Raw genomic sequence first — 61,471 nt, 5'->3', positions numbered from 1 at the left:
AGGCGTTCTGATGTGGTTGAAGCTGCTTCATCCTTACAGCTGGCAATGAACAGCTGCAGTCTTGAAACACAAGTAAAAAATTAGAACATCAATGTTACTATATAGCCGCAACAGCATGGCCGCAAGTTGATACGGATACTTCCGCTGCTACGCTGAGTTTTGTATGCTGTTCAGCTTACATTATTGGTAAACAATGCTTGCCAAAATTCACATTAAAGGCTTTACTCTTACAACAAAAGCTGTTACCCAACTCATGCCCATATGCACTTAAGCCATGGAAAATGTTTACTGGATCAATAAACTGAATGGCTTCCAAGACAAATTATTTCGGTCAAGAGGATGCATAATAATGAGTGTCATGACATTGAATACCAAGGTAGTATCTCTTTTTACAATAGACAATGGCGGACCTAAAGACATTTTTGTCAGATTTGGGTTGATCAGCCAGCCATTCTTTTTTTTACCAGCAGCAGGAATTGAGTTATATATTACTCGGCACAGTACGATCCACTGTCAAGTGTGATAAGATCCTGAGTTTTGAAAGGGCGACATTGTATGAATTTGTATGTAGAAGTCAAAACTGAATATCTGTACGCAATGGTGCAGCAGCAAAACAAACATTAAACAAGTCAGGATCCAGTGCACAGAGCGGGCAGTCGAAATAATAAATTGTACAATCGCCGACTATATAGATATTGCATAGTGCTTGCATGGGAGGCGTAGTCACTGCATCAGCAATAACACAGCCACCGCGCTAACGTTCCCGTGATCTATCACCGCCAACGCTGTCGCTTAAATAATGTTTGGTCAAGCCAACCGCATCGTTGTCTGCTCGCGAAGGGTAGAAAGAGCGTATCCGGTAATGTGAACGGTAATCTAAAGACCAAAGTCGACGGGGCTGGCTCCCCAAGCTGCGCGGCTAGGCGCAGCAATCGCGCACTGCCTGCACAATCAGCGGCGTGGCGCAAGAGAAGGCGCCGGCCGGAGCGTGCCGGCGAGGCAGATCTACACAGTGCACGCTTAGTAAGAGACCTACTGCCACAACCGTACGCGGGGATTGGCGCCACGGCCGCGGAAGCTAGATACCGCGCACAAAGAAGTGCCGAACCCGCACACACGCGGTCGCAGTAAAGAGTTGACAAATTTTAAGGCCGCGGTTAGGCGGCGAAGCTGGCGCTTAGTCACCCGCACTGCACGGAACTTCTTGGTAGTGGCTTGCGCTTGGGGACTACAATCACGAACGCTCACAGCCCAACTATCAGTCACGAACCTCGAAGACATCGCAAAGTTCCTCATCATCTAAATCATGTTTTCTAACTACTCTCGCTCCACTCTAAGCACTCGCTTCGAATACGACAAAGCTCGCACAAACACGGTGATCGTGCAAGGCAGTTTGCAAATGGTTCGGGACGGCAACTGTTGCACTGAGGCCTCAATAACTCGTATCAGCGCTCTGAACACATAGTATACACAGAAACGTGCAGCGGTCGTTGAAAATCACTTACCGGGAGTCTGGTATTCGAAACTGCGGGAGGGAGACACCAACGACGGCAGAACATGCGCCGACGCTGGTGGTAATGGCTGCCGCTTGGTCGCTTCGAGCGCGCGCACTCCGAATACCCGTCGCGCGGCGTTTCGAAAGTTTCGGTACGGTGGCGTAGTTTCGGGTTGGCGCGGCATTCTCTGCAGCGCCTGCAGCGCTAGCGCGGCTACTCCAACAGAAAAACAACGCGGACGCACATTGCGCGGGATATTTCGAATCTGAGTGCAGAAATTCTACTGAAATTGTCGCTCGGGAAGCCATGTGGTCATGGCAGGCGGCACCTGGCGGCTGAGTTGTTCTTTAGCTGTTTGGGTTAGATATGGGCGTATTCAGCACTCCCTATCTACCCAACGCCAGTTATTTTTGAGAACCCCCATTTTACTACCGCAACATCCCTTAATGTTCATCTGAATGAGGTGGAGGGTAAAATAAAGGTTCTAGCGTTTTACTCCATCTCGTGGAGTAACTGTTTTGAGCTTGGGAGGAAAAGGGATGTCAGCTGTTTAAAACGCCCATATGGGCTAATTTGTGTTACAGTGCACGCACTTGAGACACATTTAGTAAGTCAGAACCGTGGAGCAGCCGGGCTTCAGGGAATGTGTGTCGTCTCGCACCGTGGAGGCCCGGGTTCCATCCCCACCCAACCTAAATGTACCAAAATTTTTTTTTTCATAGCCACTAATTTACTTTGTTTACAGGAATGTGACGTCAATTCGAGCATTTTTCGACGCATTTACTCAATGCGGGCGTCGGCCATTCCTGGTCACGGTGCAGTTTCGCCAAGGTCACCGCGAAGGGCACCGCCAACATAGACACCTAAGGATGATGGCTAAGGGTAAATAAAAGTAACTAAGGCTGGATATTGCTTCAAAAAATATGACACAGCAAAGGCAGACAGGATTACGAAAAATAGCGGGAAAGTGAAGGGAACTTTGGCAATGGAACACAGAAAAGCTGACGCTTGAAGCAAGCCTACAGCTGTCAGCAGGATATGTGCGTCAGAGGAAGCGCATTAACAAACTGGCAGTAACAACTTCAATGGATCAGTCAATCAACTCGAATAAATTTGAAATTGCATAACTGTAATCAAGCCTTCCAGCGAGAATAAACAGTAGGTGTAATTTCCAGGGCTAGCAGATGTAGTCACTCGTAAAAAAAACTATGCTGGTCCACGTTATACTCAAGACCCACCACTTTCTAGTTTACAGACGGTAGAGGCATCGATAGATTTTTTCCCGCCAGTGATGTGGCTGCAGTGTCAGTGAAATCAACCAGAAAGAAACGGCCACCAACAAATGAGACACAAGCTAAACGTCCTAAAAACAAGCGGTGTTTCTGTTAAATTATTTATGCGCAAGTTCTTCAGTGGATGACGTTTCTAGAGACGGAAAACATGTCATCCACCTGACACTGGTAGGGATCTACGAAGGAAGTTTAGCAGAAAAGTCAGTATCGTGCCTAAAGAAAAATGCACCCTGATTCATTGAACAAAGCCGTCACCGACACCTTTGTGGGGCAGTTGATCTACACTTTGATCTAACCAGCGTTTTGTAAGGCTAGCAGCCTGTTGTTCACTGAATACATTCTAAAAAAACGTGTAACCACGACCCCTAAAAATGTTAGCACCGCAGTGTCTTAAAGCCGCAACTTGGGCTGGAAGCTACGCTTTACCTGGAACATCATTGTTTCGGGAACGTGGAATGATCTGAATACTACTTGATGCTATAGATACTTATAAATGTACGCCACAATTATTGATTGGTCCAAAGTTACACTGCAAACGGTGACGTGCTGCATCCGGAAAACTGCTGTTTACACAACGATTGCCTCAAGGTGCCTTTGCCCTATGCTGGGATACAACTTTTTTGTGGATGACTCTTACGTACCTGACAGATGCACACTGGCAAGCAGTATGCTGTCTGGCCACGACGCTACTCCATGGTCGACGTTGAACTTCTCCATGTAGAGGACGTACAGGTACCCCTGCTGGACTCAACCAATGAAGCTGCAAATGTTACGCAAGCCGCTACAACTGGTAAAATCCAACATCGATCCGTCAAGTAGCTTGAATCTCGGCAGCCTGAAGACTCCATTGGTTCTCGACACAAGCCAGTGAGTACTTGCGAGTGTTACTGTGCACAAAGCACAATGCTCTGAACCATACATTAAACGCAATTACCCAAAAAAAATCGCGCTACGCTAACTTTAAAACATTTTCATCTCGCCTTTCGACTTTAGCTGCCACATACTTTCTATAACGGTGCGTTGAGATGGACAATACGAGAATAGTGCCTACAAGTGATGTGTTGGTAAAAAAAAAGTGCCGTTAAGCGAAGACTGCAAGCGCTATGGATAGCATCATGCACAGTTTCCTGGTTTTGGTGCCAACACATGCAGTAAGCTTTTGCGTGGCGCTGCAGCTGTTCCTATCTCGCCCAGTTTCCGTCCGACTGGCACAATATTTGCCATTTTAGCACTGAGCCTCACATGCTGAGTCTCATGGCGAGCCTTATCCGTCACACACCATAGGTTGAATAGCCCGCACAGAGAGAGCTCTCTCGAAGCACATTCCTGCTTGCAGATATACATGTGCAGTCCAAAAAATCAGATTTATAATCGAATTTGTTGTCATTGAGCAGATTTAAACGAAACAGTTTTCGAACAAATAAAGATGTACGTGTCTATATTTCCATCCAAGTGGTTACATGACGCAGCAAGAACGGGAAATTCTTACATCTGTCTCTTTCTTCGAAATATCATAAACGATTTGAGTCGTCAGATGACAAGTATTGCGATATCAGTGATATGGCAATTCACTGATATCGCAATAATATGTCATATGGCAATATGGCTCAGGGCAAATTTTCGCTCTCGGCGTTATCATGGCCTTGGTGTTCGGTGTATATTTATGAATATGTAATGTATGTACTTATCTATGCCTTATGCAAGTTACTTGCAGTATTCAACCACCAAAGTTGCTCAAACCAGGGGGTTTTGTGTACGAGTCCATCTGGACTGTCCACTGCGGCTGTGGCGACTGGCTCCATCAGTACGAGTGCGAAGGAGACTGACTGGCTCCTTCTCGCTCGTGGCTGGAGCCAATAGCAACAGCCGAAGTGGACAATCCACTAGGTGGACGCATACGAATACACCTCCAGTCCTTATGCTATGAATAAGCAATTGCTAAGAATGTTTGCGACTTACTTTGTGCAAGCAAAACTAGTTACACGTCTTATTCACAGCGCATGCCTTTTATCTTAAATCTTCTCAGGCTATTAAAAAGTGCGCGATGTAATTTCACTGGCACCGCTCTTTACAGGCTGCGCAGCGGGGCCTGTGCCAAAAAGTTTTGCCAGAAACTGCAGAAAATTTCAAAGCCACCTGTGAAAGTCAGCTCCGCGTATATAGTCGCCACACGCGGTATTTGTAACACCGTTCGAGGGGTTCACAAGCAACGGTGAACCCTGATACCACGGCCAGTGCTTCGCCGTTCGGGCGACACTGCTATTTTTTTGTATGGCCCCCAATTCACCTTATGCTGTCAGAATATCAAGGGAATAATGGATTTCAAGTGTAATCTATTCTTCTACATCACAAAAACACGCTAAGTTAGAAATATCTATTGAAAGAAACAAAAAAAGGACTGTGCTAGCAACCTGCGCAAATCCCGCACATCTCCATATACGACGGCCCGAGCACGTGCCACAGCTGTGTAAAAAAATGTTTTGCAGCTTTACGCACGACAACAAGCAGCAGTTTTCGCGAAGTGGCATTCACGGTGTGCGCTGCACGCGACGCAAAGCTTTTAACCGCAATTTAGGTATAAGTACAATGCCTAGAAATTGGAGAGGTAAAGTGGGCAAATATTCGCAAGGCTGCTTGAGCGCTATCGCGCAAGACAGTTGCTGGTAAGTCATGAAAGTAACGATATAATTATCAAGCAATACCTGCCAGAAAAACAGCTTCTTTTAAAGTGTATGCGGTTATATGTATGCGACGGGGAATTTATTCTTTTTTGAGGCTTTTAAATATATTTCTGAGACAAGGTTCGCCCTTAATATTCTAGTACAACGTTCTAGAACATTCATTCAAGTTACAGCACTACAACTCAAGAAACTACACGGCAGCGCCGTCTCATCAACTGAAGCTTTTACTGCACGTGGATGACTGATTCATGAAAGCAGATATTGTAACCAGAACGAATAAATGCAACTATCTGTTCCGTTACGACCAGAGCTGATTCAAAAGGCTCTACATTGTCGCGCGAGCCTCTACGCAGAATATTGCTACTAGGAAATGGCGGCAATACATGGTCAACTCGCAAAAACGGTGTAGCGCCTCAAACAGCGGCTACAGAAGAAGAGCAAGGGTAACTTGTACGCTGTGACTTTTTTAAACAATTATTGGTATGCGACACGACGCACGTGAAAAGAGCGGCAAGGTGACTGTTATTTGCGCATTTCATTTTCGCATTGCTGCCCCCGTCTGTGGCCCCAAAAAACATTGCTCGTGCTACGGGCGCAACAAGAAGCGTGCATAATATTGAAAATATTACCGCCTATACTGCGTCTCTTTCACTAACCGACAGTACTGGAACCTAGCAACGGCTGAGGTTTTGTATATTATTGCGATAGCAATTATATAGACACTCAAAAGCAGATTTCTGCCGTCGCCGTCACCGTCGCCGTCGCCGTGAGGTTCCGTATGACGTCAATGGAGATGAAATCGTCGCCGCGCGCCGAACGCTGTATGTGCGAGTGAAAGGGCGCGAGGGGCGCGCGCTTTCACGGGGAGTGAACGCACGGCGGAGAACAAACGCGCGTTCTGCGCCGTGCTCGCTTAAGGGCTGCAGAAGTAGGCGTCTCTTTCCTCCTTTACAATCATCATATATGTAGAGCAAACGCGCCTTCTCCCGACAGCGCGAGAGGCCGTGGGGGAGGGGGGGAGGGGAGGGAAGGGAGGCGACGTTTAGCTGCGGCACCAAGTGCCTATTTATATCAGAGGCGCCGGCAACAGTCACCAACGCCGCACGCGTTTTGTGCGAACGCGGGCAAAACGCCGACGGCGTCGACAACAGTTCTGCGTGTTGCCGGTGCTGCTGCATGTACAAGTTTACACAGCTGATAAAGCTAATATCATTTACTCCGTATAGCTCTCTACAAATTGCTATCGCAATTGATGCTTCACCTTTCCGGTGAAACTGCGACAACTTGTATATATTCTGCATTAAATGCAAGAACAGGCAATAAAAAATATTACTGACATTTCTGAACATGATGCTTCAGTTACGCCTTCGCCGCCACAAGATATCACCAAACACGTGCTGCCCATTTACCTTACAATCCCTGACATACACAAAAAGTCTGATATGCCTGTTTCGGCCATATTCCAATTGGCTCAGTCGCACATGTTCGAGAGTTTCTAGAGTACCTTCAAGTATTTACAGATGCATCTGTACACAGCGATGGTCAAGGCACCCTGCAGCTTTTTTCTGCCCTTCAACTCGAGTACGACATATATTTCATATACCCCATCCAGTCTCGTCAACAACTGCGAGCTAGCAGCAATTGATGTTGCACTGAAATACGTGCAAGAGCAGTTAACCACACCGAAGATTGTATTTACCGACTCCCGCGCTGCCCTTAGCAGATTACAACGCAGTCAGGTTGATTGCCCAATTGTGCGCAGCATTACTGACTCTGCCAACAAATTTCGCGTAATGCGACTCAAGTTCGCATTACGCGAGCCCTCGTTGCATCAGTAGCAGCTTCTCGGCGGCGTTGACGTTTCCTTTCGGCTTCGCGAGCCCGAAGTTCGGGATCGGCCTGACGCCGCTGCCGTTTCGTGGCAGCGGCTCGAGCCCTCTTCTCAACGCCGCATATCCACGAAGTGCATGATTATGAGAGGGCGAAGCACCAGGGGATCATTCGGGCAAAACGCCCGAAGCGTTCTCCGGAAGCGGTACTGGAAGTGGAACCGGAAGTGGAAGCCGGCTTCCGGTTAAGCCGGAGCTTGGCGTACATGCGCAGTAGGGGTGCGGACGCTGCACGGCGGAGGGAGGGAGTGACATAGCCCGAGGGAGAGAGAGCACGCGAGCGTAGGTAGCTCCGCTCTGCAGTGGGTGGTCCACTCAGTCCAGGAGTCCGGCGGCCTTAGCTTCTTCTCGCTCGGTTGACCAGGTTGAGCTAGTCCGACGAGGCGGAGCTCGACAGCGCTGCCTCCCATTGCCATGGGGTGGGGTGTGTTATGGGTGTGAGCTGTGGTGTGTTGCGCAAGCCCATACCATGTGGTAAGCGTTGCACATTGATCGCAGTGTGGACATTCATAGGAATACAGTGCAGGGTGTATGGCGTGGTAAAGACTGAAATGTGGATATGTGTTTGGAGTTTTCGCCATATTACGGCTTCCTCTCGCGTCAGAGCATTATGCGGGGGGGGCAGTGTTCTTCGTGAAAGGCGATAGGGTTGTAGGATGTGCGTGTAGGTTAATGGTATGGGCTCTGGTTGGAATGCTCTGCGCGGTCATCTCGCGGCTCCCGGTGTGCATGCGCTCGGGCGTAGGCATGTGCTGCTGATTGGCGCGTAAGGACTCATGCGGCGGAGTCCACACGATTTTTATGTATGGTGGCAGCTGGTGCGCTCATTCAGAATGCATTGTGCGACCCTGGAAATTTTGTCCCTGGAATAATTTCTGCATGCCGTCTGAGAGACCGTCAGAACTATGACGCATTCCCAGTGCGGTCTCGTCGTGATGGCTAGTTCCTCTGCCTCGGCAGCGCTCACTCTGGAAACCGACGACACATTTATTTCGTTGCTGTGATTATCGACTACGCTGGTGACGAATGCGGTGCTGGCCGCGTCTACGTACAAGACAATGGGGTGGTTTTCATACTTTCTCGCGAGCGCCTGCGCTCGGGTGTCTCCGTCTGATGTGGAAGTTTGGGTGCATGTTCCTGGGAATCGGTGAGACGTGCATAGTTTCCTGTATTCGCGTTGGGATTTTGGTCAGTGCGCTGGTCTTCCGTACGGAATATCCAAGACGATCCAAGACGCAGCGTCCCGCTATTGTGCGTAGTAGTCTTTCCTTCTGGCTTACCAGGTGGGCCTCTATGATTTCCCGTGCATTGTTGTACATCCCTGTCCTCGAGGCGAAAAGTAGCCGTCCGGGTGGGAGTCCCAGCGCTTGCTTATACGCCTTGCGTATCAGCCGGTCGAGTACCTCCACTTCCGCGTTACGGTGCCGAGTACGCAATGCGGCTCACAATCACAGCCTGCTCTAGTCGGATGAGGTCCTGTTCCTTGAGTTCCTCTTCCTGCTGGTAATTCGTTCAGTCACGCGCAAGAAAAGATCTGCGTGGTCGTGTGTTGTAGCTTCTGTATGGCATATCCTGCCCCCGTCCCGACCATAAGCTGCTTCGCATCTAAAAAGATTTGCATTTCATTTGAACATCCGGCTGCTGTGCACGGAGCCGAAGTTTCATCGTTCATGTACATTTAAGCGAAGCTTTATAGGCTCACAAGTGTGGGTGGGTGGTGGCTGCGGCGGTCTCACGCTGAAAAGTGGGCCGATCCAGGCGATTGTGCAGAAGGGGTCCAAGCTCAATGGCACAAACCAGGGACAAAAAGAAAGAGAGAAGGGAAGAGAGAAAGGAAAAAACAAAAAAAGAGTGAGAAAGAGAGAGAGAACGAAGGAGATGGAAAGAAAGTCACCACAAGGTCAGACAAATAAAGAGAGAAAGGGAGAGAAAGAAAGAAAGAGACGGGTAGCGGAAGAAAAAAATAAATAGAGAGAAGGAAATGTAGATAGACAGAGAGAAAGAAAAGTCACCACGAAGGTCAGAGAGAGAGAAAGAAAGAAAGAGGGAGAGAAAGGAACAAAGAGAAATAAAGAGAGAAAGCCACACGAAGAGAAAGGAACAGATACAAACAGAGAGAGAAGAAATACAATCACCACGAAGGCCAGATGCACACACGACAAGCTTCGGTTACCCCCATTTTCTCGACAGGTAAAGGGCTGGGTTTTTAAGCGAAGCTTTATAGGCACACAAGTGGTGGTGGTGGTGGTGGCGACGGCGGTGTGACGCTGAAAAGTGGGCTGGTCCTGGCGATAGTGCAGAAAAGGTCTAAACTCAATGGCACATACCAGGGACAAAAAGAAAGAGAGAAAGAAAGGAACACAGGAAAGAGAAAAAGAAAGAAATAAGGAGAGGAGGGAAAGACAGACAGAAAGAAACGAAGACAGAGTGAGAGAGAGGGAATAAAGAGAGAGATATATACAGAGAGAGAAAGAGAGAGGGAGGGAGAAAGAAAGAGTGAGAAAAAAGAGAAAGAGAAAATCACACGAAGGTCAGATACACACACGACAAGCTTCGCTTACCCTCATTTTCTCGACAAGGGAAGGGCTGGTGATTTGTTTTCATTCAAGAGTCTCGAACTGAGATGACCCACCGCAGCATTCCTCGTGTAAGGCAATGCTAGCTTCGTTTAAGAGACACAAACAATGAATAGCATCGCATCGAGATAATTACAACGAAGAGCCCCACTCTGTGCAATTACCTCTCGTGACTACGGGTCAGTGCAGTGTTGGAAGATGGGCTCTGGAGCAAGAAAATAGTTTTCAGTAAAAAGAGAACGTTTGGTACCCGCTGTCAGCTTGTTACATTGTTACCACGCGATTTATGGGTGAGTTATTGACCGAGCCATATACAGCGAAGCTGTAGTGGGCTATGTTCTGATCAAAGTGCGTGCGTGCGACAGGGTGTGAGAAAAAGCCGCGGCGAGAGAGAAAACAGTGGTTGATTCCGAAGATAGTGCAACACCGGGATGACATGCTGCTGAGGTAGTCTACCCACCAGTACACCAGTTAAGGTGGATGAAGAGGATTAAGGAGGATTAGGGTGGTTACATCATTGCATTCTATACCATTGCGAACATATGGGGCAAAAAACTTGGAGGGTTAACAAAGAAGCTTGAGAACAAGTTAAGGACAGCACAAAGAGCGATTGGAACGAAAAATCTTAGGACTAACGTTATGAGACCGGAATAGAGCGGTCTGGATCAGAGAACAAACGGGGATAGCCGATATTCTAGTTGACATTAAGCGGAAGAAATGGAACTGGGATGCCATGTAATGCGTAGGATGGATACTGGCGGACCATTAGGGTTACAGAATGGATACCAAGAGAAGGGAAAGCGCAGTCGAGGTCGGCAGAAAACCAGATGGGATGATGAGTTAGGAAAATTGCAGGCGCAAGTTGGAATACGCTAGCGCAAGACAGGGGGTAATTGGAGATCACAGGGAGAGGCCTTCGTCTGCAGTGGACATAAAATATAGGCTGATGAGGATTATGATGAGGGTGAGTTAAGGGGGATAAGGTCGGATTAAGGTCTATTGAAAGATTGGGGTTAAGGTGAATTAAAGTCGACTAAGGTGGATAAGGTAGAGAGCATGGATTAAGGATGACAAGGGTGGATTATGGTCGATTAAGGTGAATGAAGAAGGATTACGGTAGATTAAGTAGGATTAGGGTTAGCTTAGGTAGATTATGGTAGATGATGGAGAATTAAGGTAGATTTAGGCTCGTGCCAGTTTATCTACACTACACCACGCCAGTGGTGTAGTGTAGATTTAATTCACAGCTGACACGTGATCATAGAGGCAGATTTCATCGGATTTCAACAGGCGGCAACGCTGCCGCCTGTCCCGCGGCGTCGTCGGCGTCCGGCATCCGTCCGCACCTCTCCTCATTCTCTCCACGCCAGCTGTGCGATAACGCCTCTCCTCCTCCTCTCCCACGCCATCTGTTCGATAACGCGCTTCTCCCTCCGTGTCTTCATCCGCCACCTGTGCGATGGCGCGCGCAATGCGCGCCCCTCTCTCTCTCTCTGCTCCTCTCGCGCGCCAGCTGCTTATATAAACCCGGTGCATGCGCCGCTGCCCTCAGTTGCTGCTTCGGTTTAGTCACGCTGCGCCGTCCGATGCGCTGAATGGACGCCAACGAATCTGTCAACGAACTGTCTGGACACATCTTCAAACAGCAGCAGCCAGTTTCATTAACAGAACCGCGAGCTACTCTGAAGACAAGGCTGCGCAAAGAGAGCTCGCGACGCAGAACGTAAACGTCGGCGACGCGCAGCGGATCCAGATTCAGTTCGCCAACGCGAAGCCGCTTCGAAACGTCAGCGTCGAGCAGCGGATTCCACACTTCGAGAACGCGAAGCCGCTTCGAGACGTCAACGTCGAGCTGCGGATCCTGAGCTTCGAGAACAGGAAGCCGCGTTGATTCGTGAACGTCGAGCAGCAGAACCTGAGGTTCGGGACCGTGAAGTTCAACATAAACGTACGAAGCGAGCGGCGGAACCCGACCTTCGAGAACGGGAAGCCGCGTTGGTTCGTGAACGTCGAGCAGCAGAACCTGAGATTCGGGACCGTGAAGTTCAACGTAAACGTACGAAGCGAGCGGCGGAACCCGACCTTCGAGAACGTGAAGCCGCGTTGTTCGTGAACGTCGAGCAGCGGATCCTGAGCTTCGGCAACGTGAAGCAGCGTCGGTTTCGAGAACGTCGAGCAGCAGAACCTGAGGTTCGGGACCGTGAAGTTCAACGTAAACGTACGAAGCGAGCGGCGGAACCGGAAGTTCGAGAACGGGAAGCCGCGTGTAAACGTCAGCAACGATAGGCTGCTTTTGATGCTGCACGCGACCGCGAGCAGCGATGTGATGGTGACCAACGCAAGTAACACGTAATAAAAAACGTAATAACACCAAGTTAAGACGTTAATAACACCGTAATAACAACGTAATTAACGCCGTTATAACGCCGCGATGCTCCGCATCAGCCCATGGTTCCCCTCGGGACGATGGTGTAATTTTTATTTCCAACGAATCACCAACAGCCCAAGCTTCCACGCTAAGTCGCAAATTCCAGCTTGATAGTGACAACTTGCATTGTCACTGACAATGTTGTGGCGTGGAGCAGAGGTAGGACACCCGGCTTCTAATCTGGAGGTCGTAGGCTCGAATCCTCCTAAGGTCCACTACATTTTGAGGCATGTAGTGGCGCCTGACACCGGCCAAAAAAAATATCGCCGAGAGCTAGTGGGGCTATGCTAGTCCAGGTGCAACCAAATCAGGAAGGCCCACTAAGCTTTAACAAAGTCACTCCCTCACTAGAACAGGAATTGGCCACCCTGGTGCAGTATTCGGCCACTACCTCCCTCATAACTGAGGACAATTAACCCATGGCCCTCAGTCTCCAGTGGCTGCGGAGCGCCTGACCAAGGCGGCGGTCAGACCTGCTACGCGGCAGTGTGTGCAAAGAATGTCTGGGTCCGGATAGGTCGCCCCTGGAAAATCAACACGCGCACCCTATCGAGTGAGGCTAGCTTAGCAGGGTTATTTGAAGAATTATCAGATATTACCTAGGATATTATTGGCCTTAGTGAAGTTAGAAGAAATGGTGAGGCTAATACAGTGCTGACTAACGACCACATCCTCTGCTACAGAGGTCTTCCAGATAAGCGAGAGTCCGGGGTAGGATTATAGTCTATAACAACATAGCAGGCAACATTGATTAATTCTACTGCATTAATGAGAGGGTAGCAGTCGTCGTAAGAAAGCTGAATAGGAGGTACAAAATGAAGGTAGTACAAGCCTACGCCCCAACCTCTAGTCACGATGATGAAGAAATAGAACAGTTTTATGAAGATGTTGAATTAGCAATGAGAAAGGTGCAAACTCAGTATACTGTATTCATGGGCGACCTCAATGCAAAAGTGAGGGAAAAGCAGGCTGGTGAGCAACCAATTGGCAAATACGGCATCAATTCTAAGAACACTAAAGGAGTGATGTTGTTAGAATTCGCGGAAAGGAATAGGCTCCGAATAATGAATACCTTCTTAAGGAAGCGCAGCAACAGGAAGTCGACCTGGCAAAGCCCTAACAGAGGAAAAAGGAATAAAATATATTACATACTCTCTGCCGATCCCAGCATAGTGCAGGATGTAGAAGTGTTAGGTAGAGTAAAGTGCAGTGACCATAGGTTAGTAAGGTGTAAGATTTCGCTCAATTTGAAGAGAGAAAGAATAAAATTAGTCAAGAAGAAACCAGCCAACCTAGACGCAGTAAGGGTAAATAAAAGCAGACAAATTCAGGCTTGTGCTCGCAAACAAATTTGCAGTTTTAGAACAGGAAGATCAAGCCAACATAGAGGTAATGACTGAAACCTTAACTAGGCTGATTTTAGAAGCAGCAATTGAAGTGGCAGGTAGGGCACCAAGGCAAGCAGTAGGTAAGCTCTCCCAAGTAACAAAGGACCTAATAAAGAAACGAAAAACGCAATGAAAGTGCCAAACTCGAGAGATCAAATAGAATTCGTTGAAATGTCAAAACTGATGAACAAGAAGAAGGTAAGGGATATCCGAAATTATAACGTGGAGAAGATTGAGGGAGCAGTAAAATATGGATGCAGCATGAAATCAGTGAGGAGAAAACTTGGCATAGGACAAGGTAAAATGTATGCACTGAAAGATAAGCAGGGTGGTATCATAAGCAATTTCGATGACAGTAAAAGCAGCAGAAGAATTCTATGCTGACCTGTACAGCTACTTTCATTCGAAGTAGTAATGAACAGGATACAGACGCTCCTTCTATAACTAGCGATGAAGTTAGAAGTGCCTTGAAAGATGCTGGAGAAGATGGAATAAGAGTCGATTTAATTAAAGATGGAGGAGATATCTTGCTTGAAAAGCTTGCGGCCCTTTATACGCAATGCCTCACGAGTTCAAGTTTACCAGAAAGCAGGAAGAACGCCATCAGTATACTAATTCTTAAGAACGGAGACAAATAATTTGAGTTATAGACCCATTAGCTTGCTTTCAGTATTGTATAAAATATTGACCAAGATAATTTCAAATAGGCAGGGATAATCTACGATGCATCATATCCACCGGCTATCACCCGCTCTTCCTCTCACGCTACGCCAGATGCAAGCGGCGAATGCTTGCAACGGCACGTACACACTAGCGGCAAAATGCGCGCTGCGAAAGCAGCCGCGAAACAGGTTTTTCTTGCCGCGGGATGGATGAGTGTTGCGTTCGAGTGTTGCAACGCTGCGCTCCGCAACACCCCAACGACCGCCGCTTCGCGTCGGCGCCCGGCACCGTGGCTTCCGCCGCGGCACCAGAGCACAACCGACTGCACCGCCAAACACAGAGGAAAATAATCACAGCATATCCACGAAGTGAATGATGATGAGTGGGCGAAGCACCGGGGGATCATTCTGGTAATCCACAGCTACGGACGAGAGATAAAGAGAGCGCGCGTCGGGAACGAACGCCCTTGTGCAACGCAGCGCCCCTAGCTACGGACGAGAAAGAGAGCGCGCGTCGGGAACGAAAGCCCTTGTGCAGCGCAGCGCCCCTAGCTATGGACGAGAAAGAAAGAGAGCGCGGGGCAGGAACGAGAGAAAGAGAACGCGCGTCGGGAACGAACGCCCTTGTGCACCGCAGCGCACCTAGCTACGGACGAGAAAGAAAGAGAGCGCGCGTCGGGAACGAGAGAAAGAGAACGCGCGTCGGGAACGAACGCCCTTGTGCACCGCAGCGCACCTAGCTACGGACGAGAGATAAAAACGCCAGAAGCGTTCTCCGGAAGCCGGAAGCTGGCTTCCGGAAGCGGAAACGGAAGTGGAAACGGAAGCGGAAGTCGGCTTCCGGTTATACTATACATATATATGTATAATGCGTATACATACCTAGCAGTCTCCATGCCAACCAGAGCTACGGACTTACTCCATCTAGTGAACACTTCATAAAACTACAGGTGGCTACATACGGAGGAAGGACAGACCCACGCCCTAAGGAGCTTCGACCCTAAAAAGAAATCGGTGATACGTCATCGAGGCGAGGCCCCACCCCTGCACGGATTTGTTGTGAAAACAGCAGCAACCCCCTGCCGCAGCTGCGTGTAGCCGCCGGCGGCTCTCCGCGCGTGTTTTGCCTAATGTCCCCATATAGAAAAAGTACCGCCATCTACTCTTTCCTCCGCTGTCTCCTCTCCTAAAGCACTTGTTTTTTTCTTTACTCTTTGCTGGCGAAAGCAAGTCGACGGTGGCGCCCCTAGAAAGTCCACGTTGAAGCTTTCAGGCCGGGGCGCGCCGCCGCCGCCGGCGGCTACTGCGACTGCCGAGAGTGACTTTTAACAGGGCTCTGAGGCGAAAAAAAAAATATAAAGTGAAACCGCGCGCTATCATCGTTCACTTGGAGATGCAGGAGAGAGAGAAGCGGCGTTGATCATAGGATGGCGGTACTTTTTTTATATGGGATCTTTAGTTTTGCCGCTAGTGTGTACGTGCCATAACACAACTGCGGCGTGGTAACTCGAGCACACGACACCAGATGACGCGGCGAGCGGCGCTGCCACCTACGGCGGTTGCTAGGCAACGGCTCAGCTCGCGGTGCGGCCACCGGCCAGTGTTGCCAGGTTTGGCTATATATAGCTAAATTGGGCTACAGAAAAAATCTTGCTGCGACAACACGGCATCGTCTACCGCAGCTGAGTTGGGCTCCAGGCAGCCATTGAACAGAGAGAGAGAGAGAGAGAGACAAAACTTTATTTTGATGAGGCACGGAGAAGCGTCGATCTCCGTGGTGGGTGGAGCCTTCAGTCCAGGGCCCCAGCGGCGGTGGCAGCACTTTCGGCTCTGGCGATAAGCTTTCGCTGATCCTCCAGTGCCGAGCTGGTCAGCACCATCTCCCACTGCTCGTGCGTTGCGTTTAGATTTGGAGAGTTATTGGGGATATTTTGGCATGCCCATGTGGTGTGGTAGAGGGTAGCTCGCTCTGTACAAAAAGGACAAAGGGGCTGATAAAGGGTGGGGTACATCGCGTGAAGGAGCGTGAGGTGAGGATAGGTGTTGGTCTGGAGTTGCCTCCAGGTCGTGGCTTCAGCTCTGGTGAGGGATGGGTGGGGTGGCGGCATCGTTCTTCTCGAAAGGCGGTAGTGCTGCAGTATATCGTAGTAAGTTTGTAGTGTGTCTGGACTTGGGTCTTCTGGCGTCTCTTGCAGTGCCCGGTTGCAGTGACCTCGGGCTATCGTGTGTGCACGATGGTTTCCGCTGACGCCTTCATGTCCCGGTGTCCAAATTATCGTGGTGCGGGGTATTTCGTTGAGGCGATGTAGAATATCGCATGCGATTTTATGTAGATGGCCGTTCGCGTAGGCTCGACATGCTGATTGACAGTCTGTAAGAATATATAGTTCTTCGTTTTGTCTCGATGCCGAGATGGCGAGGGCAATAGCGGCCTCTTCGGCTGCGGCGACGTTCTGCGTACGAACGGAGGCGGATACCAGTTCTTGCTGTCTGTGTCCAGCCACGCTGATTACCATGCCCTCTCCATTCGGGTACATGGCCGCATCTGTCCAGCGAGCAGTGGAGAGAGTGCCGTATCTCCTTTCTATTGTTATCGCTCGTGCTTTTCTCCTGCCCAAGTGATATTCCGGGTGCATGTTACGCGGAACAGGCGCCACCATTATTTGCTCGTGTAGGGACTTGCGGAGTACTTCTTGATTGTTGGTTGTCGCCACGGGGTATTGCAACCTTCGAAGTGTTGCTCTGCCTGTTCTAGTGAGGTTGAGGCGCGTGATTTGCGCATGTCGGTGTGCTTCAATTAGTTCTTCTAAGGTGTTGTGGATGCCTAGGGATAGAAGTTTCGTTGTTCCGGTGCCTGGAGGAAGGCCGAGGGCTTGTTTGTACGCTTTCCGCAGTAACACATTTATTTGGGCTTTTTCTGTTGATGTTAAGTTCAAATAAGGTGTCGCATACGTGACTCTACTGACGATAAGGGCCTGAGTCAAGCGTAATAAGTCTTCTTCCTTCATGCCATGTCTGCGACTGGCAACTCTATTAATCATGCGAGCTACGCTGTAGGCAGTTTGTTTCAGTGCGTTTACAGTGTGGTTATTGCGACCACTATTTTGCATGGAGACACCTAATATGCGGAGTGTTTGGACTCTGGGTATAGGTTTTTGGTTTAGGTGTATTTCTATGGCCTCTCTCTCTGTGCTTTTTCTTCTTGATTTCTTTTTGGGAACGAGGAGCTCGGATTTGTCTGGGGAGCATTCCAGGTTGCACTCTTTGGCGTATTCGGTGACAGCGTCTGCCGCCGCTTGCAGGGCGTCCTGCTGTTCTCCATCCGAGCCTCGAGTTGTCCAAATGGTAATGTCATCCGCATATATTGCGTGACGAAGGTGCGGAATCTTCTCTAGATGCTCTGGGAGGTTTTTCATGGCGACGTTGAAGAGAAAAGGCGATAAGACTGATCCCTGAGGAGTGCCTCTATTTGGAACCTTTTTCTCTTTTGTTCTGAGGGTATCCACGCCTACCGTTGCTGTGCGGTCCGTTAAGAATGCTCGAATGTAGTTATAGATTCGTTCGCCGCAATTGAGTTGCGATAAGTTTTTTAGGATGGCCTCATGAGCTACGTTATCAAATGCGCCTTTAAGGTCCAGTGCGAGTATGCATTTTACATGTGTGGTGACATGGTCCAGTACTTCTTCTTTCAATTGAAGTAGTATGTTTTGAGTCGACAAATGCGGCCTGAAGCCGTACATCGTGTCAGGAAAGAAACCCGTGTCATCCACGTGAGGCTTCAGGCGATTGAGCACAGCGTTTTCGAAAAGCTTCCCCAGGCACGACGTCAGGGATATGGGTCGCATGTTGGTGAGACCTGGAGGCTTGCCCGGTTTCGGTATTAGTACTATGTGCGCGTGTTTCCATTCATTTGGTAGTGTTCCCGCTTCCCAATGGGTATTAAAGAAAGTCGTTAGGGCTTCTATTGAGTTGTCGTCCAGGTTTCTCAGCATTTTGTTTGTGAGCCCATCTTGTCCGGGTGTTGTGTTTCGAGTTAGGGAGTGAAGGGAATGGAGTGAAGTGAAGGGAGTGAAGCCATTGAACAGGAAAGAGAACACAGTGCGTCAGGCCTAGATGGATCTCTTATCAAGTTTGCAAGAACATCGATGGATCTGCGATACAGTGGTTTCTTGACTTGCTTAATTTCATTTTGACGACCGGAGCGCTACCTGAATCATGGAAGCATGCTGAAGTTGTACCAATACCGAAGCCAGGAAAGGCCTTGGACAAGCTGCCTAATCTTCGGCTTGTCAGCCTAACGTGTTCGTTGTGCAAGATCCTTGAACGCATCTTAGCATCACGCATCTGCTCGTGGCTGGAAAGGCATGCCTGGTACCATTTGGCCCAGATTGGCTTTCGACCGCACTTGGGCACGGAAGATAGCCTAGGTCATTTAACGTCCACGGCGCTTCAGGGAAGAAGAGCAAACAGCATTCGATGATGATCACGATGATGATTAGTGGGGTTTATTGGCGCAAGGGCCAGATGTGGCCAAAGAGCGCCAAGGCGATGATAATGGCGTGTCAGTGGTTCATGAATAGTGAATTATGAGGCGTGGTTAAAAAATTGGATGAGGCGTGGCTGTAAAAGGGCCTAAATATATTCGCTGTAAAGTGGGTAAAATCTACATGTAATAAGGTTATGACAATGATTAATCATGTGTACTATCAAAATGATGAATACATTGAAAAATAGTGATACATTATTGAAGATATTTCAGATGTAATAATTGGCAAAAACACTACTGCCTAAACAGAGCCCTTGAACCACAAGGGCCTGGTGGCAGGTGCTATACTGAACTACTGTCACAGCTGCATCCTCTGGAGAGAGGACGCGCAACGAATTTATTGGGCTTATGACATGTAGGACAACATGATTCAAGAAAGCGAGGACTGCTTTGGATGTAAAAAGTGGTTCTTTACCAAGAAATATGGAGGGATGGAGTGGGAGACAATAGCGGTATGCAAGAGGAAAATATTTTCGTCTCTTTGTTTGGGCTTCCCGACACTCCAGGAGGACATGGAGGACGGTCAGCATCTCACCACATCGACCACAGGTTCGAGGCTCGTTACCACTCAACAGAAAATTGTGAGTACCATATGCGTGTCCTATTCTGAGACGACAGAATAGGACATCAGTTCGTCGTGTTTTCGTTGCGCCGGGCCACATACCTAACTGTGGTTTAATCAAGTGGAGTTTATTATTTGTTTCGGCGTCCAAGCGTTGCCAGTGGTTTCGCAGTTTCGTTCGCAAAAAAGGCTTGAGATATGTGGCAGGAATAGCAGCGGTAAGATTAGTAGCTTGAGATGTAATGGATGTGGCCACTTGGTCTGCTAGCTCATTACCCTCAATGCCTCTATGGCCAGGAACCCCGCATATTGTCACATGTCTACCAGATGAATAAATATTGCACAAGCATGTGTAAAGCTAAATAAAAACAAGATTTTTATGTATTCTTATAGATATTAGTGCCTTTACGACACTTAAGAAATCCGTGAATATTATTGCATTGTGTAGCTTTAATTTCCTGTGTTTAACCGCAGACAGCACTGCATAGGCTTCTGCAGTAAAGATGCTTGTATAAGGGTTCAATACGTCCGATTCAGCGAAAGAGGGACCAATAGCCGCATAAGATACGTCAGCATGCGACTTTGATGCGTCGGTGTAGAATTAAGTACACGAGTACTTAGATTGGAGTTCACGAAAATGCATTCGAATTTCGAGGTCTGCTGCGTACTTTGTAACATTTACAAAATATATATCGCATTCAATTAGCTGCCACTCCCAAGGCGGTGGCAGCTTAGCTAGAGACATTATGCGATGGTCAAGGAGTGGGACATCCATTTCAACGCTAAGCTCCCTCACACGCAGTGAAAAAGGCTGTCTCAGAGAGGGTTGATTATGGAAAAGTGTAGTACACGTCAAATCGTTAACGATTTTAGAACGCGGATGTTCATGATTAGAGTGTACTTTGAGGAAATATGAGAAGCTGGTGTATGATCTCTGCAGATGCAGTGACCATTCATTCGATTCTACTTATTCTACATAACCTCTCAATAGGGCTTGTTCTGAAAGCGCCGGTGGCCAGGCGGATACCTAGATGGTGAACGGGATCTAGCATCTTCAGCGCGCTTAGGGCGGCAGAGTGATTTACTACAGCATCATAATCTAGTCGTGAACGAATCAGACTCTTATAAAGGTTCATTAGACACTTCCTGTCGCTTCCCCATGTTGTGTGGGAGATAATCTTCATTAAGTTCATGGTTTTAGGCATTCCGCCTTGAGATAATTTATCTGGGGAACGAAGGTAAGCTTAGAGTCAAGTATGATGCCTAAAAACTTGTGTTCTTTGTTCGCAGGTATTTGCTGTCCACACATGCCTACACAAGGATCTGGGGTCAGGCCTCTGTTTCTTGTGAAAAGAACACAATAACTTTTATGGGGGTTATCTTTGAACCCGTTTTAGTCTGCCCACTTACACACTTTGTTCAACCCCTGCTGTACCTGTCTCTCGCACACGACCAGGTTACAGGACTTGGAGCCAATTTGTATATCATCCACGTAGATGGAATAAAAAATAGCTGGTGGTAATGAGAGACGACGACGAAGTGGCTCTTGTGTGGAACCCTGAGTGCGCTCCGCAGGATTTTCATGAAATTAACGGAAATTCGCAAGGAACGTGTGAAACTTCTATGACAACGAACATCGAAACATCCCAGTACCACGTGGGGCCAAAATTTGGCAAGTGGATCACTTTTTTCAACGTTTTGTGCGACGTCCACGCCTGTGCCTGTTTCGGCTAAGTACGACCTCTGACCCCACCGGCCCCGGCGAGCGTCGAGGTTAGCCCCGGCGAGGCGACACCCCAGCACCCCAACCGCAGCTCGATATGGATGTCATAGAGGTGGAGGGCGAGGACATCACCCCCGAAGTAATGCAAGATCCAGGCTGGATAGCGGCTCACGAGAAGAGACACAGGAGTGGAAAACTCAACAATGAACAAGGCGAGAGACAAGTAAAAAATGGGTTGATCCCTCTTATATAGGAATCGGTATAGAACACGAAAGTGAAACGTGTCTTCACAGAAGTAGTGTAATGTTTATTGCACATTGATATATAATGTCTATTGTTGTTTTGTGGCTAAAGCGCCCTTAGGCGTTGATGCACCCACGCTGACGCCTGGTGGCACGTCTCCTCCATCACGACTACCAACGTCGATGACCATGAGCAACCGTCGTGCATATGGAAGCTGCACTACGCTGCACACGCTAGCACAACGCGAAAGACGAAGCACGTAACTGACACACTAATACAACGCGCAAGACAAAGCACGTAACTGAATCGTCACCGAGTCAAATCAGCGCGTACAGCGCGTCGTAATTGCAGCCTCCGCGATCAACTTCAGAAACATTTTCAGAGCTAATTGCGGAGGCCACGCTCCGCTGTGCTGAGTACGGTGAACGCCACCTAGGTGGCGTTGGTAGTGCTTCTTGATGCCAGCGTCCCTTCGAATGCTGGCATCGAGGCGTCGTAGTGTTGAGACCACCGAAGCGTTCACTGTCGGTGCGCGTTAGTGTCATAATGCAGTACTTCTCTTTTCTGCTCGTAGGCGGCGGCACCGCCCCGAGCAAGAGCGCGGGTACACGGAGGAGTGTTAGATATATAAGGCGCGTCTGTGTAGCTCTCTGCAAATGCGTTTGTGGCGCAATGGGTTAAACGCTCGGCGATCTATCGTCGCGGACCGAGAGGTCATGGGTTCGATTCCCAAATTTTGCATGTTTGTGGAACTTTTTCTTCTGGTTTCTTTCTTTGTATTATGTTCGTGTACATTGTAAGAACGTCACATCCGTGACGGAAATACGTCAGTGAAGTCTTGGTGGACCCCGGCATAAAACGCTTTCGTGTTAAAAAACCGGCCATCACGGCGCAATACAAGAGCGATGTGCACATACGCCAACCACCGACGGCGCCGAAGCAACCGCAACTGCCGCACGATGACTTTAAGATCGTCATCCTCCCGCGCGGCGGCTTCGATGCGGCGCGACTGCACGCCGTTGTCGTAAGGGACGGCGTGCTCCTTGGGGCCGACTTGACTCATGAAGCAGCGAGAGACGATACGCTTAGAATCAACGCACCACAGAATACACTAACGATGAGCACCCCAGTCAAGGACAACGCCATCAAGTACAGCAAACTTGAAGAAATACGGATCGGAAACCAGACCTATGCCGCAGCAGCGTACATAACGGCGCCGGAGGATACTTCGAAAGGGGTTATCCACGGAGTACCCGAGAATGAAAGCCAGGAAGTAATCGAGAAGAGCCTGGTCACCGACCGAAACCCTACGATACTACACGCGAGAAGAATGGGCCGCACAAACTCAATAGTTATAGTATTCGAAGGGACACACGTCCCCCACTACGTGTACTACCGTGGCGCTGAATACCGCTGCCTACTGCACAAGAAGAAACACGAAGTGTGCGAACAGTGCGGGCGCATCCGCCACGGGTTGGACGTGTGCCCCAATCCAAACAACAAGAAATGCCGCGGATGTGGCATACCGAACCCAACGGTAGAACACCAATGTACACCGAGCTGCAAATTATGCGGCAAGCAACACATCACGGGAGACAAGAAGTGCACGGAAATCTTCAGGACTCCATATCTACTAAATAAACGACAGTGGGAGAGAACCCGGCAAGAGCAGCAGAGACTCAGCGCCGAAGACCGGACGAGCCGTTCGAGAGAGCGGCCGAACCCCAACAGCACTGACGCCGGCGTAAAGGGCAGAGGCGGCGGCAGCAGCAGGAGCCGCTCCCGCTCCTACCCGAGGCTGCAACTGGATAGTGGTAGATCCACCCTAGAGCAATAATTAGCTCAAATTCAGGCAACGCTAGCTCAGGTACTACAGAAGAATAGAGGCCTTCGAGCTAAAATAGCACAGCTAGAAGCAGAAAAGACACGAGATCGGAGCCGTACTCCATCCGTCAGCGGTAGCGCAGTCACGACCAACCCCACACCTATGCAGGTAAGCGCTCCGGCACCGGCACCGGCCCCGGCGCCGGCCCCGCCGCATAAGCGGAAGGCGGAAGAACAGCACCAGACTAAGGACGAACCAATCTCGAGTCTAGCAGACTTAATGAAGAAACAATTCGAAATGCTCAATACGCAGATGGAACGACTAGGACAACGCATGGAAGCAATTGAAAACAGAATGGGAAGATTCGAAATCCGAACTACAGCATTAGAGAACACCCTGGCAGAAAATCGGCTCGCACCGGTGGGGCCTATAAAGACTGTGAAACCATACCAGAGACCCACCGTAGCGGACAGCAGTGTGGCCACCGGGGGGGGGGGGGGGGGGGCATCAATTAGCAACATGGCCCCGAATAAAAATAGCACTGAATATCTCATCTGGCAATGGAACTGCCGAGGGTTTCGCCGGAAACGGGGAAACCTGCAGCAGTTCCTCTTAGAAAAAGAAACCCCAGATGTCGTAGGCCTGCAAGAAACTATGGGACCGGCAAAATTATCAGGGTAAAAATCCTACGGAGCCTCTGACGAGAAAGCACGCGTTGTAACCCTAGTCAAAGGAACTTAGCAGTGATGCAACACGAAACCGCGATATCAAACGTAGAGCACGTCCTCTTAGAAATAATACCGGCATGCAAGAACGACGGCAGCCTCTTTGTCATAAACATCTATAGCTCTCCGAGACACACAAGTAGGTTCGGGCCCCTGTTCCGAAAAACCCCTGGCATAGCAAAGCGAAAGACGGTAGTAGTAATAGGGGACTTTAACGCACCGCACCCCACGTGGGGCTATCGAAGAGGAACCGTCAAAGGACGGAATCTCTGGAAAGACGTACAACAGGAGGGGCTCACACTTATTACGGATCCTCAACAACCCACGCGCACGGGTAACAGCGTAAGCGTGGACACCACACCTGACCTCACGTTCACAAAGAATACACAGGGCCCCAAGTGGGCAAACACACAAGACGATTTGGGCAGTGACCACTTCATTATAGCCACAACAATACACACGGGACCCACAAAAAAGAAGGGTAGGAAATTGACGATGGTGGATTGGGATATATTCAAACAGGCACAAGAACACAACAACACAATGGCAGACATCGATTGCGAAGAAATTATTATGGACATTGATAAATGGACACAACAGATACACAAGGCGGTAAAGCAGGCTACTCGAGAAATTCCCGAGGAAGCAGGGCTCGAAGCAGCCGACAGCAAACTCCTCCACCTGTGGGAGGCGCGCAGTAGCCTACAGAGACGGTGGAGGCGCCAGAGGCTGAATAGGACCCTGCGGCGGCGAATAGCGCGTTTAGACAAGGAGATTGAAGATCACGCGAACCGCTTGGACCGACAGCAATGGGAGTCTACATGCAACAGCATGAATGGCCAGCTCAGACTGGTCAAAACGTGGAACTTCCTCCGATGTCTCTTAGACCCAGAGGACAGGAAAACGACACAGAGACAGAACCTCAACAAGATCACCCACACTTACGCGGGAACCGACGACGAACTCATTCGCGACATACAGAACAGTTACATAGGAAGCATGACGCGAGAACCACAGAATGCGTACGCGGGCAGGGAAAACCCCGCATTGGATGAGGAGATCACGGAGGCCGAGGTGAGGGCCGAACTACTCAGACTGCGCACAAAGTCGGCACCGGGCCCGGATGGCATTACGAACAAGATTCTCCGAAACCTAAATGACGAATCCATCGCGGCAATAACAAAGTACATGAACGCGTGCTGGGAACAGGGTGCAATACCGCCGCAGTGGAAAACTGTGCACGTAGTGATGATCCCCAAACCCGAGAAGAAATTACTGATTGAGAACCTCAGGCCCATCTCTCTAACCTCGTGCGTGGGGAAGCTGATGGAGCACGTCATTATCACTAGATTAAGCAACTACATGGAGGATAGAAGTCTGTATCCGCTCACGATGATCGGGTCCAGGCCGAAACTGTCCACGCAAGACATACTGCTCCAAATCAAACATCAAATCCTCGACGCGCGGGGCAGAGGAACGGGACTAAAAGCCATCTTAGGGCTGGACCTCACCAAGGCCTTCGATAATATTACGCACAAAGGGGTCCAGGGAACCTCCAGGACCTGGGGGTATGTCGCAAGGCCTACACCTACGTTCGGGTTTTCCTCTCGAACCGCACAGCTCAAATCACGATAGGAGACATCAAGTTGCATGACATAAAACTGGGTAGTAGGGGAACGCCGCAAGGCTTGGTATTGTCCCCCTTCCTTTTCAACGTGACCATGATCGGCCTGCCGAAAATGCTCAGTAAGATCCGCGGCCTCAACCACAGCCTGTACGCCGACGACATAACGTTGTGGGTGACAGGCGGCAGCGAACGCCAAATCGAGGAAACCCTCCAACAGGCCACGGAGGCCATCGAACGCTACGCGACAGAGAAGGGGCTCAGTTGCTCCTCTCAAAAGTCCCAACTCCTGCTGGTGTACCCTACGACCAGGAAACAATACGGAGGAACACCGAATATTAACATCAAAGTGAACGGGGGCCCCATACCTATCGTAGACCAAATCAAAGTCCTAGGACTCAGGTTACATGCGGAAGGCAGAAACTTCTGTACCATCAAGGCGCTAGAAAACAGCGCACAGCAAACACTAAGGCTAATCAAACGGATTGCCAATAGACACTGCGGCATGATGGAGGTCAGCCTAATTCGTTTAGTGCAGGCCTTCGTGATAAGCCGCGTCGTCTATGTGGCACCGTACCTAACATTTTGTGTAGCAGAAAAAAACAAGATGGAATGCATCATCAGACGATCTTTAACAGGCAATTGGTGTCCCAGTCACAACACCCAACGACAAACTCTTAGAGTTGGGGCTACACAACACGCTTGACGAACTAATCGAGGCGCACACTACCGCCCAATACGAAAGACTCACACAAACCCCAACGGGGCGACACATTCTACAGAAACTCAAAATTTGATATGAAGCGCAACACGGCACCAAACTAAGCATTCCACTAGAGACGAGGAGGGAAATTAAAATTCCTCCACTGCCCAAGAACATGCACCTGGAGCACCACAAGGAGCGACGAGAGACAAGGGCACGCCACATTGAGCGCAAATACCATGACGTAGAGGGCGTGGCCTACGTAGACGCCGCGGAATACACAGAACGCAAAGGGATGTCCGTAGTAGCTGTAAACGCAGACGGAGAACCCTTCGCGAGCGGCACCGTGAGAACGGACAACGCCGAAGTTGCGGAGGAAGCCGCCATAGCATTAGCGGTGGCCTCCACAAAAGCAAGAGTTATCATAAGCGACTCAAAAATAGGAGTTCACAATTTCGCGAAAGGACGCATCTCGCCGGAGGCGCTCAAAATTTTAAATAGTAACAGCGACCGTCATCGTGGGACGATCCAAATTATTTGGGCACCCGCGCACTCCTCTCTCCCCGGCAACGAGGCGGCTCACAACGTAGCTCGAGGACTTACTCGCCGAGCAAGTGAGCCCGCCCAGCCGGGAACGAGAGGAGACCGTATGATCAGCTACAAAGCAATAACCGATTACTATCGGCTGGGAAGGGCCCGGTACCCACCAGCTCATCCCGCGCTAACCAGGAAACAGGCGGTGGCCTGGCGATTCCTGCAAACAAACATGTATCCAAACCCGGTTGCCTGCAGCAGATTCTATCCAGGGCAATACAACGATCAATGCAAATTATGTAAATGTAGGGCGGATCTGCCACATATTGTATGGGGATGCTCGAAGGCGGCTCCTTTCGAGGGCCGCAAAATTCAAAACCGGCAGCAGTGGGAGACCCTGCTGCTCAGCTCAGACCAGCAAGACCAGGTCTGGGCCGTCCAGCTAGCCGAGGCAGCCGCTGAGACCCAGGGGATCTCGGCCGTCTGCTAGGCGGAGGGAGGCTGCGTCCGCCCTCGTGAATTGCTGGCATCATTAAAGTTGAATCTCTCTCTCTCTCTGGTGGTAATGAAGCTCGAAGTGTGTTCATTTTGACGATAAAGAGCGTGCAACTAAGCACGCCTCCCTGGGGTACACCAGTTTCCTGTATAAATGGATGCCACAGTGCATTGCCTATTTTAACCCGGAATGTGCGGTTGTGTAGGTAGCTCTCAATAATGGTTAACATATTACCGCGGATGCCCATTGCCGACAGATCGCGTAGGATTCCGTAACGCCAGTTTGTATCGTACGCCTTTTCCATATCGAGAAACACAGATAAGAAGTATTGTCTATGTGTGAAGGCATCACAAATGTTTGCTTCGATGCGCACCAGATGGTCGGTTGTAGACCATCCTTCTCTGAAGCCGCACTGATATGGATGGAGAATTTTGTTTGACTCAAGGAAGTGTAAAAGGCGATCGTTCATCATTTTTTCAGAGTTTGCAAATACAACTTGTGAGGGCTATTGGGCGGTAACTTGTTACTAATGTGAGGTCTTTACCTTGTTTCAAAATCGGAACAAGGGATTCTTTCCATGTAGTAGGTAGGTACCCGGCAGCCCATATCTCATTGAAAAGTGCGAGTAGCGTTATTTGAGTATCACTGTGGATGTGTTTAATGATCCTGTCAGGTCCAGGTGCAGAGCTCCGACATGCAGTCAAGGAGGCTCTCAATTCGGCGATGTTAAAAGGCATGTTATAGGGTTAGTTCTGTCTGCATTTGCGGTCAATAGCCTTGCGTTCTGCAATTTCTTTGTGCTTTGGGAATGCCTCGGAATAATGATGCGAACTAGATACGCGTTCGAAGTGTTCGCCAAGAGCGTCAGCTTGGTCTTCCAAGCTGTTCGCTTCGTCGTTCACTAGGGCAACGGATGGATTTCTTTTCCCTTTCGCCTCATTAGCCTGTCCCATACTTTCGCCTCTTGAGTATAAGAATTGATACCTGAGAGAAACCTCTCCCAACTTGCCCTCTTAGGCTGTCTTCGCGTCTTTCTTCCCTGGGGTTTAACATGTTTAAATTCCACTAGATTTTCAGCCGTATGACAGTCACGTAGTTTGCCCCAAGCTTTATTTTGTCTCCTTCGTGCCTGCCTGCAATCGTCATTCCACCAGGGGACCCGTCTTTTGAATGAAGTGCCACTTGTTTGAGAAATGAACTTCTCTGCGGCGTCAATGATAATGGCAGTAAAATATGATACGGCATGATCTACACTAAAATTATTTATAAAATCTCGTGATAAGTACGTGGATTCTCTAAAGCATTCCCAGTCAGCTGAGGCCAGTTTCCTGCGGGGGACCCTCGGAAGGAAGTCATGTTCGGTTACTAAGTTTAGGGTTATTGGGAAATGATCACTTCCGAATGGATTTTTATTTTACACGCCATTTTATGCCAGGGAAAAGTGAGGCAGAGCCAATTGACAGGTGTATGAATGAATATGAACTATGATGGATATTGTAATATGTTGGTTCCTTCTTATTGAAGAGGCACGCACCGTATTTAACAAGGAAGTTTTCAATGAGTCGACCTCTCGCGTCGCATCGCGAGTCTCTCCAAAGAGTGTGATGAGCATTAAAATCACCCGTGATAATGCATGGTTCTGGGAGCTGGTCGACGAGGCTCTAAAATTCCGTTTTGCTGAGGTGATGGTTGGGTGGTATGTATATGGAGCAAATTGTTATAAGCTTGTTGAATAATACTGCTCACACAGATACAACCTCGAGGATCGTCTGAAGGTCAAACTGTTGGCAAGCACCATACTTACAAATATGGCTACACCTCCGGACGAGGCAGAAGCGTTGTCACGATCTTTACGGAAAGTGGCATATTGCTTGAGAAAGTTGGACTGTGTAGGCTTTAAGTGTGTTTCTTGGACACACAGCACCTTCGGATTAAATTTATGTATGAGTTCTCTGATGTCGTCGAGGTTACGAAGTAGTCCTCTTACGTTCCACTGTAGTATCTGTGTGTCCATGTTGCAGACTGTGTTTTTGCTGTGTGTCTCGCGTAAAAACACTAACTTAACTTACCGAGCCCTTGTCCAGCCCTGTGATACGGGCTGTTTCTTTTTTGGAGCGGTCGAGAGATTCTTGCCGCTCCTTAGGCGCTGGCTGCGCCGTCTGGCTAGAAGATGTGTCCATCGGCTCTCGCGGCACGTTGGACACCCGCTCTTGAGAGCGGTTTGTTCGCTGTGAGGGCCTCATGTCGAGGGACGAGACCCTTGAGGCCACCAGCCCGGAGGTCGACGGCCTCTTCTTCTGAGATGGCGGAGCAGCACTGGCTGCTGCAGCCGCGGGGGCTGATGGTGTCAGCGCCGGCTCACTACGTGTGTGCCAGACAGCCGCCGAAGGCCGTTATGGCGCAGCCCCCTGACGCACCACTTCGGAAAAGCTGGTTTTGGGCAGGTAGGACACCTGCCGACGTGCCTCTTTAAACGGAATGTTTTGTTTCACTTTAATCATGACAATTTCTTTTTCTTTTTTCCAGGATGGGCAGGACCGCGAGTATGCGCTGTGCTCCCCTTCACAGTTTACACAATGTGGAGTATTATTGCACGACTCAGATGTGTGTTCAGAAGCACTGCCTTTGGCACAAGTAGTTCGACCTCGACAGCTCTGTGAGCTATGGCCAAACCTCTGGCATTTGAAACATCGCAGGGGATTAGGGATATACGGCCTGACTCTGACCTTTACGTAGCCTGCCTCGATAGTCTCGGGCAGTACACTTGAGCCGAAGGTTAGAATCAGATGCTTGGTCAGAATTTCTTTTCCGTCACGCCTCATCTTGATTCTTTTGACATTCATGACATTTTGGTCACTCCATCCCTCTAATAGTTCTGTCTCACTTAGCTCCATCAAATCATCATCCAAAACTACACCACGACTGGTGTTCATAGTGCGGTGTGGTGTCACAGTGACAGGAAAGTCTCCAATTAATACGAGGTTCTGCAGTTTCTCATGTTGTTTGATATCTCGGAGTTCAAGAAGGTCGCCGCTAGCCAATTTCGTAGCTTTGTAGCCGGCCCCTACTGTCTCTGTCAGGCATTTTGAAACTAGAAAAGGTGAGATCGTTCTCACCGTTTTTTTTTTCGGGTTTTTCACAGTGGATTACGTGGAATCGGGAGGAATTTTCCGTTTTCCGGCCAAAAAAAATTTGAATACGTCTTCGGTGCGCCCCCGCTTAAGGGGGCGATCGGGTTATGCGGGGAAAGAAAAAGCCATCAAAAATAATAATCTTTCGGCAGGAACGCCAGCCACGCACCATGGAGCCCAACAAGGGGACGATGTAGCACCTGTAAACACAAGTCCCATAAACGCCAGCTGTACGTACCCGCTATAACCAAATACGTGTAACCAAGGGTGGTAATAACACACAAGGTTAACCCTCGCCGCCAGGAATGCTGGAAGTAAATGGAAGAGAAAAGAAAACAGGATAGATTGAAAGTGAGATAGAAAGACGAAGATTGAAGAGAATGACAGGAAAAGGCGACTACCGATTTCCCCCGGGTGGGTCAGTCCGGGGGTGCCGTCTACATGAAGCCGAGGCCAAAGAGGTGTGTTGCCTCCGCCGAGGGGCCTTAAAGGTCCAAACACTCAGCGTTGGCTCAACCCCCAGGATCCCCTTTTCCCCGGACATGGCTAAGCCGCCCACGGTTAGACGCGGGAGGGTCCAAGCCCCATGTGCTCGGGTCGGTGGTGTCGCCACACACCAAACGCCTGCTGACGCAGACGCCCCTGCGGGGCATTTGAACCCTCCTCAGCATGGATTTTCATAAAGCGTACGACCACGTTAGCCACTAATGCAATTGCTTCAACTTCCGCCGCGTGTCTGCGACATTGTGATGCCCTTTTTGTTACAACGCACCTTGTGTATCTGAGTTGGCAAAGAAAGAACAGCACATTACGTTTCGAAGGGGGTATAGCGACAATGCTCAGAGCTGGCTCCGGTACTATTTTACATTTTTATATTGTTCCTCGCGTGAGAACTCGACGGTATTGCAGATACCTTCTTTATTCTGCACGCGGACGGCTTGATAGTGTGGATAATACATGCAGACCTGCAACATCAGCAGAATGGTTTCCAGACTGCCCTAAACAAGACCTCAGACGGGTGAGACTCCATAGGACTGGCAATTTCTGCCACAATGACTGCATTAATGTCCATCCCCAATAGACCAGGTGATCATCGCCTTTGGCAGGCACCCATTTGTTTCAGCCTAACTGTCTAAGCACTCACCACTGTATCAACGATCCGTATGCTCGAAGTCGAACTGGATGCCTCTGGTTCTGTGACTACATGGGTTCGCTCCGCACGTTGGAAGAGTGCTAATACTCTTCACCTTATCCGTTGCATTTCTCGAAACAGGAGATGTTTTGGTGTTGGCCTAGAGCAGGGGTTCTTCCCTTCTTTTCGGCGTGTCTCGAACGTCATGGACATACGCAGATGGTGGGTTACCCTTCGACGCGGTTGATTTTACCCGCCGCATTCTGAATGTACCATGGCTACAGTAGCAGCCTTTTGTGCGAGTTTGTCTATGTTTCTTGGAAAGCAATATTGTGGTCTGCGTCTTCGAAATGTTCCGCGACGGCGCTGCGCATTCGCTTGAATGTTCTGTGGTCATTCTCATGTTGTCTGATTCTTTCTTTTAGATTTTTGGTTTCCCCAGTGTACGACGTCGGACGGTCGCAACAGTTGATTTTATGGACGACACCTGCAGCTTTTTATTTTGTTTGATGGTCTTTTGGCTTAGGAAGGAGGATATTGATAGTGCTCATTCGTTTGTGCGCAAGTTTGAGGAGGCCTTCTTTTAAAATTCTGCTGAGAGCTTCACTAGTACCGTGACGTATGGGATAGACACGGGTTTCTCTGGTAGGGTGAAGTGAACGGTTGGAGACCCAGTAGTCTGCTGCTTTTTTTTTTTTGTTGTTGTCGGATGGTGTTTTGAATGAAGTTATTTGTGTGGCCATTCCTTCTAAGTTCGTTGAGAACCTTCCTCCTTTCTTTCTTTTGGTCTGATTCCAATGAGCAATGAGCTTCGGCTCTTTTCAATTAGGAATTTACAAGAAACGCCTTGTGGTTTGCGGGATGGTTGGATTCGAAGTAAAGGTAGCGGCCCGGCTAGGTTGGTTTTCGGTAGACTGAGAATTTTAGAGTACCGTCGGTTCGTGTAACTTGTATGTCTAAGAATGGTAGTGGAGAATTGTAGTGGGTCTGCAGGTTTTCGACCTGCAGCGTCTTAGCGATGCAGAAGCAATCATCCACATGACTGAGGAAAACTTTTGGTTTCGGATAAAAAGTACTCGGAGCTCTTTCCTTGATATACATACTCCATAGTTATGTTAGCCATGGTAACGAAAATTGAGGCCCCGGTGGGAGTTCCTTTCACCTGCTTGTATTAGCTGCCTCGGAAGGTGAAGTAGGTATTTGATAGACACAACTCGAGAAGGCGGCAGATCTCGTCTACACTTAAGGAGGTTCTCTCGTCGAGTATATCGTCGCGTTCCAGGGCATCCCTAGTGAAAGATATAGCTAACTGAATGGGTACTCTGAACAGAGAGGTCAAATCGAAAGAGACCAGGCATTCATCATCTTCGAGACGTACCCTTGAAATTAGCTTGATGATATTCTCGGGGTTGCGCACGTGGGGTTCTGTCCTGTCGGTAAGGGGTGATATAATCTGGTGCAAGTGTGCAGATAGTGATCGCAGTGAGCAGCACGAAAAGTCTACGATTGGCCGTAAGGGGTTTCCGGGCTTATGGAGTTTTGGCAAGCCGTAAAAAGCTGGTGCGGATCCGTTCCTGCACATTATTTTGACAAAGATTTCGAGAATTTGGGTAGTTTCAGAATCCTCCGACCAGCGTCTTATTCAGTGCTGATTGGGTTTTTGCGGTGGGGTCCTACTTTGGCTTTTCGTAGTCTTGGCTGTTAAGTAGGGTCAACGCCTTTTCCTCGTAGTCCTGTATGTTCAACACAACGGTTGAGTTGCTCTTGTCCGCCAGTAGGATTAAATTGTCTTTTTTTTTCTTTTTCAGTATAGTCAGTGCTCTTATTTCGTCGGAAAACAAGTTTCGTTCGCTTCTACGGTGTGTCCTTGGACCTTATCATGACTCTTGCTTTCAGTGTGACCTGTTCTGGCACTTTGGAGTCCTGTTGGATGCCGATCTCGAAGGCGGCGACAATCATGGGGAGGGGCGGAGGGTTCTGTGGTAACATTGACTTTGTGACCTTTTGCCAGGATTGAAGTCTTTTCTGATGTCAGCTTCGTCGACGATAAATTGGCTACTGTGTGCCTGTCTAACAATCCTGATTTCTCAATTTGGTTGATAAACGAAGAGAGATTCTCCTACGTTTCACAGTGTTTGATTTCCTCTACGGATGCAGTCGCGTTTGCAAACGAATCAATTGACGAAAAGAGATGGGGTACCTGGTGTTCAAGCTGTCTTCTGGCGAAGAACGCGTTGACTTCTTTCTTCCCAATCACCATGTGGCACTTATCAATCCGCGCTATCACCAGTGCTTGCTAGGCCTTGGTGATGATGTCCCGGCCTTCTGCTGTGTAGATCGGCAGGTGTAGCTGGAGACTTCGCTGGAAACGAACCAGCCCACACAGGTGATTCCAACCGAATCCCAACCAGACAGGTAATTCTGTCGAAATGTTTACCTTCAAGCCTCAGACATGCATCGCATTACCGATTCGGGCCCCTGTCCTGTTCGGGTACTGTGGCCCCGGCAGTCTGCACCTACCGAACTGGACGCGGATGCCGCCTACCACCCAGCGGAAGTTCAAAACCCACTGCCTCTACTTCGTCTGTCCGTAAAGGACAGCTTGCTCTTGCACAAAGAATCACTCCGGCGTTCCACGCATGCACTCATCCCTCCGCGTCAATCGGACTTACCCGGAGGCTTAACTCGCTGAGAGGAGGTTACGCACAGGAGGATCGGTGTGGGTGCTGCCTTGACTCGCGCCATCCGGGCCACTTGGACGTTGGTTTACAACCTCCCCCATTGGTCTATTGCTTCTGCACTCCCCCATAAACCGAGCAAACGGAGTCCGGGCCTTCAAGAGGCCGTACCCGCCACCTGTGGGGCCCTGGCTACCGCCCAGGTCGACCAACTAACGCGCTGGATGCACAGACCTTTGCACAGGCTGTTCCTGGACTTCATCCAGGAAACAAAGCTACATTTCTTATTTATGTGCCGTAGGGCATACTGACGCCAATAAAAGAAGTACCGTAAAGATACCTTGTCTTGGAAAGATTAGTACTACTTGCATTCATTCTTTTACAATAGACGGAAAGCTGGCGGATGCTCACTGCGTGTAAGTATGCCAACTGTTTCAAAAGTCTGTCGCACGCGCTCTATGCGGTACTTTTCCCCTTTTTTGCATTTTTCATATTACCAATGCAAGCACAACTCTGTCAATATATAGCGAGAGAACTATGCGAGACCCTTTAGGTGAAGCTGCATGTTCTCGTAGGAGATCACTGGTACATGCTCCTCTTTTAATGGCGTAACACCGATTGCACGTAAGCGGAATCTCTTAAACAACTTTCGTGGGACCCTAAAAAAACCGACCAGCATACTTTCTTGAGCAGAGCTGTTTTAGGCTATGTTTTGTTCGGTTCTCATGCATAGGCCGAAAAACTTGTTCCAGTGCCAAAATAATGTAATATAGAGCCTTCGCTAAGACTTTTTTATGTTGTGGGCTTTAACATTAGGAGATAAATGTTCAAGCTTTCCCACGCATTACACCTAAAATCTCCCCGCTTGCACCAAATGCGAACTTGGTGTCATGCACATTACTTTTGTACTGGTATGAACCATTGCGGATAACGGCTTCATCACCTTTTCAATGTTGCTTAACAAATGTTTGGCGACCCGTACGTTGCCTCATGTCTGCCCACTGATAAGGCAATATGTCCCATATTGCTAAATGCCACCATTTGATTAACACCACGAATGTTTCGAAAATATGCTTTGAAAGTGCCGGAACCTTTATGTAAGTATATTTCTTCAATGACTGTATTTGACTTACACAGTTTAAACTTGTACCTTATAATACCGGCATCATACTTCCTATTCGAACAAAATTTAAACAAGGTCTCGTATTAAGTACACTGACAACGGCGGGAAAACTGTCTATGCGGCTAATGGAAACCACTACGCAGTCAGAATTTCAGAGGACATAACCTACGCCGTTCAAACATTCTGTCCACATACCTCAATACAATCGCCCCCCTCATTCATTTCTGATACGAAATCGCTGCCAATATTTGTTCTTCTATGGAAGTTGAAAATTATCGTGAGCGTTTGCTACAACGCCTCCAAACATGTCGTAAACGGTAGTTTGGCAACCTTCATTTATACCCTAATGGACTCACAGAATTGAAAAGGCGCCGGCAGATTACCCCTAGCATGCTCGCCATTTTTATGTGATATCATGATAGGTGTAACTCCCACACTGTATAGGTAAAAAAAATTTTTGTGCCATTCCACAGACCTCGATGTCCCCACGTGGGAGGCCTAGGCCCAGCCAACTAAACTGCTGGTTTAAATAAAAGTTTGTTCCTCCTCCTACTCCTCCACTCTTTCGCGATCATTCCACTTTCGCCATCAGCCATATTGCCTACGTGGCGGCTTTTCACAACTGGTCAACTAGCGAAAGAAACAAGTTACAGTGCTCATCCGAAGAACGTTTAAGCTTGCCCTCAGCGTCCCAGACTCCGCCAGTACGGAGCTCCTCCTCGAGCTAGGACTGCACAACACGCTCGAGGAGATCGCCGAGGCACAACGCATATCTCAGCTCGAAAGACTCACAGAGACTGACACGGGCCGATACATCCTCCATCGACAGGGCATCACGTACCACAAACATGGACACATAGCGCAAATACCCACGGAAATCCGAGAAACCATACACGTTGCAGCCATCTCCCGGAACGTCCACCCTGACTTCAACAAAGGTCGCAGACTAGCAAGAGGCAAAACCCTCCTCCAGTGGTACGGAAGGAAAACTGACGCGCGCTTCGCTGACGCAGGGGTTAGCCGCCGCTCTGTGCAGCTCCGACTTCGGCGACCAACTCTGGACTGTCCAGCATGCCCGCGAGGCGGCGCTGACACAAGATCTCGACGTCCCGTCTTGGGAGACCTGAGCCCGGGTCGTCAAAACTGCAGGACAACTCAATAAAGTTATTACATCCCATTCCACCCTGTGAAGGTGGATGACCAGCTAAGCTGTGTATGTCGTGATTGACCGTTGCTGGGTGAAACGTTCCAAGTTTGCAGATCGCCGCCACATGAACAGTTCGCATTTCTTTCGGCCTCGCGGTCTTGGCGGGCTGCACGCTTACGCTTGGCGTTCGCGGGCCGCTCGTCGTCGCTGGTATCCTTCCGCTGCCGCCGCGCCCATTCCCGTTTCGGTTCACGCCTTCGTTTTTGGTAGGTACGCTGTACTTCTTCAGACCCTACAACATGCGGGTTAGCCATTTAACAGTCACAGCAGATGTGAGGAAAGGAGCCTACGTAGAGCATGACGTCAGGAGACAGACTACAGATTGGTAGGCACTAGTTTGAGTACGCGGGACGGCGTATACGTGCATGGTGCGAACGTAGACATGGTCGACGCAGGACAAAATGTGGCATCTGTCCTTATCAGCATAATATCTGATACGGGTTGTATTTGGACGCAATATATTAAACTTATTCTTGAATGTTGGCTGAGTGCTTGAAGCCTGCTTCACCGCCGCCGCGCGTCGGCCAGGTACAGCACAATCTTCGGGATTTGGGGTTTACCGACCTGGATCCGCTGAGTACTAGCCGTATACAGCATCGCTATAAAAATGAGATCCAATGCCAGAGGCCAACAGTATAACACAGCATCCCAAATGGTGTTTGTCACGAGGGAATAATGTGAGAAACTGGCTCGTGAGGCACGCACCAAACATATCAAAGCGCGACTTGCTTTCAAAGAGAGGCATGCTTGCGAATGTGACCTAATGAATAGAGCATTGGCATTCTGTGCTACATGTTCGACTAGGATATGTTGTTCCTGCCTAATCAGTTCACGTGGTTCCAAAATATTCTATGTGCGACCTTATTTTTCTCACGCATATCTGGAAACCAACGTTCACTTTCACCTTTAATGTTTGCTTAAACCAGTACTAGAACCATAGATTATATCTCCGCATTATGTTTCCCATTTTCTATCTACTTCATCCAGCGGCAACTGCGCTTTTGTTGCCTCAATTTGTTCTCGTGATTCTTTCTGTATTCCATCGAGAGAAAGAAACATTTTCATCTAGTATTATCTATCACGTACCTCTCCTCCCGGTAACGTTTCTTGATGCAGAATGGTAGTCCTGTGCTCCTGTGTGACATTATGACGACGCGGGAAGGAGCCGAATTGCGCCTCCTGTATTCTTTCTCCGTGGTCCCGGCTCACTCGGGAAATCCCGGTAACGAGGAAGCGCATAAAGTGACCCGAGGGTTAACAAACCGGGTCGCGCTCTCTTTGGAACCGGACCCCCTGATGGGAGAGGTAGTGACTTCCTACAACGAACTTATCAACCTATATAAAAAGAACAGGAGAATGTACCCAATACCACACAGCAACCTTACGAGAGCGCAGGCCACTATCCTCCGCCGAATTCAAACTAACAGCCTTATCCCTCCTCATCGCTTAGCGATCTTCACAGATGGGGAGGTTGACCCAATATGCCAAAACTGCGACAAAAATGCCATAGCAAGCCAAAGACACATCCTCTGGGAATGCGAGGGTCTTCCCCCACCCAGAGAGCTTCTGCCAGCTCCCTCTGAGACGACATGGGAGACCCTAATACGGTCTCCTGAAGAAAAGCTACAAAAAGGAATCGTTGCCTGGGCGGAAGAGGTCGTCGCAGACAAGCGGCCACCTACAACGCCCTGAAAAAAAAATTTTTAATAAAGTTGTTTCTTCCTCCTCCTCCTTCTGCTGATATTGTTGTTACCGCGACGAATGGAAAATAACTTTTTTCCGTCCCCCGCGCGGTTGCGGCAACCCAAGGCACAGCAGCCCGGCATACTAGCATGTCACACTGCAAACGTTGATTTCAAACACATAATTCCTGCGTCCGCTCAAGCATCTGGCCGAGCATGGACTACCGAGCATGTACTGAGAGTTTTTAGGGATGGCAGCCCGACGTATCTCCGAGGAGTGACTTAAGCAGCTGTTTGGACTTCACATTAGTGTCGCATATATGTTAAGTTCAAAGGTTCAATGGTTCACAGACATTGAAACTCACGGCAGCGACCATTTTCCTGTGTACGTAACTACGAGAGGCCTTGACAACTTTATATCCCCTGAGCTCTTAAGACAGATAGACTGGCAAGCATACCGCAATTTCGATCGAGCACAAGTGCAGACATGAACATCGCGAGCCCTTTGAAGACATGATCACACAAACTCTGCAGGCTTCCACGCGGGCGTATACAAGATCTGCAAGACGCACAAGTTTCGACCATAAATTGGAATGATTTCGGGCGATCCACCGGCCGGCCGAGAGAATATATAGGCGTACTTAGCCCATTTATGACCTGAGGGAAGCCCGACGCATTCAGAAGATAGTTCAGTGTCGGAAGAACAACCTTCAGGACCAACGATAGAAGACCTTTTGCGAATCGCTGGACCCTCGCAGGACGTCATCCCCGGTGTGGATAACTCTCCAAGATCTTCCCTCACTTCCACAACAGCGTCGTCTGTTCACAGCGCTGGCTCTATATTGCCTCGCCACCTGCCCCGCTGTAGCCCCAGAACGAGGGCCATTTGTACCACCACGGGTCCTGGACTCTGCGACGGCTTCCGACACCGTACCATCACTGTCAGTGAAATGGTCAGTGAAACGGCTCTCAACCACATCAATGCCGGGGCGCATGGAGGCACCGACGTTACCACTCCGAGTGCCCGACCTGGCCGCGGATCGTGGCAGGGAGGTACTTCCCGGCTCATCGGAGCCACATAGTTGCATGTCTACGCAGCCGTTGGCCGAGTTTGTGGCCGTTCACACCGCACTGAGGGAGGCTTCGTTGGGGGGCATTATCATCAAAGACCTGCCCGCACGCGATAGATGCTCAAGCCGCGCGAGACAGCGGACGAGACGCGCGGAAGACCAGTCGCACATTGGTCGCGGTATTTCTTCGGCCGCGGCCACGCCGCGGCGAATTCGAGCGCAACGGCGAGCCTCGATCAGTTTGCGGCAGCATTGCGAGGGCGCACGCGACGGCTGGGCAGAGCGGCTGCTCATCGTGCAGGGCCTCCTGCCCTACGTGCCCAACTGCGACAGGGTGGTCGTCGACGAGACGTGCGACCAGAACACAACAGTCAGTGCCGACCCCCCGAGGAGCTGGTTGCGCTGGACGGTCTTGACGACTACTTCCGACGACGACTATGCAATGGCTTTCCAGCATCAGTGCGCCCTCACAACTGCCACAGCTCTCTTCAGCAGCGTGGCCGAGTGTAATGAAGATGAAGAGATGCACTGGAGCTCGGGCGTTAGGACACGGGGCGCTGGGGGCGAACGAGGGGAAAAGGAGGACGACGCAGAATGTAGAACAGCCGGTCCCGGAACGGGTGCTGTCTCTGTGTCTCTCCTTTACAATATATATATATATATATATATATATATATATATATATACTGCTTTTTATAAAAGAATACTTTATTCATAAAAACAAAAAAGCCTGCTTTATTTCCTGTGCTGTTTATTCTGGCGTCTGGCACTGTTTGGACATTCCGCGGATTGTGGGTTAATTTTCATACAATATATCTAAGAAATTTCAGACGTTCTTCAAATGTTAACTGTCAACTCATTCGGATTTTGAGGAGGCGAGAACTGAGCATGCAGCTGCGATGTTCACAGGGTCTGCTGAGTTCTTCAAATACACGCCTACTCTTTCAGTAAATCGCATTTTAACGAAATCAAACTTGTCGCGCACACCCCTGCTAAGCTTTTTCAACGATCACTGACGATGCGCAGTGCAGAGAAATGAAGGCTGCAGCCTGATAGAATCTGCGGAGATTTATTAGTGAGAAGGCACATATTGGACAAGGAATGAATGAAAACGTCAAACAAACGCGTTAACAAGGCTTCCAAAGAAAGAATCATCATCATTATCAGCCTATATTTATGTCCACTGCAGGACGACGGCCTGTCTCTGTGATCTCCAATTACCTCTGTCTTGCGCTAGCTGATTGCAGCTTCCGTCTGCAAATTTCTTAACTTCACCTAGTTTTCTGGCGTTCTCGACTGCGCTTCCCTTCTCTTGATATCCATTCTGTAGCTCTAATGGTCCACCGGTTATCCATCCTACGCATTACATGGCCTGCCCAGCTCCATTTTTTTTCATTTAATGTGAACTAGAATATCGGTTATCCCCGTTTGTTCTCTGATCCGCACTGCTCTCTTCCCGTCTCTTAACGATAGGCCGAACATTTTTCGTTCCATCGCTCTTTGTGCGGTCCTTAACTTGCTTTCGAGCTTCTTTGTTGACCTCCAAGTTTCATCCCCATATGTTAGTGCCGGTAGAATGCAATGCTCGTACACTTTTCTTTTCAACGACAGTGGTAAGCTTCCAATCAGGATTTGGCAATACGTGCCGTATGCACTCCAACCCAATTTCTTTCTCATGATCAGGGTCTGCTGAGAGTAAATGACCTACATAAACGTACTCCTTTACAGACACTAGAGGCTGACTTGCGATCCTGAGTTCTTGTTCTCTTGCCAAGCTATTTAACATTAGCTTTGTCTTCTGCATGTTAATCTTCAACCCCACTCTTACACTTTATCGGTTAAAGTCCTCAATCGTCTGCTGTAAATCGTCTCCATCGTTGCTGAATAGGACAATGTCATCTGCAAACCGAAGGTTGTTGAGATATTCGCCGTTGATCCTCACTCGTAAGCCTTCCCAGTCTAAGAGCTTGAATACTTCTTCTAATCATGCAGTGAATAGCATTGGAGAGATTGTGTCTCCTTGCCTGACAACTTTCTTGATAGATATCTGTCTACATTTTTTGTGGAGAACCAAGGTTGCTGTGCAATCCTTGTAGATATTTGCCAAGATATTTACGTATGCCTGCTGTACTCCTTGATTTCGCAGTACCTCATGACTGCAGGTATCTCTACCGAATCAAATGCGTTTTCATAATCTATGAAAGCCATATAGAGTTTGATTGTACTCTGCAGATTTCTCTATGACCTGATTGATGACATGGACATGATCCATCGTAGAATACCCCTACCTGAAGCCAGCCTGTTCTCTTGGTTGGCTGACGTGTTGCCCTGATTCTGTTCGATCTTATCTTGATGAATATTTGATACAATACTGAAAGCAAGCTAATGTGTATATATTTCTTCGCTTCTTTAACGTCGCCCTTCTTATGGATGACTATAATGTTGGCGTTCTTCCAGCTTTCTGGTACACTTGAAGTCGTGAGGCATTGTGTATAAAGGGTCGCAAGCGTTTCAAGCATGATATATCCTACATCTTTGAATGAATCAACTGTTATTGCATCTTCTCCGGCAGCTTTTTTCCTGGTCATGTCTTTCAAGGCCCTTCTAACTTCATCTATAGTTATAGAGGAGCCTCTGTATCCTGTTTGTGATAACAGTGACGTGACTGAATTCGCTATCTTGTGCGCATGTCTGCCGTGTTGAAACCCATCGCACGTGTGCTGATAAGCGATGCACCGTACCTTCATAAACCCTTGTTTTCTGTGCAATAAAGCAATCTTGCAAAAGCTGCTACTGCGTCCACATCGGTTGTTACAGTGGCGACGAGGCACGGTTGTGCCCGTGCGGGGAGGGCGTTGCCGGCAAGATGGCCTTCGGTGTTCGTATCGGCGAATTTCACCTAAATGGTAACTCTTCATGGGAGGATTACGTCGAGCGTATAGAACTATGCTGCGCTGCTAACAAGGTCACGGAAGACGCCGACAAGAGGGCAGTATTGCTGAGCTGCTGTGGGGAGGATACCTACTCCCTGATAGCTACCCTCGTAAAGCCTCTCCTGACCACCGAACGCTGACTACCAGTCCATCGTAAAAGCCGTGAAGAACCACATCAACCCGAAGCCATCTGAGCTGTATTCAAGGTACGTGTTCTCGAAGTGAGATCAGCACGACGGCGAATCTGTCGCAGACTACGTTACAGCTTTACGCAAGCTAGCCGATAACTGCGGGTTCAACGACAGCCAGCTTCCTCTTGACCCCAGTGAACCATTAATGTACCATAGATGTCCATAGAACATCATGTTTGAGACATTGCACACATCCTATAGATATCTATATTTCTCCAAACAACGTTACAAATATGTACCATGGATAATCTAAGTCCCATCCAGATCACGTTGCTCTAACGTTGAAAGGATGTCGCAGCTGGACATAAGTAACCTCTAATAGATGTTCTTTTTGGGGATGCAGGAGGTCCATAGAACATCTAGTGGATCTTTCCTGTTGACGCTATAATGAGCTGTATACCTGCGAGTGCCACAGTAGATGTACTATTGAATACAATGAAATGCGAACAGCAGAGTGTGTGGCCAAAACATAACTAAAAGCACAGTGTGTGGCGTCGGCCAGCGATGATTGTACACATGCATGTGGTTTCGATGCGGAGTGCGGGGCTGCTTGTCCTAGTGCGTATTATGTCACCTGTATTTTGTTGGAAGCTTGTATTCTCACCCCGCCATTGCAGTGCCATTCCCATCTGTGATTACTTTTAAGGTGGCTATAGCACTGTTGTTGCGCATCCAATGCAATACATTTTTCGTGCTATTCAAATTACGATTAGACACTGGCAGCTTTGATGGTGGCAACAAAAGCAAAGCATGCACGTTAGCAAGCTGGGTGCATGCCAGCTATATCACGCTACAGATGTAGCGATGGTGCTAGTCACCATAACACTGTACTGCCAGGTGGGTATGGCACTGCCCGAGGAGAGATGAGAAAACAACTTTCGGACAAAATACAGGTGACGTTTATCGCAATAGGGTGAGCAGCGCTGCACTCTTCCTCGAGAACTACATCCCCACGCACGTGCACGACTGGCCAACGACATGCACAGTATACCTTTAGTTATGCTTCAGCCACACACTCCGCTGTTCGCATTTAATTTGTCCTCGATGGTACATCTGCTGAGGCACACTAATGGCACAGTCACCCCCATTGTCGGCGTGTAGCTGGTGACTTTTGCTTGAATTTTTTTGTTAACGTGTGAACGTGAAATATAAACTGCAACACTTAAGGTGAAATCCTTAGATGGCTCAATGGTCGAAAAATCCGATATCCAGCTTTGCAGCACCACAATTGGGGATTGAACCTTCGACCTTTGGTGTTAATTAGGTCGAAGCGAATTAAGGCACAGTTCATTAAGATAGAGTTAATTGAGGCACTCTAACCCACGGCCTTTGTTGGGAGTCGAAACCACTTAGAGATATGGGCGAACCGGCCACATTCCAAATTATCTCCAAGTTGGATCCAATTGACATGGTGAAGGTAGAGTCGAACCCACTACCTTGGGTGTTCATTAGAGCGAAGTTACTTAAGGTAAGTTAATTACAGCAGAGTTAATTAAGGCCTCGAACTCTCGAACTTTGGTGGAAGTCGAACCCACGACTTTTGGTGTTAATTAAGACAAAGTTAATTAAGATACAATAAGGCACTCAAACCCTCGACCTTTGGTGGGAGTAGAGCCCACAACTATTGGTGTTAATTATGACGAAGTTAATTAAGGCACTCGAGCCGACAACTTGGTAGGAGAAAACAATAGAAGTAACACACATGCGAAGGACAAATAATTTAATTAATGCTTCGTGAGTGCGCAGGCTTCTGCCTTCATCCTCTCAGCGTTCGCTAAAGTGACTGTCAACTTTATATATAGTTCTAGCGCTCATCAAAATGCGAAAACTGTGCTAAGAAATCGTAAATCCGCATTTTGATCATTATGCATCATTACAAATCCTGCAATGGATAAATGAAAAATAGTGAGTTCAGTAAGCACTAGGTAAAGCCACCAGTGAAACTCACAATGTCATACCAATGTTACTTTTTTATTTATACAAATACAATAAAGCTTTATTACAAAAATGATCAGCCCCCAGCCACGAACATGTATGAAATTATGCATTACATGTTCTCGCTGTATACAAACAGGTTAAACGCGGACCTAAAAAAATAAAGAAAAAAACGTAATCAAAAACAGATTCTTGAAAATTAAACTTTATTAAAACACAAGCAACGAGTAGGCACAAAATGACTGGTAGGCACAGTGCCACAATTATAATTAAAAAGAATAAAACTGATTAGTAAGAGGTAGTATCACATACTAATTACTGACCAAAAGTGCATGGCCTGCTTGCCAGCACCTGCTTCTGGGGCCACCGGATTCAAGATAGAAAGCCAGTACTTTCTAGCTGCATTGAAAATATATGGTAAAATAAATTCCACGCAAGCAGAATCCAGAGATGGAATGTTCATCTTGATAGGCAACTTGGTCAGGCAGCTTCTCAGATCACAAAGTGCCAATAACATAATGCTGCCAGAGACTTAGAGATAGGCATTGCAAATGAGAAATATCCCTGACACTTGAAGAGGAACGCTGGAAACCAAGCGATACAAACATGTGCGAAAATTAACCATCAAAACATTGCCTCCAGAACATTCCCGTAAGCGCTCCGCAAGGCGAACAAACGTACCACAAATAGCCGTCAGAAGCACAGCTCTAAATTTCAGCACGCAACTGTACAGTTCTGCCTAGTATATACGTACTTGGGCCATGGTCAACCGCACAAAAGTCGAAAAGACACAAATAAAGCACACGCTGCTCGCGCCCGCAACATTGTTGCGCACTTGCATCGAAGCGCGTGTTGCTGAATTGATATCAGTGGCGATGCGAAGTCAAAGCTATTGCGAGTTCAAGCTTTTTTTTTCTTTATAAACTGTCGTAATACATCAGCAAGTTAAAGGTTACTTATTTTCAACAATGTACTAATAGGTATAACTGCAAAATAAAGCATCTTTGTATGAGAAAGAAAATGACGTGACCGAGACCGAAAGCATAGCGAAAAAATGGCGATCCATGCTTTCACTGCAGTACCAACTGTTGACAAATTTCTGCTGTTACCTTGCCGCTTCCAATCGGAGTTCTCTAAAATCATGCACCGAGAACTGGCGTTTGCGCGCGGTGTCCGGCAGCAACGTTACTAGATCTCCAGCAGTGCGTGCAAAGGTCATGCTAAATTGCAAATAATTAATTTAATGCTTTTGCTCTCCTAGCTTCCCATTGTTAGGCATTAGAGACAATTTCCTTGTATTTCTGCGGCATAGTGCGTGCATCGACTCATAACGCACAATGTACGATCAATGCACGAGAGCTTTGAATGTGCAAGAGATGTCCAAATCATAAGGACATTAGACGTCCTCTGGATGAACCTTGACTGCCACGTACTAGTCGAACATACTATAGATGTAAACTGGGCGTCGTTAAATGTCTTGGATATTTGGTCTTTTGTGGTACATAAAATGGATATTTGTGGTTCACTGGGACGTAATGCTGAGGGACCGATTGGTTTTTGGAATTACTGACAGCATTGTGCAGCAACGTTTGTTGGCCGAGAAAAACCTGACTTTTAAGACTGCCTACGATCTAGCAGTCACGGCAGAGGCTGCTGCAAAACATTAAAGGGTTATGGGCGGCCTGCGTCAGGACGTCCCAGATTTGACAGCCAAAGTGGACAGGCAACAAATGAAGCAGCATAAGAATGGGCAAGATAAAAAAACTTCAAGCGAGCATGTGAAACGGCAGTGTTTCCGGTGCTTGGGCAACCACGCCGCATACCGTTGCAAGTTTAAAACCGTAGTTTGCTTCAACTGATCCGTGAAGGGACACTTGGCCAAAGCGTGCCGAAAGAAACAAAGAGGTCAGGTTAACCACCAGTTGGAAAATATGCCAAACTCGGTGCAAACTGAGTATGATGAGATGCTAAATATTAGCCAAGTGACTAGCGGTTGCCCGAAGTTTATGGTGGCCGTAAGCTTAGGCGGTGAAATAGTGCCCATGGAAGTCGACTCAGGAGCAGCTAGATCGATTATCAGTCAAAATACGTTCAGTAAACTGAAAGTGGCAAGGCACATTAAGTTTGAAGAAGCGGACACCAAGCTTGTAACTTGGACCAAGGAAGGATTGGACGTCATTGGAAAAGCCACAATTCCGGTCAGATTCAAAGAACAAGACTTCAAGCTGCCGATACTAGTTGTAAGAAACGAAGGTAGCACCCTTTTGGGCCGTGATTGGTTCAAGGTATTGAACATTAATGTCACTGGGCTTCATAGCATCGAACAAAATGCAGAAGTCCTTATCAAAAAGTTTTCGGATGTTTTTGGTGAAACATTTCCAGGCGCCGTGCTGCCACCACTACACACCGAGCTGAAGCAGGATGCCCAGCCCAAGTTTCTAAAATGCCGCAGCATTCCGTTCGCACTCAAGAATGACGTCATCACAGAACTGGAAAAACTGGAACGTCAAGGTGTTCTGCAACCGACGTAGTACTCCGAATGGGCCACCCCTGTGGTCATCGTCCGTAAAAAGGGTGGGTCATTAAGAATATGCGGCGACTATCGAAGTACCGTCAACCAAGCGGTAAGGAACAACGTTTATCCTTTACCTACTAGCAAGGAACTTTTCGCAAAGTTGGGGAAAGGCCGTATTTTTTCTAAAATTGATTTGACGCAAGCCTACCAACAACTTGCAGTTGATGACACTTCAGCAGTAGTGCTCACGATAAATACAGTAAAGGGCCTGTACAAAGTGCGACGTTTGCCATTTGGTGTGTCGGTGGCACCCGGATTATTTCAAGAGCAATTGATACAGTGCTTGCAGGTCTATGCCAGGTGGCGGCATACCTCGACGACATCCTTGTGGCCAGCGAAACGGCAGAGGAACACCACGAAGTCCTCATGGAAGTTTTCAACCAACTGTCAAAAGCGGGACTGCGTGTACAAGGCGCCAAGTGTCGGTTCTTCAAAGACAGCCTGGAGTACTTGGGACACCGGATAGACGCAAATGGCATCTACCCGGCTAAAATTGAGGCAATTCACAAAGCACCTGCACCAAAGAACAAGAAGGAGCTCCAAGCTTTTCTAGGTCTGGTGAATTTCTACAATCGCTTCCTAAAGGGTCGGTCCGAAGTTGCCGAAGTGCTCTACCGCCTACTAGACAGCGACAGTACGTGGAAGTGGGGTGAAGAGCAGCAACTTGCTTTCGAAAGACTAAAGACATTGCTGACGTCCGAGTCACTTTTAGTGCATTTCAATCCTGATGCACCCTCAATTCTGTCTTGTGACGCATCACCTGTGGGTGTGGGAGCTGTATTAGCTCACAGCGATGCTCAAGGTCGTGAGCAACCTGTAGCTTATGCGTCAAGAACTCTCACTAAGGCGGAACGTAACTACGCCCAGATTGACCGCGAGGCTCTAGCTATTGTCTATGGCGTCCGTCAACTTCACGAGTATCTTTGTGGGCGAGTATTTCGCATCTTGACAGATCATAAGCCACCACTCGGTATCTTTCAACGAGACAAGCAGATTCCCGTTGTTTTGTCACCGCGCATGTTGCGGTGGTCTTTGTTGTTATCTGCTTATGAATACAAACTCGAGTATAGAAGAACGCAAGATCACGCAAACGCTGACTGTCTAAGCAGGCTACCGATACCCGGTGACCGGAGGAACATCGAGCCTCCTGGCGACGTCCTTTTGTTGGAAGCAGTGGAGTACCCTCCTGTGAGCGCAGCAGACGTCGCATCAGCCACTCTGCGTGATGGCTGATGGCAAGGACTTTGGCAGCAGCAGCGGCAGCCCGTGCACGCACTCACGCTGTGATTTCCACACAGGTTGAACGAAGCTTCGCTTTTGCATCACCTTGGTCTACGGCCCGGCGCTATCAGGTCGATGGATGACTTTGCGTTCAGCGGATAGGCTCGTGGCTTCCTGAGGTGACGTCACAATCTGGGACCACGTGCTTCACTTCTGAAGAGGCGGGAGGACTACAAAAGCCGACCTGCGTTCCGCCTGGCCTTCACTTTGGCAGCAGCAGCGGCAGCCCGTGCACGCACTCACGCTGTGATTTCCACACAGGTTGGACGAAGCTTCGCTTTTGCATCACCTTGGTCTACGGCCCGGCGCTATCAGGTCGATGGATGACTTTGCGTTCAGCGGATAGGCTCGTGGCTTCCTGAGGTGACGTCACAATCTGGGACCACGTGCTTCACTTCTGAAGAGGCGGGAGGACTACAAGAGCCGACCTGCGTTCCGCCTGGCCTTCACTTTGGCAGCAGCAGCGGCAGCCCGTGCACGCACTCACGCTGTGATTTCCACACAGGTTAGTGCGGTTGCATTTTTTTTGCATTTTTTCCTTTTTTTCGCTGCTGCTGCCAAACTGAAAGCGTGCTGGATTGAAAGTGTGCCTGTAATCTAGCAAAATGCCATCCGAAATTGCAAAACTTGTGAAAGAGTTCAGACAAGAAATGCGTGATTTGCGCGGTGCAATGGAAAAGGAACTGCGTAAAGAGTTCAAAGAAATCAAATCATCGATGGATATGTTCAACACACAATTTGAGGCAGTAATCGCACGCTGCTCTAAAATTGAAAAGGACAACGTTGCACTGAAAAAAGAAAATGCGACACTGCTTGCCGAATGCAGGTCACTAAAAGAGCTCGTGTGCGACTCTGAACAAAGGTTGACTGAAATCGAACAATACTCCAGAAACAAAAACTTAGAGGTGAAAGGCATACCAGTCGTAGAAAACGAGAACCTTTTGGGCCTACTGAGCAAAATCGGGGACGTGATAGAAGAGCCGATGACACCATCTGATATAGATGTGTGCCATCGTGTCACTGGAAAAAACGAAGGATGCCCAAATATTGTAGTGCAGTTCAGAAATCGCGCAAAGCGAAACGCAGTGTTTGATAAGCCCGCAAGAAACGACTGGACACATCTCATCTTCTGCTACCGGGCCATAATATGGTATTTATAAATGAGCACCTATGCCCGACGCTCAAGAAGCTTCTAGGCCAAACTGTTGCACGTAAGAAAGAGGTAAAATGGAAATACGCCTGGACCAAAGACGGAAAAATCTTTGCGCGGAAAACTGACACATCGCGAGTACTGCGCATCGCTTGCGTCAGTGACATTGACAAAATAGCATAAACACTTTGTTGCGGCTCTGTTTCGCGCATCCAAGTTGAAATCGGCAGATATGGCGGGGAAATTCCTAACTCCGATAGATGTATGCACGTTACACAAAACAATCAAGTCTAGCTTAACTTTTATTCATCTAAACGCGCAGTCTGCGCGGAACAAAGAAGACGACTTGCATGATTTATTTTCACGTTTTAGCTTCACATATGATGTGGTTATTTCTGAAACCTGGTACCAAAATGATTACGAAGTACTTAAGGTTGCTGGTTACACCACACATTTCTTAAACCGAGCAGTGAAAAAAGGGGGCGGTGTATTACTCATGGCCAAGAATTCGTTGAAACTGAATATCGTTGCTGACTACTCTGAAATGACTGATGATTTTGAAATCCTAACGGTATCAAACGGTGACAATGTTTTCTCTGTTTTATATCGTCCCCCAAATGGTAATACAGCGGCATTCCTTGCATTCCTGGATAAATTTATTAGCTGGGCAAACGAAACTGGATCAAAGCTGGTTATAGGTGGTGATATGAACATAAACTTACTACAGGCATCACCGACACAGCGTGATTTCCTAATGGTGCTCGAGTCAAATGCTTGCACTAACACTATTAATGAGCCCACTCGTGTCCAAAACAACACTGCAACGTTACTCGACCTCTTCATCACAAACAACCCCACATCCAGTTTGCTTTCGGGCGTAATTGGCGTACACATCAGTGATCACCTCCCAATCTTTCTTATCTCTGACCTGCATAAACCATGTCGCTTATCCGATAAAGAAGAACCAATCTCATTTCAAGATATCAATCCGATTTCACTAGAACAATTCCGAAGCGATGTACTGAACATAGACTGGTCGGAAATATACAATGAGATTGATCCTGGTTTAGCCTATAACTCCTTTTTACATCTGTTTAAATGCACTTACATCAAACATTTTCCAAATAAACGATAACACGCAACAGAAAAGTACGAAAACCTTGGATTACAAAGAGCCTTCTATCCCAAATAAACAAAAAGATAGACTGTATAAAAATTTTTGCAAACGAGAGACGCAAATGACTTCAAGAATTTTAAATCTTTCAGAAACAAATTGACGCATACGCTCAGAGAGGCTAAAAAGAATTATATGCACAATGTATTTAATCCACAGATAATGAAACGTAACGACCTCGCCTGGAAAAGGCTAAATGGCGTGCTAGGGAGAGTAAACCGGAATGCGCCACAGTCTTATGAAATAAATCTAAATGGCACACCAATGTCAGGTTCTTCATTAGCAAATTCGTTTAATGATTACTTCACTTCTCTTATAAACAGCCCTCATCATCCTGCTAGCTTAGACCATCTTAGATCTAATAATCCTGTCAGTGCATTTTTAACACCTACCAGTGCTCAGGAGATATATAATGTATTCTTAACTTTTCGGAACAGTAGAAGCACTGATGTTGATGGCTTGCAAGTTCGCCCTGTTAAATATGTCATAGATATTATCTCCCCGGTATTAGAGCATGTCTTTAACCTCGCATTTTTAAATGGTACATTTCCAAAAGCACTGCAAGTAGCGAAAGTTACTGTTATTTTTAAAGGCGGTGATAAGAACCTATTATCCAATTACAGACCTATATCAATCCTACCGGTCTTTTCTAAATGTATTGAAAAATTGATTAACCGTTAGAATGCTTTCGTTTTGTGAAAAACACCACATCCTTACCGACGATCAATTTGGCTTCACGAAAGGACGTTCAACGGAACAGGCACTCTTAACCCAAAAAGAATTTATACTTAACGCATTTGAACAAAAGTTATTAACACTAGGGGTGTTCATAGACTTTTCCAAGGCCTTCGATCGTATTAACCATGAAACACTAATAGGAAAACTTGAAACCTATGGCTTTAGAGGCGTATTTTAAGTGTAATAAAGAGCTATCTGGAGCACCGATGTCAAGTGGTTGTAATAGGAAATCATACATCAGATCTTAAATTAGTAACAAGTGGGGTGCCTCAGGGGAGCATTCTTGGGCCGCTATTATTTAATGTTTATATAAACGACATAACAAACATTACTTCTGCGGCTAAATATATTATTTATGCCGACGATACCACCTTATTATTTAGGTCTGCTAGCTGTAGTGAACTGGTGACTTGCGCAAATTCAGCATTAAATAAGCTTAATACATGGTGTCAAGTAAACTCATTAACCATTAACACAAACAAAACGAAAGCCATTCTGTTTCAACCTAAAAATTCTAGGGCTAATATTACTGACCGTATATTTATTGGAAACTCAACTGTAGATGTAACCTCCTCAGTTAAATGCCTTGGCGTCATTTTTGATGAACATTTAACCTGGAATAAACATGTCGATTCGCTCAGCGGTAAACTTGCAGGCGTCGTGGGTGCCCTTGCAAAGGTACGCTCTTTTCTGCCCACTTCCGTCAAATTATTAGTGTATAACTCTCTCTTTTTTTTCACACCTTAAATACTGTCACCTTGTCTGGGGAAACACAACACAGTCAAACATTACTAAACTTTCTCTACTACAGAAAAAAGCTGTGCGTGCTATTAGCAACTCGGCTTATGACGCACACACTGAACCCCTTTTTAAGAAACTTCAAGTTTGTCCTGTAAACTTGCTATTGAATGAACTGCTCTTGCAACGGTACCTCACAGAAAGAAAGCAAGGGAGTCACTTTATTGAGCACCTATCTAGCCTACGCAAGAACATTAAAAAGTACAACACTCATCATAATGCGACCTGGTTCATACCCCGCGCACGCACAAATTATGGAACACAGCTACTCTCCCACTCATTACCGTCCTTGTTAAATTCACTTGGTTTCTGATTACTTACTTAATTCCTTACAGTTCTGCGACAACGATGATTTTCCCTGTATTACATTGCTTGAACCACACGTTTCTCATTGTATATATTTAGACTTCTTTCCTGCCACTGTACAATGCTACCTAACAATGTCTGATTGCTGTTGCTAATTATTATTGTTTTTACGCAATTTTGAAAGGGGCGCAGACCCCTGTCAAGCCGAATTGATTTTGGCTTTTTGTCTGTGCCGCCTACATCATGTATTGGATGTGAAATAAATTTGATTTGATTTGATTTTGATTTGATTTGATCCTTGCCTGTCGCGTGTGACGAAATGGGTCACAACTAGCTGGCCAGAACAAGGTGTGCCCCCAGGATATGCCGCCTATCAGGTGAGGCGCGAAGAGTTGTCTCTTCATCGTGACTGCCTTCTGTGGGGTAACAGGGTCATACTGCCAGAAGAACTGCGAGATGTCCTCGCCATACTGCATGCAAATCACCCTGGCATAACGGCCATGAAAGCTCTGGCAAGGTCATATGTGTAGTGGCCGAAGATCGATGCCCAGATTAAAGAGTTCGTGCGTCATTGCAAACCCTGTCAAGAGAACAGGCAAAGCGAACCTAAAACGCCTGTGCATTTCTGGACGAAACCCGAAAGCCCATGGAGCAGAATTCACATAGATTTTGCAGGGCCGGTTAAGGGCGTTTTCTTTCTTGTTGTCGTGGACGCGCTATCAAACTGGGCCGAGATCGAGATAATGCCATCACTTCACTCGTCAGCTGTGATCGAAAAACTGCGAAGAATGTTTGCTTCATATGGATTGCCGGAGTTGGTTGTTTCTGATAACGGCACAGCCTTCTCGAGCAACGAAATGCAATCTTTCTTGAACAAAAATGGCGTGCGCTACATGTACACAGCGCCATACCATCCCGCAAGCAACGGAAGGGCTGAGCGCATGGTACGCGAGCTAAAGTGTGCGCTCCGAAAGCAGAGCCAGGGCACAGTGGCGTGTAAAGTTTCTCGTTTTTTATTCAAGCAGCACTCCACGCCTCACTCCGAAACCGGGAGGACGCCAGCAGAACTCATGCTGGGCAGGAGCTTCCGCTCTGTCTTGTCGAGACTGCACCCTGACGTGAAAAGTCCTGGATGCACCAAACCGCCATCCTCGAGGGAGTTACTACACGGTGACCCCGTGTATGTGCGGAACTTCTCTCGTGGTCCGAAGTGGCTGGCCGCACGGATACTGCGTCGCTTGGGCCACGTCATGTACAAAGTACAGACTTCAGATGGTTCAGTACACCGACGTCATCGCAACCACGTGCGGAGAGCATGGGATGCTGTACCGATAGGTTATCACGCTAACCCCAGCTTCAAGCTTCCAGCGACACAAACTGCAGTGCAGAGATCGCCTATCCTTCCAGCGACACAAACTGCAGTTCAGAGATCGCCTATGCCAGAAGTTCCGCAAGCATGCCGTAGGTCTACTCGTGTACGTCGACCAGTGCTTCGTTATGGCATTGACTACTAGGTGGGAAGGGATGTGATAACAGTGACGTGACTGAATTCGCTATCTTGTGCGCATGTCTGCCGTGTTGAACCCATCGCACGTGTGCTGATAAGCGATGCACCGTACCTTCATAAACCCTTGTTTTCTGTGCAATAAAGCAATCTTGCAAAAGCTGCTACTGCGTCCACATCGGTTGTTACACTGTTCATCACTACTTCGAATGAAAGTAGCTTGGCTGCTCTGCGAACTATATACGTCAGTATAGAATTCTTCCGCTGCTTTTACTATGCTATCTAAATTGCTGATGATATTACTCTGCTTATCCTTCAGTGCATGCATTTTGCCTTGTCCCATGCCATGTTTTCTTCTCTCTGATTTCATGCTGCATCCATATTTTACTGCTTCCTCAATCTTTTCCATGTTATAATTTCGGATATCCCTTACTTTCTTGCTGATAAGTTTCGACAGTTCAGCGAATTCTATCTGATCTCTTGAGTTTAACACTTAATGTTTGCCGTTTCTTTATTGTGTCTTTGTTACATGGGAGAGCTTACTTACTAGTTGCCTTTGTGCCTTACTTCCCACTTCAATTGCTGCTTCCGAGATCAACCTAGTTGCGGTTTTATTCATTACCTCTATGTTGTCTTCATCTTCCTGTTCTAAAGCTGCATATTTGTTTGCGAGCACCAGCCTGCATTGGTCTGCTTTACCCTTACTGCGTCTAGGTTGGCCTGCTTCTTCTTGAGTAATATTAATCTTTCTCTCTTCAAATTATGAGAAATTCCAGACCTCGCTAACCTATGGTCACTGCACTTTATGCTACCTAAGACTTCGACATCCTGAACTATGCTGGGATTGGTAGAGAGTATGAAATCTATTTCATTCCTTGTCTCTCCATAAGGGCTTTTCCAGGTCCACTTCCTGTTGCTGCGCTTCCTGAAGGTATTCATTATTCGGAGCCTATTCCTTTCCGTGAATCCTACCAACATCTCTCCTCTAGTGTTCCTAGAATCGATGCCATAGTTGCCAATTGCTTGCTCACCAGCCTGCCTTTTCCCCACTTTTGCATTGAAGTCGCCCAATACTACAGTATACTGAGTTTGCACCTTCCTCATTGTTAATTCAACATTTTCATAAAACTTCCGATTTCTTCATCATCGCGGCTGGAGGTTGGGGCGTAGGCTTGTACTACCTTCATTCTATACCTACTATTAAGCTTTATTGCGACGACTGCAACCCTCTCAATAATGCTGTAGAATTCATCAATATTGCCCGCTATTTCCTTATGCAGTAGAAATCCTACTCCGAATTATCTTATCTGGAAGACCTCTGTAGCAGAGGACTTGGGCGTTAGTCAGTACTGCATAAGCCTCACCAGTTCTTCGAATCCTCACTAAGGCCAATAATATCCCAGGCAATACCTGGTAAATCTTCAAATAGCCCTGCTAAACTAGCCTCACTCTGAACGTTGCTAGGTTCAGTTTCCAGCCACGGCCTGTCCGGACCCAGAGATTATTAGCACCCTCAGCCGCGTCGCAGGTTTGACCGCCGCCTTGGTCAGGTGCTCCGCAGCCGCTGGGGACTGAGGTCCATGGGTAAATTGTAGGTGTCATGAGGGAGGTAGTGGCCAAATACTGCCCCAGGGAGGCCAATTCCTGTTCTGGTGAGGCAGTGACTTTTTTGAAGCTTAGTGGGCCTTCCGAATTTGGTTGCACCTTGACTAGTATAGCCCAACTAGCTCTCGGCGATATTTTTTGCAGGTTCAGGCGCCACTCCAAGCCTAAAAATATAGTGAACAAACGTGCCTGCTCTAAATAGCAACAGCCAAATGGTCTTGAATTTTTTTTTTTGCGGGAAACTGTACTTTGGATATTATGCTGGTATACGAGGGCCTATTCTAAGAAAGTTCGACTGTACATATCCCCTTTTGTGCATCGCTTTAAAAAGCAGTATCTGTTCTTTGCACATATTCCAGCGTTAACTTGCATTTCCTAGCTGCCTGCCGCAATTCTGCCTTATGTCCAAGCAACTTTATTATCTTCCTCTGTACAGGGACATAGGAGATTGGTATCACCTCAACAGGTGATGCCAACATCCAAAGACAGGTGATACTAATGTACCAAAGAAAGAATACATGGTCACCAACTATATGGGCGCATACATACAGATATACCATATACACGTATCAACCATACTAAAGCGATGCGCAAAATTACAAACCCGCATTTTCCTTCAACTCCGGATCATACACAAGGGTTTTATATATATATATATATATATATATATACCCTCCTTTAGGCCAGGTGAGGATGTATTGACCGTCTTTGTGGTCAAATACTCTCCTGGCAGCAGTGACCGCTCGCATCCCTTTTCTTAATATGTTTTCACAATCCCACTGTATGTACGCGCAGCTTTGTACCCCTTTATAGCACCACTGTATATGCCCGTCGTTTTTTGATGTACCTTGACATTAGCCATTAGACGTGTTGACACTCACTATGCCACTAAATCTTTTCAGTGACGCCAGCATGCTTTTTGTAAATATATTTTCAATAATCCCACTCCATGCACGCGCAACGTTGTACCCCTGTATAGCACCACTGTACATGCCCGTCGTTTTTGATGTACCTTGAAATGGTCCATTAGATGTGTCGACACTCACGACGCCACTAAATCCTGTCAGTGACGCCCGCATGCTTTTTGTTAATACGTTTTCAATAATCCCACTCTATGCACGCCCAACTTTGTACCCCTGTATAGCACCACTGTACATGCCTGTCGTTTTGATGTACCTCGACATGAGTCATTTGATGTGTCGACACTCACGACGCCACTAAATCCTATCAGTGACCCCCGCATACTTTTTGTTAATACGTTTTCAATAATCCCACTCCATGCACGCCCAACTTTGTACCCCTGTATAACACCACTGTACATGCCCATCATTTTGGTGACTTTGACATAAGTCATTGTACATGTTGACATCCATGACGACACGAAGTCTGTGCATGCCTGTGGTCATGGGCTACTCACGATTTACGAGCTTGTTTTCACAGCCTTGTAGTATTCACTTTTTGTAATAATTCCGCTCTGTGCACGCGCAACTTTCCATTTACGTGTTCGTTGAATTCTTTTTTACTTTGTATTTTCTTCTTTTTCACTTTGTATTTTTTCTTGTCTCTTTTCACCCTTAGGGCAAAAAGGTATAAATTGAGCTCCGTATGCTTGTACAAGCACTCTTGATGAAGGCCGGACCCCGGCCGAAACGTCAATAAAGTCTTATGTTTTTCCTACATGCTTCTATTTTTTCAACTATATATATATATATATATATATATATATATATATATATATATATACTGGACGGTGCGCCATCATTTTAAACGAAACATGGCCAATTTCACAGCCACTTTCACAACCAATTTCCACTACGGTCATTCCGTGTGGCCAAGGCGGTTTGGGCCGAACCAGAATAAAGCGCAGATTTCAAGCTTCACGAGTGATAGAGTAATGATTTAAATCATGCTTTACTAGGAACAGGCCTACACCGACATTTGTTATCTGCTTGCTTTTCATGGTCTTGGATAGGGGCAAGGAAAAAGGGAGAGAACGAGAGGCATACTAAAGTCGGGGCGCTGTGACGGGCTGCTGCAAGGGCTCTCGACGTCGAAAAAGCACCGACAAAGAGAGTCTCAGAAGTCACAAGCGTCCAGAAATTTTTTTTCATGGCAAAAACAGGAAATAGACGCCGACGAGTGTGAATATTTTTCACCTAACCGACGTTTCGACCCCCGCACGTACGGGAGCATTCATTTCATTTTATTTTTATTATTTTTTGCCTGATTTTTTTTCCTTTAAGCCTTGTTCACAATCCTGAACAAGGCTCCCGTGAGGGGGCCTAAATGAAAGTTGGGGGAAAAAATTTTTGCCTCGGTCGGCATCTGTTACCCGTTTTTGCCACGATTCTTCCCGATCAGAGGGGATTTCGTCAGACCCTTGACTTCATGTTTGTGAACAAGGCTCCCGTGTGGGGGTCAGTTAGGAACAAATCATTGCTATTCCACTCAGTGAAGGTGTATGACCAGTGAAGCTGTTTACCACACGACACAGAGGCTGAGACAGAACGGGAAGGCCGCGTATAGTCTGATCCGACCATAGCGGATCGTAGCGTAGCGGACCGTAGCCATTGCATCTCCCAATGAACGCGTCACATGGCAGTCCTCACTTGGGGGTGGCAGGCAGTGCCTATTGGGCTTGGACCATTTTTGCTCTATCACCAGGATCGGATCACATTTTTGCACATGCACAGAAAAAAATTAGCGGAAGCCTAGCCATAAACAGCACCACTGTTAAAAAATGTTCACCTTGGTCGGCGATTGTTTCCTGCTTTCGGCATGGCTCTTCCCGATCAGATTAGATTTCGTCAGACCCGCGACTTCAACATTTCGTTTCGTTTGTTGAAGGAATGGCACCTTCTTAGTTTCGTTTGTTGTCCTGGCACCTTCGTCGTTGTCTTCCTCGGGGAGCCACTCAACATGCCTACCATGTTGAACCGAATTGCAGCGAGTGGCTGTCAGTGGTTTCAAGGTCGTGGCATTACCCCCCTCCTTATAGAAGCATCGTCTCGATGCGGAACATGTATGTACTGGAAATTGCCACAGTGATACTGTTAAGGAAGAAGTAGATGGTGAGAGAGGTGTAGAGCATTGCACTCAGCGGGAGTAGTAAAGCTTCAACCTAGAGACATGAACGACATCGGACAGGCGTGGGCGTCGGAGACGGCGAGTGGTGCCTTCTCCTTCAGGAATCACTTCGTATGTGGCGTCGCCGAGTCGTTGAACGATCCTATAAGGTCCAAAGTAGCGGCGCAAACGTTTCTCCGACCGACAACGCTGGCGGATTGGTGTCCACACCGATACTTTGTCACCGGTTTGATAAGTGACGTCTCGGTGACGAAGATTGTATCGGTCGGCGTCGTTGTGTTTGGTAGCGGATACGCATTCGTGCGAGCTGGCGCGCCTCTTCGGCGCATCGAGCGAATTCAGCAGCATCAGTGACAACAATAGAACAGTGGGTGGGTAAAAGCATCGCGTCCAACGTTGTTACAGCTTCCCTGCCATGCACCCAGCGAAAAGGGGTGAAGCCAGTAGTTTCTTGAACGGCAGTATTATATGCAAACGTAACATACGGGAGAACGTCGTCCCAGTTTTAAAGACGATAGTCTTTCTTGGGGAACTTAAACGCTGAAAATTTGGTCTGTCTGTCTGTCACCCGATTCAGCCACCCGGCCAAAGTTGGACCACTTGCTTACCGCCCACACTACTTAAACTGGTACGGCTGTTCATACTTGTGAACGTTATCGATCACAAAGTAAATATTACGCATATCTGAGGCGCAACATCACTAGGTAAGTATTAGGAGGTGTGTTCCTTTAATAGAAAATACATAGATACGTAACTCTAAAGACCCTAGTTTCTTAAGCTGCGCTGAAATGCCATGCTATGCGAGCCGACGAACGACGTTCCCCGACTGCGCGCCGACGAGCGCCCTCTGCCATGGAGGAAAGAAACCCTCTGCACAAGCTCATGTTTCCCGATGTATTGCCAGATGGCGTCCATGTCTCACGCAGCGCCTCCTCAATTTTATCAATGCCAGCCAGATGCGGCTGATTCAACATAAAGGAAGCGCTGTCTGAGGCAGGGCAAAACATAAATGGCACCAGTAGTACATGCGCACAGCCATTGACCCTTCCACGCAATAAAATACATTCATGTCTCACAAATGGTTATTCTTTGCAAACTATCATGCTATACAGTATACAAACACACGACCGAAACATTGCTGACATATCGTGGAGGTACGAACACATGGCATGCCAGCAGTGATAATGCGGTGAAATGAAATCTGTTGAAACAAACCTCCATTGCATGTATCATGCCAGGACGGAAATGGTACGAGAACAGCATCACGGGTGGCCGCGGATCAGACCAGCCCTCATGTAGTACGGCCGGCAGAACTTTCGATGACATTTGCAGCGAAGCACGCAGGATACACGGCAATTTTTTTTTTTGTGATCCACATCAACATACACGGCAATCACATCAGTAATCGTTTTGTTTAGCTTTTCTGTGAGCCCATTCCACTGAGGATGGAAAGCAGTGGCTTTGCAGTGAACTGTACCACTGAAATGCATGATATCTTCAGTGAGCTGCGCTGTAAATACTGTGCCCCAGGTCGGTTAGAACCACCGTTGGAGCACCAGTGGCGGAGTATGATCCCATGTACAAAGAAAAGTCGCAATATCATGAGCAGTGCCTTGTGGGAGAGCTCGGGTTTCAATGCAACGTGTAAGGTAGTCAGTGGCAACAGCAATCCAACGGTCACCAGCCCTCTACGTAAGGAATGGTCCAAGCAAAATCTATGGCAACTTACTGAAAAAGGATGCGCGGAGGATCAACGGGATGGAGAAGTCCAGCGGGACGCACAGGTGGTGCCTTGCGCCTCTAGCAGTCGCGGCATGTCTTCACGTTTTGCTTTACGTCACGGCGAAAGTTAGGCCAGAAGTACTTTTGGAGTATGTGTGAAAACGTCCGTGCGAATGCCAAGTGGCCCGAGGATGGCTCGTCGTGAGAGGCCCGCAGGATGTCTTCACGTAGTGCGGACGGCACTACACGGAGGCAGGCAGTTGCGGTCGAGTGAAAACCCAATTTGTAGAGGACGCCATCGCGGAGGAAAAACGATAATAACTTGCGGACGAACGTACGAGGCGGCTCTGATAGACGGTTCTCCGGGTAGTCGATGAGAGGCCGTAGTTCTGAATCATCGCGCTGTTGCTTGTTGATGTCTGATACTGTGATGATGGAAAGAAATGCGTCCTCGTCATCAACGTAGAATGGCAACGGTTGTAGTGGAGCACGCGACAGGTAGTCAGCGTCGGTGTGTTTACGCCCGGACTTCAATACTATCATCATATCGTATTCTTGCAAGCGAAGACTACAGCGTGCAAGACGGCCAGATGGATCCTTCAGATTGGCGAACCAGCACAATGAATGGTGATCTGTCACAACTCCAAGCGATTGGCTGTACAAATGTGGTCGGAACTTAGTAATTGCGCACACAACAGCCAAGCATTCCTTCTGCGTAGTGAAATAGTTCCTTTCAGCGGGAGACAAAGTGCCGTTTGCCTACGCAATGACACGCTCGGCTTCATCTTGCCACTCTCGAGGACGGCACCATGGCCAATGTTGCTGGCATCCGTGTGCAACTCGGTGTCACTGCCTTCGTCAAGTGTCCTAGAACAGGAGGTTTTTGCAGACGTTCCTGGAGTTCACAGAAGGCCTCTTGTTGGTCCTGCTCCCACACAAACGGAACATTATTTTTTGTTAACCGTAGCAAAGGTTCGGCTATCCTTGAAACGTTAGCCTCGAGGCGTCTATAATATGCGCAAAGCCGTAGAAAACGGCAGAGTTTGTGTTTATGCG

General features: G+C 47.9%; 1 non-coding gene across 1 annotated transcript; it reads left to right on the top strand.

Moving 5' to 3' along the window:
• The first annotated feature begins 37,044 nt into the window (after positions 1–37,044).
• On the top strand, positions 37,045–37,227 carry LOC119465386 (U2 spliceosomal RNA). The gene has a single exon (XR_005194840.1). It is a non-coding gene; the product is annotated as a U2 spliceosomal RNA (small nuclear RNA).
• The last annotated feature ends 24,244 nt before the right edge of the window (positions 37,228–61,471 follow it).

The sequence above is a fragment of the Dermacentor silvarum genome, chromosome 9 (genome assembly GCF_013339745.2).
Source record: "Dermacentor silvarum isolate Dsil-2018 chromosome 9, BIME_Dsil_1.4, whole genome shotgun sequence".
Classification (NCBI taxonomy): Eukaryota; Metazoa; Arthropoda; class Arachnida; order Ixodida; family Ixodidae; genus Dermacentor; species Dermacentor silvarum.
This window is presented reverse-complemented; position numbering and strand designations above follow the sequence as displayed.